Below are 72,089 nucleotides of genomic sequence, written 5' to 3' on the forward strand. Positions count from 1 at the left end.
GCTCATTGGAGCCCTGCTGACTGGGCTGGATTCATGGCACAGAGACCTCATATGGGGCCACCGCTTGCTACTCATTTACCTACAGCAGGCTTCCTCAACCTCCGCCCTCCAGATGTTTTGAGACTACAATTCCCATCATCCAACCACTGGTCCTGCTAGCTAGGGATCATGGGAGTTGTAGGCCAAAAGCACCTGGAGGGCTGAGATTGAGGAAGCCTGACCTACAGGTTGACCAGGGATAGTCCTTTCAACATAATTGGGACTTCTGAGTAAGTATGGAGAGGCTACATGAGCCAGACCCACCAATTTTCCAGGGACAGACCCAAATTTACAGAAGCCATCCCAGTTTCTGATTTGATCCAGGAATGTCCTGCTTTTCCTTAGAACGTCCCTCTTCCCATCAAAGAAATGTTGGAGAGTATGGAATTATGCGACCCCTGAGCCAAGGAGATAACCTTTAGAAGACATCTGAAGACACAGCCCTGTATAGTTTCATTGTGTTTTTATATATATTGGAAGCTGCCCATAGTGGCTGGGGCAACCCAATCAGATAGACGGGATATAAATAATAAAAATTATTATTATTATTATTATTATTGAATAGCATATATTTTTTTGAGAAATGTCGGAAGGTATGCATGAGCGAAATTATATGCACCCTTATTTATGTAATTCATTACATGCTGTCCTTTGGCAAAACAAACTCCCAAAACATTATGGGCCAGCTTGCAGGATGAAAAAAATAATAAATTAAAATGACAATGCGGTATTGTGCAACTGTACAAAATTGTGCAGCGCAAGATAAAAGATGAGGACAGATTATTAAAGGAACTAGTAAGCCTCACTGGAATCAATGGGATTCACTTCTCCGTAATAATTGGCAGCACAGGAGAGCAATTCTGGGGTGGGGTGAGGGGGGCGCATCCACCCTCATAGCAATCTTTACTCAGAAGTAAGTCCTATTGTGGTCGGTGGCGTTACTCCCAGGTAAGTGTGCACTGGCTCAGCCTCCGCGATCTGGTTTCAAGTGCCAATTAGAGAGGCGGTGGGTGGGAGGGAGAGGTCGCCTCTCGTGCCCCTCCGGCCCGCGGCAGCCCCTCCGGCCCCCCGATCCCTGGCTTCTCCCCCCCCCCCCGCAGCCCCGCCCCGGACTTCCTCGCGGGGAATCACCTCTTCGCTGGCTTCTCGGGCGGCTCCTCCCCTTCTCGCTGAACGCCGCACGTGGGGCTTGGCCGAGAGCCGGGCGAAGGAAGGGAAGGTGTGCGCTGCCGCCGGGGCTGCCGGGGCCGGTCTCTCCCGCGCTCGAGCAGCCGCCAGCGGGCACCTCCGGCCCCGGGATCCCGACCGGTCCAGGAGGGATGCTGATGTGCCTTTAGGAGCTGCAGCGGAGGAGGCGGCGGCGGCGGCAGCAGCAGCAGCAACCGGCTTGGGGGGGGGGGGGTGATGGCCACCCCTGTGGCGGCAGGTTTGCGGAGCAGCGCAGGGAGGGTTGCGGTGGAGCGCCGCGGAGGACTTTCCCCGAAGGGCGGCGGGGGTCGCCGCCTCGGAGAGCTCGCCTTCTCGCCTTGGCTCACGCCAGCGCCGCCCCTCCTCTCGGCTCGCCTCAGGGAAGACAGGTAAACCTGGTGGAAAGGGGGGGGGGGAGGGGTTCAAGTACAAAAGAGGGGAATCCTTTCAAGTTAAGGGATCCTAGGTAGGGAGCAAAGAGGGCGGCTCAGAGCCCCGGGAGAGCTACTGGAAGAAGCCTCCATGTGCAGGGGGAGTGTATCTTAATGATGTCAAGAGGGGAAGAGGACAATTGCCGAGATGTCTGCTGGTTAAGACTGGAGGCGTCGTGGATGGATGTCATGGATGCTTCAGTTGAGATTCCTGCATTGCAGGGGGGTTGGACTGGATGACCCTCGGGGTTCCTTCCTGCTCCACAATTCTGTGAATCTATGCTGGGTCATAGGGACGGTGGTCGGGCTGTGGGTTAAACCACAGAGCCTAGGACTTGCCAATCACAAGGTCGGCGGTTTGAATCCCCGTGACAGGGTGAGCTCCCATTGCTCTGTCCCTGCTCCTGCCAACCTAGCAGTTTGAAAGCACGTCAAAGTGCAAGTAGATAAATAGGTACCGCTCCAGCGGGAAGGTAAACGGCGTTTCCGTGCGCTGCTCTGGTTCGCCAGAAGGGGCTTAGTCATGCTGACCACATGACCCGGAAGCTGTACGCAACCCCAGAGTCGGCCACGACTGGACCTAATGGTCAGGGTCCCTTTACCTTTACTGTTTATGCTGGGTTATTAGATGAGCAGGTAGATTCTCAAGAGAAAACTCTCTCTGGCAAGCAGGGGAAAGTTCATTCGTTTTAGAGCAGGGGTGGACAACATGGTGGACAACTTCCAGTTTGGGCTACAGCTCTCCTAATCTCTGGCTATTGGCCATCCTGGTTGGATCTGCTGGTAGTCATTCCGGCATCATCTGCAAGGCCACAGCACCCCTCACCTTTTTTTTTTAGGGCCTCCCTCATCCTTATTCATCCCCCCCCCCCAGCAAGAATCAGAGCTTGCAAGCCTTCCCTTCTGAACAGGTGATCTCCCCTTAGGCTTCTGTGGGCCAAAGAATCTCTGGCAGGGGCCCTGTCTGAACTAGGTGAAACTCAAGGCAAAGAACTTGGGTGCCTTTGAACAATTGGGGGAAGGTTGACATCAGCACAGAACTGCTAGAAATTTTTCGGAGGCCTGTGTAATTATATATTGGATTCGATTTTGGAAGTAAAATTGGGTTGAAGGTATGTGGTAGAAAATCCCATCAAACTGTCACTTTGCATGGATTTTTAAAAGTTACTATTTCAGTGGGTTTTGTGATTGGCATTCTTTTATGTTAATAACATTTTCCACACTCAAGGGTGGGGCACTCTATTGCTAAATTTTACCTGGGGAATAGAGAGTACTGGGTTCTGTTTACCATGACAAAAGAGCTTTCTGACAAGGAGCCAAGTGACAAGGATAATTTTCTGAAAGTGAATTGAGGCATCATTGTTTCATGTTCACTTTTGTCATGCTTAATGAGACTGGGGCTGCTTCCAGACCACCTGATTTGTTTGCACTGAACTTCTTGGGGAGATCAGGTGATAATTGCTACCTATGGAGCATTCATTCTGATATGTGTGTGGGGAGATTAGACGATATTCCATCAAGCAGCTTGTGTTATTCCACTTTACAGGGCTTTTCCCATATTGCAAAATAAGGCATAAGGCATTTCCTTATTGCAAAAAGTCTGACTTGTGTGTTGTGGAGGGAGAATGGTTGTGCATGTTGTGTTGGTTCAGGGAGAAAACAATACTGTACATACCCCAGGCCTTCAAACAAAACCTTGCTTTATTATAACATAACTAGACTGAGGGAAAATCTCCACCCAGCAGCTAGAATGGGGCAAAAACTACAGGAGGCCAACTGGCCCAAAAAGACCAACCGAACCCATCAGCATACACAACAGTAGATGAGTTTCAAATTAATTTTAACTTTGCAACCTGAATTTATTGGTATGTGATTGGATCCCCCCTGAAAAAGTGGCAGTCTGAAAACACCCAGGTTCTTCCAGTAGCATTCTCTTTAGACTTGCATTTTGACTGTTTAAATTAGATGGGTTATACAGACTTATTTGTATATGGAGACATTTGTGTATTTGACATTTGAGATTTCTCGCAATCAATCAGTATATAAATTCTATGTTTTTTATTTATTTATCGAGGCTGTATTGTAGTAAAGTAGTCAGATGGATTTATAATTACGTACATGTAAAAAGGCAGAATAAATTATTCTGTTGAATTTTCACTGTCTGCTTATTTATGAAATTAATAAATGCAGAAACTTTCCTTATGGGCCATAAATCTTCCAGATGCCTAGCAGGTAAAGAGCAGCAGGAAAGTTAAAGAGTAACTTTAAAGCAGAATCGTCAGTATTTATGGTGCTGATGGTAATGGGTAATCAGCACAACTGCGTGTTTTTATTGTTCTAAAAGCTTTAATGGAAAAAGATCTTAAACAATGCATTTGAGATTACCTGAAATGCCACTCCTGATCCCTGCCAGGGACAGTTCAAGACATTTTGTGATGGGAAACATAACATTTGAATGGTGCCAAAATTTGCTGACCATCAATGGGAGTCCCTTGTATTATTTGCCTCCTGAACTAGCTCTCTTATACTGGTTCATACTAGGGCTAGCCCTGGATTGTGTTCATATTCATTTGAATTTAAATGGGATTTACCCAAAGTAAGTATGCAAGCCTAAAGTTGCCCTTTTATGCAGTCATATTTTGGAATGAGCCCCATTGAACATGGTGGATCTCACTTCAAGAGATCAGTGGCGTAGCGTGGGTTGTCAGCACCCGGGGCAAGGCAAGTAATTTGCACCCCCTAACCTGGGGCAAGGCAAGTAATTTGCGCCCCCCCCCCCCCGCTGCACTGTCCCTCCCCCAGATAGTCCCTTGCTCTCTCTCCGCACCGCAAGCCTGGCACCCTCCCCTCCACAGTGGGCGGCGACCCGGCAGCTCGGATCGGATTCGCACAGCCAGCACTGCAGTGAGAGAGAGTGAATGAGCCAGGTAGGGGCAGAGAGCTGCGAGTGTGAGCGCCCCCCCCAGATGTTGCGCCCGGTGCGGCCGCCCCCCCTGCACCCCCCACGCTACGCCACTGCAAGAGATCAAGCAGAATGTTTGTGATCCTCATAAGTTAACGATTAACTATGGTTGGTTTCACTTGAACTTTTTACAATATAATTCCTTGTAAGGATTAAGACTGTAACTTCAAGCTTACCCAAACCAGAAGACATCACTGGAAATTGTTCTATGGTGCTTAAGATTTTTGTCTCACCCTTGAACCTGCATTATTTCGACTTTGAATTGGCTAAGTCATTAATGAGAAATGGTGGCCAACGATAGCCAATGTTCTAGCACTGTTTTTGTCACAGAAGCAATTACTGTTTCCTTTATAGAAAGTTATTTCCCAGAATCTATGAGATATTTTAGCGGATCAGGTTTTGGGAGTGACTGTGCAAGCTTTGAAAGTGCACAGAACTCTTCATCGGGCAGAACTGAGCAGCAACTGCCTAGTTATGTTATTTGCTTACTTATTTAATTTCATTCCATTTATGAATAACTTCCCATGAAACATCTCAAAGTAATTAATAATTTAAAAATCATAAAATCATCAGCAGTAAAAACATGTAAAAACAAGTTTATATCCAATCTAGGATACACTTAAGATAGACTTAAAAGGATTGCTGGAAGAGAAAGGGTGTTCAGTAGCCCCTGAAAAGACAATAGAACTGGTGCTTATTGAATTCATAGATTCATAGAACTGTAGATTTGGAAGGGACCACGAGGGTCATCTAGTCCATCCCCCTGCAGTTCAGGAATCTTTTGCGCAACATGGGGCTCAGACCCATGACCTTGAGATTCAGAGTCTTGCTACCTTTAAAGTCTGCCTAATGAAATCTCTGTGTCTTTCAGCTTTACATTTTTCCCTTCACAAACATTTTTCATTTATTGTATTTTTTGCATTTTAGTTTGGAATTAGAGAATTGTTTTGTATGAACTATATATTATTATCTCTCAACGTAGGGGGAAAAAGACAGAACTTGATGTACTAGAAATCCCATCCATACCAAATCCCTTCCCAGAGCTTTGCTGCTCTCCGTTTACATCTGTTTTGTCAGCCAGCCTGTTGCCTAAGGCAAATCCCAGGATAAAACAGGTAAGCCTTACTCAATTCTGACAGTTAAAGTGCGAAAGAAAATGATGTTTCCCCCCTCAAATTGTTGAGAAAACTACTCCAGTACATAAAACTGAACACATTCAAAATATTGAATGATTTTGTTTTGCTTTTGCAGTTAGCACAGTAAATGTTTTCTTGTTTGTTCACTGCCGCACGCTTCCAGTGTAGTAGTAGTACAGTGGTACCTTGGGTTTAGTACTTAATTCGTTCCAGAGGTCTGTACTTAACCTGAAACTGTTCTTAACCTGAAGCACCACTTTAGCTAATGGGGCCTCCTGCTGCCGCCGCGCCTCTAGAGCACAATTTCTGTTCTCATCCTGAAGCAAAGTTATTAACCTGAAGCACTATTTCTGGGTTAGTGGAGTCTGTAACCTGAAGCATATGTAACCTGAAGCGTATGTAACCCGAGGTACCACTGTAGTAGTAATAATAATATCTATTCTGTTTGAATGTGAGTTTCACTGAATTTGATGTTAGACTCATTTGCTTCCTTCTGCCTATACAAATCTCCCATGTCATAGGCCAGGGTTGGGACTCTGTTATCTCTCCAGATGCTGTTGACTCCAGCTCCCATCAGCACAGCCAATGGCCATGGATGATGGGAGTTGTAGTCTGTAGCAACATGTAGAGGCCTGCTGGTTCCCCTTCCCAAATATAGACTGTTAGATTCTGACACCTTCAACACTCTTCTTAATCATATCTTCATTCAGTAAAGCTTTGTGATCGCCCAGGGAAATAAGGAGGCGAGAAATAAGCTTGGGTGAACTGGGCTACTTTTATTAATTTAATGATAGCAGATCTGAAGTAGGGAACCATCATCTAGGATACTGATTAGGTCTGGTTTTCAACATCATGCTATACCTATATATCATGACGTCTGAAATAAGGATGGAACTATGTAGAGGCGAACAGGGTGATGTCTTGGCGACTGCCACTACTTAGGGGTAAAAAAAAACACGGATCCATTTCCACTTACTTTTAACCTATTGTTACAACTGTTGCAACAGGGGCAGCAGGAATCATGAGAGAAGCAATGACCAGTTTTCCCCACATCATGGTTTTGTACATAGCACACCCATACGTTGTGATCTGTGATATATTGCCATGCTGAATATTATGAAACTGTTACCATGATGTCCTGCCCAGAGGCCAGGGAATCCAGATGATCACAGAGCCAAGGGAGAGCAGGAAGCAGCAAGACAGGGCCAAGAACTACAGGCATTGTTACCAGCATCTGACTGCAGTTGGAAGCTCTGCTTCAGAAGACTGAAGCCAGCTGGTTCTCATCAGCACCTCCTCCACTGTGTCCTTAATGGCTGATCAGCTGCAGGTGGAGTCACTCTGCCTTCTCCCCCTTCAGGCTGCTGTTCAGCAGGCGAAGCTGACTCCTGGCTCATAACAGGGAAAAACTATTGCCATAATCCAGGCATAGGCAAACTCGCCCCTCCAGATGTTTTGGGACTACAACTCCCATCACTCCTAGCTAACAGGACCAGTGGTCAGGGATGATGGGAGTTGTAGTCCCAAAACATCTGGAGGGCTGAGTTTGCCTGTGCCTGCCATAATTGTTGCTGTTACGGTAACAATGTAAGTTAGCCCTCAGTTCTGATTTTATTATAACTAAACAATTCTTAGGGGAAACTGGTATTTGAAACCCTATTGCAGCAGCATGGCTCTTTCTTATTTGTCATCCTTTTTGTAAATTGATTTACCTTTTCCTCATAAGGAAGGTAGCATAGCCTCTCAGTTATTTTAGTTTCCCCTCTCGGTGCCTTTTCCAACTTTTGGGGACAGGACAAGCAGAACTGTAAAGGAGATTCCAAATGTGGCTACATCATAGGTTTGTTTAACAAAAATATTATCTGCTATCTGGTTTACTGTCTCTCCGCTAATAATCCTTAGCGTGGAATTTGCTATTTTTGCAGCTGCTGCACATGGAATTACTTCTTTCCTGACTTAGCTACCACAGCCCCTTTCTGATTGCCTCAATTTGCATCCCTTTATACTTAATTAAACTGAACCTCATTTGCTATTTAATTGGCCATTCACCCATTTTGGAGAGAAGCTTTTGAATCTCTTTGCAACCCCCTTTTGCTTTTACCGCCCTGAGTTATTTGGTGTTGCCAGCAAACTGCTCGCTCCTTCCAGGTCAATTAAGAACAAGTTAAAATGCACGGGTCCCAATGCAAAACCTTGGATCTGCTTCCCAAAGTTGGTTCTACTCTTTGCTTCCTGATCTTAAACCAGCAACTAGCCTACAGAAGACCTGTCCTCTTGTCCCATGACTGATAAAGTTAATTCAAGTTAATTGTGAAAAAACCATTGGAAGCCCAGGTATATAATGTTTACATCCACATGCTTGCTGACACTGCTGAGATAGAATGTGCTTTCAGCTACCCTCTCATTGACTTGGTAAGTACAGTTTTGTTTACAACAAAAAAGAACATACCACACATGCTTTGAAACAGTGGGTTGTGGAAACAGCCAGAGGGGACCCTGTCGCAAGCGGTGCCCTGGATCAGATTCGAGCTAGAAGTTCTGTTGAACTCACTGGGAACAGTGATGACTGTGAGATCAAATTCAATGTATACAAGTGGAAAGTTGCCTAGAAAGTCCAGCTTGGTTACATTTGATTGCGAAAGCAAAAACTTCTCAAAAAATGAAGGGATTAGATAAAAGCAGGTCAAATGCTTCCAGAGTCCTTGAAGGTGCAAAGTGTGACTTGGTGAGAGTTGGGAGAGTTTTCTTAAAACAAAATCTCATACTGTTGGAAGGTATACAAAATGTGAAGGCTAGTGTACAGTTGTTGATGAAGTCTTTTGTGAGGGATCTCCATCTAGCTTGCCTTTCTGTGGATTGTTTCTCAGTCTCTTTACTGAGGCTTACTCTCAGGTAATGGACGATTCTTTGCACATTTATTTAGAAGTAAATCCCACGGAATGAAGTAGAACTTCTTAGTAAGCGTGCCTAGAATTGCAGTACATAGGAATTAGTGAGTCTACATTAGAGTCTTAAGGGAGGATTGGCCGGGGGGGGGGGAGCGGGGAAGCGGGGAGAACATTCTCCTGAGCAAGCAGAAATCTTTTTCCTGATGGAACATTCCCGCGTTGGATAAAACTCTGTGGGCGAAGTCCAAACTTCTGGCAGGCAGCAGGAAGGCTTAAAAGAGCAGTGAAGCGGCTGCCATATTTAATAGCCTTAGGCCTGGGTAAAGAGAAATATTTTTGCTTGGCGCCTAAAGACATGTAGTGATGGCACCAGGCAAGCCTCTTTGGGGAGAGCATTCCACAATCGGCATGGAGGACATAGAGAAGGGTCTCGGATGACAAGCGCAAGGTCCGGGTCAGTTTTAATGGGGAGAGGTGATTCTTAAGGTATTGTTGTGAGTTGGGGGGGGGGAGTTAAGTCTAGATATCATCTTTGGGATCTTGCCTATGATTTTATAACTCCAGGATTATATTCCCTCAAAGAAAAAGCTGCCAAAATGCTCAGACCTGTCAGCCAAGTATGCTGTGTTTGTCATGTTGAGTCATAGAAACTTATGAAGACTTGGGGGACGGGACATGATGTCATTGGAGACTTTAATAACAATAGGGCTGGCGGTCAGTGTGGTATCTGGGAGCTGGAAGAGACACAGACCCCTGGCTTGCTCTTTGTGCAGAAACCAAACCTATGGCTTGGAAAGGGCCCCTGAGGGAACAAGATCTGTGGGGAGTGTTAATGCTGTGAGCCATTTATCACAAAGGCACCGCAGCCATGACCTTCCTTCCAGGGAGACCCAGCCCAAGGAATGTGCGGAGACCCTTGGGAACTCTCACCGCTCGGGGATTGGGGCCTGCACAGCCGTATTTCAATATGCCTCTATTTTCAGCGGCACGTTGGTTGCTTTGGGACACAATGAATTAAAATAAATCAGCGGGGGCGGGGTGGGTTGAATAGAAGGTAAATGTGCAGCTGAAGGATGAATCTTGCTTTGGTCAAAGATAAGCTAGCTGTGACTTCCCCACAATAAACAGTTCAAGGCAAAGTGGGCTACCTTGGAACACGATTGCAAGTGCCAAAACAAAACTCAAGGGTATTTAAAACCAGGAACATTTTCTTCTGCGGAAACATTTCTCTGCATGTTTATCTCACTCTTAGTTGTTCATAATTTGTAGATAATTTCATCGCAATAGACCAAATAAACCCCATGGTTTATTTTAGAAAAACTGTTGACTGAACCTCGGTGCTGACTAATGCTAGAATGTAGCCAAATACTGGGAACTTTGAAAGAATGTATGGTACAGGACATTTTTTTTGATACAGATTGTTGCTCTCTGCCCTCACCCACCCCAACCCTTCAGTGTGAAGTCTGGAACTCATGGCAAGTACAGTGGTACCTCAGGTTAAGTACTTAATTCGTTCCGGAGGTCCGTTCTTAACCTGAAATTGTGCTTAACCTGAAGCACCACTGTAGCTAATGGGGCCTCCTGCTGCTGTCGCACCGCTGGAGCACGATTTCTGTTCTCATCCTGAAGCAAAGTTCTTAACCCGGGGTACTATTTCTGGGTTAGCGGAGTCTGTAACCTGAAGCGTATGTAACCTGAAGCGTAACCTGAGGTACACTGTATAATATTTGACTTGAGGTAAGAAGAACAGAAGGGACGCGGGTGGCGCTGTGGGTAAAACCTCAGCGCCTAGGACTTGCTGATCGTATGGTCGGCGGTTCAAATCCCCACGGCGGGGTGAGCTCCCGTCGTTCGGTCCCAGCTCCTGCCCACCTAGCAGTTTGAAAGCACTCTTAAGTGCAAGTAGATAAATAGGGACTGCTTTATAGCAGGAAGGTAAACGGCGTTTCCGTGTGCTGTGCTGGTGCTGGCTCGCCAGCTGCAGCTTCATCACGTTGGCCACGTGACCCAGAAGTGTCTTCGGATGGTGCCGGCTCACGGCCTCTAGAGCGAGATGAGCACGCAACCCCAGAGTCGGACACGACTGGCCCGTACGGGCAGGGGTACCTTTACCGTTACCTTTTTAAAAGAAGAACAGAATTGTCTCATGATTATCTTAGTCCTGGGTTGACAATGCTACCCATGTTTCTTTTGCATAATGGCAGGCAAGCCTCAAGAAGGATTTAAAACAACAACATGGGGGCAGGGACATGTAGGAGAGGGTTGCAACTCAACTGCGTTGCATGAAGTTTCTAAGTTTAATCTCCAGGTAGGACTAGCTCTGCTGTACATCGGGAAGGGCTGTGTGGAGAGAGTCTCTTCCTTTAAATTCCTAGGAGTTTATCTCAGTGAAGACCTTACTTGGAAAATCAATACAACCCAGGTGGTTAAGAAAGCCCAACAGAGACTCCATTTCCTCAGAGTATTGCAAAAGAACGATGTCAATCAACATTTGATGATCTCCTTCTACTGGTCCACAATAGAAAGTGTCCTTTCATACTGCATCACGGTGTGGTACGCTGGTTTGACATCAACTGATAGGAAGTGCCTACAGAGGGTGGTGAATACAGCACAAGATATTATGGGCTGTCCCGTGAATCCACTGGATGACATTGCGGAAGAACATTGCCTCAGCAGAGTGAGGAAATTTCTCAGGGATGATTCATACACTGGCTGGCACTTTCTTGATCTCCTGCCCTCAGGCAGAAGATATAGAAGCATGATTAGTCGCACCAACAGGGTAAAGAACAGCTTCTATCCGTGGGCTGTTAGGCTACTGAATGAAAAGATAACAACAGGGCAACTGACTTTTGGGTTTGGTGTGTGTGTGTCAGTAAACGAGGGGAATTAAGACTAAGAGAGCTGAGTGGGGGGTGCTCGTGTAATCTCACTGTATACAAGTTGTACAAGTGACAATAAAGTATAAAAGATGGCCGGGGGGGGGGGGGAATCCTGCCTGAAACCCCCGAGAGCTGCTGCCAATCAGTGTAGACAATACTAAGCTAGAAGAATCAATGGCATGGATCTGTAAAAGGCAGGTTCCTATGTGGGATTTTGGATCAGGTCATCTTTATGTGGGAACCACTATGGGATAGCTAGAATAGGTGGGTCCTGCAACAAAATGTTGCAGTGTGGAATGCTCCTGTTCAGGGTTCCGGCCATTCAGCCATGTGATCTCACTCAGCATTCTGAGCATGCTCAGTCCCCCATTGGGCTGTTCTTGGGTTCTTCCCCCCTTAGGTTTTCATAAAGTAGGGTGAGCAGGAACATCACATAGAGCTGCTGTTGTAAGGACAAGTTCCAAGGGACCTTGCATGCATTGGGTTGATTACAAAGATTGGCTGGAACTTCTGTGTAGCCTGCCATTATGTTTCGCATTTGCACGGGAATTGATAAAACTATAAGGGATGGTGGAACGCAAAACTTAAATAGTCATAGAAGAGCATTGCTGCCTAATGTCTCTGCAAAATACAACACAACAGATTTTTCTGAAATGTTCCAGATCCTCTGGAGGTTTCTCATATTGATACATACATAGTCTCTCATTTCTCTCTCTCTCTCTCTTTTAATTGGAAAGCAAACATAACAAGATCCCAGAGTTCATTGTCCCAGCTGAAAGGCTACTTTTCTAGTGAATATTTTTAAAAATACAAATGGCCTATGAACTTCAGATTTCTAGCAATTGCTCCTTACGTTAAGGGAGTTTGCCTTTCACACCTGATTCCCTCTCTTCATTGTTGCCTGAATAGGCTGTGACCATGAAGTGCATGAATATTTTCACATTCTTATAATGGAGAAAGTGCTTTGCTTAATTGTTCAGTCTTGCAAATACATTTGGTGAGCTTGAGCAGTTTAGATGATGAGAAATAAAAATAGAAAATGTGCCGAGAACTTATTGAAGTGTAGGTATGGTGCTGACAAATTACTTGTTGGTTTTTATTTTTAAAATGGCGTACCGTGTAAGGAGCAGCAGGGGTGGGTAGCTTTTACCCGGCAGCAAGTTAGTAGCTTTGGGCAGCTGATTTTGGGCATGTTGACCCTTAGAGTCTGTTCCAACTCTACAATTCTATGATTCTATGAAAGGAAGGTGTCATGTTTCAGGTGCCAGAATAACTTGGCTGGTCTTGGATTCTTTACTCCTTGATCTGAGAGGGTGTTTGTAGCTTTTGATTGGTTGGCATCCATCTGTCTCAAGAGACAATGGAATGTGCCTCCAGGGGTCAAGTCAAACTTCTGCATTAGCAGCACTGAAGTGACCAAGCCTGGGCAGTGTGTATGGAGGCCTTGGGCTGCCCAGATGACAAGACCTCCTTCTTGGCCCTGCTGATGTGGTCCAAAGGAAAGCACTGGCTTGACTGCAGGAGTTGTGGGAAGGAGGCACTCAAGGTACCAACCAACCGCCTCAGGGACTCCACTCTGGATTTGTGTAGGCTTTGCTCCTGTGCCTTTTCTTCTCCCAAAGATGTCCCACAAGGCCATTTATGTGCCATTCATTTACTTACTAAAGGTGTTTATAATCTGCCCTTCTCCTAAATGGCACTGGGTGGAAATCTTCACAGTTCAAACAAAAAATTAAACAATGAGATTAAACAACTTCAGAGCAAAATACAAACTTTAGCTACAAATATAATCAGCAGCAACAAAAAATTCAAATGCCCAATGTCCCTTGCTCCTCCCTGGAGGCCTAGGCAAGGAGTGCATCGTCTCCTGTCAGTGAAAGGACACGAATGTTGTAGTGAGGCACACCTCAGAAGGGAGATTGTTCAAAAGGCAAGGGAGACACTTCAGTAAGAGCCTGTCCAACAAGTCTCTGCCTCACATATTTCATTAGGCATGGGGACCACCAGTAGATCTTAAACTTCACCTGCAGATCTTAAAACTCAGGCAGGTCACCTTAAATTTTAACCTGTTAAATTAGGCCTGAAAGACAATGGGCAGCCAATGCAATTGTTGGCACCAGGCAAATTTCTTTGGGGAGTGTATTGCATATTTAAGGCACCCACTGTGATATTAGCTTTGTGGCGTGAGCTTCTATATTGTACCGTTCTCTGCTATTTCTCCTTGTTAAAACTGGTTTGCTTGTTTTTTTAAAAAAACCTTCAGCATTACTCCATCCCTGCTATACACAAACCTCTGCCATTATTTAAAACCACTATTTTTGTCTCAGTGTTCTTCCATCTCTGTTTACTCAAACTTCTGCCATTGTTTTGAGTATAGCAAGAAGGTAACTGAAATAAAGACACTGGGTTTTTTTAAATGGTTGTTTTAAACTTCTCCCACTTCCATTCCTCACCTCTCTTATGCGAAAAAGATAAAGGATACAGAACCCTCAACTATTCCATAGTACCTTCCCACAAAGTATTTCACTCATGGTACCATATGTGTTGTCTTCAACATGAAGTTCCAGATTTTATGTAGTAATTTAGAAGAGATTCTTTTAATTAACAAGCAAATAGCCATATATGTACAATATCCATCAACTGAACTTGTCACCGATATGTTGGTGTCAATGTGTGGCGATAGAAAGTCAGATACCATCTTTGTTGTTGTTGTTGTTGTTGTTTAGTCGCTTAGTTGTGTCCGACTCTTCGTGGCCCCATGGACCAGAGCATGCCAGGCACTCCTGTCTTCCACTGCCTCCTGCAGTTTGGTCAAACTCATGCTGGTAGCTTCAAGAACACTATCTAACCATCTTGTCCTCTGTTGTCCTCTTCTCCTTGTGCCCTCCATCTTTCCCAACATCAGGGTGTTTTCCAGGGAGTCTTCTCTTCTCATGAGGTGGCCAAAATATTGGAGTCTCAGCTTCAGGATCTGTCCTTCCAGTGAGCACTCAGGGCTGATTTCCTTAAGAATGTATAGGTTTGATCTTCTTGCAGTCCATGGGACTCTGAAGAGTCTCCTCCAGCACCATAATTCAAAAGCATAAATTCTTTGGCGATCAGTCTTCTTTATGGTCCAGCTCTCACTTCCATACATCACTACTGGAGCTACCATCTTAGAAAAAGAAAAATCGTGCAAGCCCAAGGTGTATGGTGATCCCATGAGCTACAAATAGCCTGTTAAGACGCTGTGTTTATGAGAGCTCAGAGCTGTGAATAGCTGCAAGCCCGTGATAATGAGGATATAGAAATTCTAGCAAACATTGGAGAGACATTCCTAAAAACAACAACCCATGCCTCACTTTTCATATTTGCAAGCGCTTAAAGAAGTATAGCATGAAAGCCTTGAAAACGATTCGTTGTCTTAACAAAATGATGGGAAACCCGTGACTGTTAAGACATTATTGGACTACAAATTCCATTATTTCTGAGCTTAGGTTATGTTGTCTGGAGCTGATCTGAGTCCAGCAATGTCTGATGGGTCACTGGTTCACCCAGACACTGCAGTTTGACATATCTGGGAATTGTAGCTCCTCATGGAGAATAGGGGTCTCCTAAGAACTCTCAACACCCTTAAACTACAGTTCCCAGGATTCTTTAGGGGAAGCCAGGTCTGTTAACATGAGCCTGGATAGCTCAGTTGGTCAGAGCGTGGTGCTGATAATGCCAGGGTTGCAGGTTTGATCCCCATATGGGACAGCTGCATATTCCTGCATTTCAGGGGGTTGGACTGGATCAGTGTTTCCTAAGCTTGTGTCTCTAGCTGTTTTTGGGCTACAGTTTCCATCATCCCTGACCACTGCTCCTGCTAGCTAAGGATGATGGGAGTTGTAGTCCAAAAACAGCTGGAGACACAAGTTTGGGAAACACTGAACTAGATGATCCTCAGGGTCCCTTCCAACTCCACGATTCTATGGTTCTGTGATAATAGTGCTGTAATTTGATGGTGGAGGTGGGACCCCAGATCCACTTGCCCATCACAAGAGGTCTAGGGCAGCCATTAGGGAAGCAGCTTCCCGAGAGCACTGGGCTTGTTGCGTATTATATTATACAGAGCTGTATTCATCTGACAGTTCAGTGAGATGCTGAGCTCAGTTGGACTGAGCCCACAGAGAGCACTGGGACTTTCTTCTGACTCAGTTTCGTTAGCAATGATAGCTGAAATGACCCAATATTAAGGCAAGGGAAGGGAACTTCATTCCACGAGCTGCAGCAGAGCAGAGGTTGTATTGTGGAAATTTCCAAAACAAAGCAGCCCCAGATTCTGTGCCTAAGCCTCAAGATAATAAAGCAAATGGGTATTTAGTCTAATGCTGAAAGTGATTATATTGTTACTATGGATTTGCTGCTGCTTGACTGTAGTGATATGAGCCAAGGTTGGAGCTGAGCATCTCTTTACTTTGGCAACAAACTGAGAATTGCTGTGCTGTATTTGGCTTTATGGCTTCTGATGTAAAGGTAATTTGACAAGGAGCAAATGTTTGACCCTCCAAGCCAGATTTTTTTTTTAATGACTTTGGCTGGGTCTGCAAGCAGTTCCACATCTTTCACAATCAAAGATGCTGTTGCATATAGAGTATTTGCTCGAACATGCATGCTTTTTGAGGAACATTGATTTTCTTCCCTAGTTGCAATAAACCAGGGAAAGCTTTGAGAGAGCAGCACCTGGGGTACTATATCTGACTATCCTTCTAAATTTTGGTCCGTTAGAAGCAGTACAGAACAATCATTAAACTGACTGGCTACTCAATAAAAGTCTGAACAGCCACTTAGGCCTATTGGCATAAAACAATGTCTTCAAGAGACACTTGAAAGTCTGAAGCAAGGATGCCTGCTGAATCTTTGCTGGAAGAGCATTCCACCAGCATTCCACCAGTGACAATAAACACCTGACTTCTGGTTGAGGTTAGACAAGCCTTTGTGACTTGGGGAGGAAACCAACAGTGGTTGTCTACATGATCTTAGTGATCCAGTTGGGATTAAGACTCAGATGGTGCTGAAGGTGTCCTGGACCCAAGTTGTTCAGGCGTCTGTATATCAACACAAGAGCATTGAACCTGGACAGGTAATATATGAGTAGCCAGTGCAGACATGTTACATGCTATCAGCCATCTACATCGACTAGTTGCCTAGCCGCTGCATTTTGTTGGGGCTTCCAGAAGCATCAAACTACCACAACAAGTATGTGGATTTGCTAGTATATTGATTTCCCGCAGGATCTTAAAGAGCAACTCCTAAAGTGTATGTGCTGTGTATTAACTACAAGTGAATGACTTCTCATTAGTCATTGGTTGAGCTGATGGGATGTCACAGAAGCCTGGAGACTAGAGTTGTGATAGCTCTGGTTTCAGTTTATTGATCTGACTCGTGGACGAGGCTGAGCCCAGGAGCTCCATACGCACTGTACAGGCTTGTGCACTGGGGAGGTCACTTCGGTGCTGCTAAGATAGTTGTTTGACTCTCCCCCCTGCAGAGGTGAACTCCATTGTCTCTCGAGACAGATGGATCCCAACAACATGTAATGCCATAGAGTATTCACAAAGGGAAAAACAAACATTCACCAAAAAGTTCAACACAAGGGGCTTTTGATAATAAAGTCAGAAGAAAAATTAAATATCAGGAGTGAATGAAATGGATAAAATTATAAAGGGGGTATCAAAGCACAGCTTGAATTGTATAATGAAGGAAATAGGAAAAGAAGAAGGTCTTGCCTGTTTATAGCTACTGCCAAATAAGAACATATTTTAAAGGTGTTTGCCACCCCCTGTGTGACTGCAGTGTCCTATTTTTTAAAATAAATAACCTCCAAATGGAGGTGAAATTGGAAGACTCAGCATCACCCCTAGCTGCTTGAATATCACATGTCAATTTCTCCTATATAGCAATGAACATAACTTTCTAGAATCAGTTACCTAGCATATAGCACGAAAGGGACACGGGTGGTGCTGTAGTCTAAACCACAGAGCCTAGGGCTTGCCAATCAGAAGGTCGGCGGTTTGTCCGTTGCTCGGTCCCAGCTCCTGCCAACCTAGCAGTTCGAAAGCACGTCAAAATGCAAGTAGATAAATAGGTACCTCTCCAGTGGGAAGGTAAACGGCATTCCCGTGCGCTGCTCTGATTTGCCAGAAGCGACTTAGTGATTCTGGCCACATGACCCGGAAGCTGTACGCCGGCTCCCTCGGCCAATAAAGTGAGATGCGTGCCGCAACCCCAGAGTCGTCCATGACTGGACATAACGGTCAGGGGTCCCATGAAGCGTATTTCTAGCCCTGAGTGATTACTAGCTGAGCAGCTACCAGAAGACATGCAATTCACATTATAAGATCACAAACATTTTAAATGCTTAAAATAAAAAATTCTCTTGCGGAGAATGTAAGAGACTGTGCTTGCGGTGGGAAATAATGTAGAAAGCTGAGAAGTGCTGAATCTCCAAAGTTTCCTGTGCATTTGCCCAGCCTTCTGTTGACTGGCATTATGGAGCAAAAAATGATTCTATCACATTGCACCTTTCTTTGTTGCACAAGGCAAATCACTAGGGAATTATAGTAGGGAATTATATAGGACTATAGTTCATTCGTAGAGCCCCTGTTATCCATGCTGCTGCTGCTTTGGCGATCACCTGTAGCTGATTATCTTCCATGGTCTTAGAGGTGTGTCCATAAGTGACTGTGGAGGCTAATTCTGGATCCAGACGTCCTTCCACAGTGGGGAGATGCAGGAGGTCCTGAGTTCAAGCCCTGGTGTCTCCAGGTAATGCTGTGAAAAGATACCATCTGAAACCCTGGTTAGCTGGTGCCAGTCAGAGGAGGTAAGACTGAGCTTGATGCACCAATGGTCTGACTCAATAAAAGGGAGCTTCCTGGTGATATAGATTTAGGGTAAACCCTAGAAATTAATAAATGCTAGGATTTTGGTTATTTGTGATATGAAGGGAGAATGCAAGCTCCAAAGGAATTCCTGGGCTCGCTTATGCAAAGCAACTTGGCTGAGCTAGAACAGCTGAGGGACATTAACAACACAAGAGAACTCCTTTCCCCTTGCCCCAGGTGTGAACAGAGATTGGAGGTTTGGAAGGTTGCCCGGGTAACTGCCGGGGGGGGGGGCAAGGGTTACTTGGAGGAAGAAGAGTTGAGATCCATCTTGGACAGGAAAAGGAGCTGAGATCCATCTTGGACAGGAAGGCCTGTGCTGCTGCCATGAAATGACCACATCTGGACTCCCTCCATGCAGACTGAAGGTGTAAATAAACCATATTTCTTGAAGCCACGACAGTCTCTGACATGTCTTCAATTCTCCAAAGGAGCACAGACCCTGTGTGAGTGGCTGAGACCCCCATGGGCTCTTGCCGTCGCTTGGCAGAGAGAGGGGGAGACACCCAAGTTTTGTAACACTGTGTTCCTGTGTTGTGGTTTAAGGACTGCCAGATCATGATCACAGGTTACTGCTTTTGTCTGGTCCTCACCAAAATTTATAAACCTAATTCTGTGAATGGCTTACCGAGATAAAAAAAGGATAAGCTTCATAACATTAGCTAGACATGCTCCAGCATGTTTGTGCGCCTGTGTTTAAGAAATGAGTTATTGGATATATTGGCATGGTCTTTCCTCCCTTGTAACTGATTAAGACTTAATTCTTTAAAATTTCTAACTAATGAGACCTGGAGGTTGGGTTTTTTGGTGTGTTTTTTAACCCTCTTGTCTATTGTCTGTCATTGGGCACATTCCAGCTATTTCAAGAAAACACGACAGCAGTTTTGGCAGGGATTACTAGTCCTGAGTGCTGAAGGAGCTATGAGCTATTCAGGGATGTGCTATAAAAATATGGTTGTGTATTTTCCTGTAGTGTGCCATAGACGCTCCTCTTTTTAAGCACAGGCCAGAGAAATATCCCATTGTCAAAGCTACTGCTTCAATTTAACTGTCTGCCCTTATTGGCACAAAAAGAAATTACCCTGGTTTGGCCATAAATGGGAGGTGGGGAATTTTGGGGCCTATTTTTGTGACCAGCTCAGTAAGTAAGTTGGCAACTGAGACGCAGGAAGATAATTGACTCTCCTGGACCAAATCTATTACCACTTTAGCAGTATGTAACTCCCTCCCTTCGTTGTTGGAAAATATCCTCGTCTGATAAAAAAGCAGATCCGGATTATGCACGTTGATTATATTTTCAGCTCCAATCCATGCCATTTCTAAGGGTTGCATAACAGTTTGGAGGTAAGGAGTGTGTGTCTTTCATTTCAAACTGAAACAATTCATCTATCTGGGAGAGGAGTAAGATGCAACTCCCCGCTGCAGCGGCGAAGGCACTGTGGGCAGACGAGATTTTGAGTGATTTAAATGCTTGTTCAATCTGGGTCTTTAAATTTAAAAAGCAGAAGTATCGCAATGTGTTTCCAAGGACAGAGGAGGAGTCCTGCCCATGTATCCCGATCGGCCTACCATTGGCTAGTTCTGTCTGGGAGTCATCCTTAATTGGCTTTCCGAAGGAGTGGATTCACTGAAACAGCATGCCTTTTATTGCTTTGCTAGTCGTCTCTATTCACCGACTCTCATTAAGGTGTGGATGACTGGGAGCTGATCTACAGAGGATTTTTTAAATTTATTTTTTTGGTCTTCTTAATTTTGCAAGTGGCCTGGACAAGAGTTTCTAAGCTAAATTACCTGTGACCGACAGAAATGAGCTTGTACGGAAGAAGGGCAACCTTGCCTGTGGTTACTCCAATAGTTCTGCAAAAACGGGTAGGTGGCTTCGGAGGCTGAGGGGCAGGGGAGGCATGTCTCTGTTTTGGAAGCAGAATTTACCCATAAGTAGAATGTAAGTATTGCATCCAGTGTGGAAGGCATGCTGTGCATAAATTGCTGCCTTCCCTCTTAATTTAAATGTGGGATCTCCAGCCTTCCTGAGGATTTAGCATGTGTGCTCCCTTGCAAAATTATGCAGTTCATCAGTTGCCCTGGGAACTTGGGTTGCAGGTTGGAAATGACTGAAATAAATGGATAACTAAAAAAAACCCTGAACACATCTCTGAGTCTTTTTCTTGCTGCTGTTTCTGTTTTGATATGTAGATAAAGCCACTCCTGTTGCTTTAAGTGTACTGACATTCTATAATGTGGTGACTGTAAATGAAGTAGTTTATAAGACCCAACAGAGTATTAGTTTTTGGTGTGTGTGTGTTTTTAAGAAGAGGCCTGGCTTGTGGCAATCCCTTGTCTACGAAGTAGGTAGCAATCAGTCAGATGGGTGGCATATGAATAATAAAATTATTATTATTATTGGGCTTTACTATTTTGATTAAGATTATGTAAGCAATGTTAGATTCTTTCCTCCCCTGTCCGTAAGTGTGGTGATTTCTGTTCTTGTAGCCACTCCAGTGGAATATATTGCTGCTATAATTCATTTCACAGTGAAAACTGGAGGCGTTTTAGATACATAAAAAATAAAAAAAAGCCCTGTTTTATGTTTTGGCTGGTTTATTTCTGCACAACTTGGGGATCAAGTCGTATTTTTCCCAAGCTGACCAGAAATAACCAGCCAAAACATTCAACAGGGCTTTTAAATGCTTTAAAGCAGTATGTGCTGAATATCTGCCTGTCATTAACCTGTTACAGTCCAAGAGTTTATTTCAGGAGAAAGAAAAGCCCCAGAAGTTCATAAACTCTTCATTCTACCTTTACTGAACTTGAAATCATGAATGTTCACAAAAGCTGAAGAGGGGTGGGGAATATCTGTAACGTGGGAATCAGTTTTCGTTAATGATGAGATCTCTCAAGTAAAAGTCACACGAAATAACCCTGCTCCCAAAACATGATTCAAGTGCTTGTTAACCGATTTGAGGACATGTCCGGATACTTCGCTTCCAATGCTGTGTTCCGCTGAAACTTCAGAACATGAATGATGGTAACAAGGTTGGCCCCAGAGGGTGGTGAGATGAGGTGAGGCGTTTGCCAGGCCCCGCAAACCAGCAGAAGGCTCTCCACCCGAATAGGCATGCCATTTCTACTTAGTACGGGACGCTGGTGGTGCTGTGAGTTAAACCACAGAGCCTAGGACTTGCCGATCAGAAGGTCAGCGGTTTGAATCCCCGCGACGGGGTGAGCTCCCGTTGCTCGGTCCCTGCTCCTGCCAACCTAGCAGTTCGAAAGCACGTCAAAGTGCAAGTAGATAAATAGGTACCTCTCCAGCGGGAAGGTAAATGGCGTTTCTGTGCGCTGCTCTGGTTTGCCAGAAGCGGCTTAGTCATGCTGGCCACATGACCCGTAAGCTATATGCCAGCTCCCTTGGCCAATAAAGTGAGATGAGTGCCGCAACCCCAGAGTCGGTCACAACTGGACCTAATGGTCAGGGGTCCCTTTACCTTTACGGGATATGCAAGATCAGATGCAGCCTAAGACAATTCTCTGTTTCCATGGCTCACCTCTTAGAAGGCAAGGGAAGCTCACTGGGGATTGCTGTGCTTGAGGGCCCCCAGAATCTTGGAGCCAGCACTGACTCGCACCATTGCACTATGATACACAAATTTATTAGCGTCCCTGTCTTTTCAAATAGTGTCTGGCTTGCAAGTTGTACTAATGTGCCATTGTACAAATGCATCATGTGCCTGACACTTTTCACAACTTAGAGCAGACTTGCCGAACTACAACTCCCATTATCCTCTCCGTTAGCCCTGCTAAGCTGGGTCTGGTGGGAGTTGCAGTCCTGCCATTTCTGGAAGGGGCACATGTCCCCCATCCTTGCAATACTATTACTGTGTTATGACTATTTACTTAAGCCCTCTTGAGTTTAATGGGGTTTTACTCCCAAGTAAGTGTCTACTGTTTAGGATTTCAGTTTTAATCTCCACAGGCCGCGTACAACAGTCCTGCAAGGTTGGTCGGTATATCTTGTAAGCTGTGCAAAATGTTGTAGGCGATATAGTGCTTTGCCTGAGGCCTCCTAGTAGAATTGCTAGCTGACCATAAAAAATAGTGTAGATTACTCGTGTGCCTTTAACATCCCTTTGATCTACAGAAACCAGCAGGCGAAGCTTCCCACTGGTGGATATCAATATTGCTTGCCAGCTGCTGCAAATTGGATCACAGTTAAAGGCACAGGGCTTGGTTCAAAAGTTGACAACCAGAGTGCTTATGGGCAGAGGTGAGGTTTAGATCAGGGACTTGCTCATTCTGAACTCTGTTCCAGCCAGTATCAGCTATGTTTTAAAACTTTGAAGATAAAAACTAGAATGTGTGTCACTGGAAATTGGAATAACACACCATTTTCTGTTTAAAATTTGCTGCCGATGTGTACCATTTTCCAGGGAGCTGTACTGAAACCAAAGCTACAGTTGGAAAGACCTCAAAGAGAGGCAGAATCCTGAAAAGAGAAATGAATGTGATGACAGCCTTTCCTAGTGAACTTCTGCTAGACCTAAACCACTGTTAAAATTAGGAAGGTAGTATTTTAAGCAGTGGATTCGGACCTCTTAAAATGTGTGTATGCTTCTTGGGTGATGGTAGTATTTGGTTCCAATGTTCTGGATTACGCTTCTGCAAATAACATGTAGCAGTTCATTCTGCTGTGTAGAGTTGGGGTTTGATTTACTCCTGACCTCCATCCTCCCAAGTCTATAATACCTCACTCCTTTACTTCATTACAGTTAGTGGCGGTGGTTTGCTCTGAGTATTTGTGTGTATATGCCCAAACTGAAAGCAATTTCAGACAGGATCCTTAGTTTCTCAGATTTCTATGCTGAGCTCAAGTTACGCTCTTATACATTTGCATGATACTTTGTAAGATTGGACATACCATGTTGATTGATTTGTGAATGGAGGCCCTTCTGGTTATACCATCACCAAGAAAAGCCTTCCAGTTTAGGACTTGGGGAAAGGCCTTCTCCGTAGTGGCACCCCAGTTTTGGATCACTCTTTCCTCTTAGGTCAATCTGGTGTCAACACTGGGCCATCTTTCATTGCTTTCTTAATTCAGGCCTTTTGTCTTAGGTGCATTGGACCATGGAGTGGTGTGGGGATAGAATAACTTATGTCCTAAATTGCAGTTGTTAAAAAAAAGGATTTTTTTAATTAAAAAAAATTGGTTTGAAGTGCTTTTTATTGTTGTGAGGTCGTTTTAATGATGAAGGATAGGTTATAAATGCTGGAAAGGAAACTAACTTTGTAACTTTTTAAATACTTTGTAAACCACTTAGAAGCCTGTTTTTGCATTAAGCAGGGTGCAAATAAACAAGAAAGAACACTGCACCCTTTTGCTGAAGTGCACACATTTTTTATCCAAAGGTCAGCAGCGTGTGCTTTGATTCCTTTCCTTTTTCTTTTCTGATATCTTTCAGTGACCTTCGTGGAGCTTTATGAGGTTTTGTTTTTTCTAAAGGAAAGCTGAGCTAACAGCTATATTGTATGGGAGCAATTGCACGGAAAAAGGCACAATCAGTGAAAATGTTTTATATGCCCTTGAACAAGAACATGGTAATGAGCCAATGCCTACCACTTTCCTTGGCTTGATGAGCTTTCTACCTCTCCCTGTCGTCGTCGTCCCCCCCGCCCCCACTTAGATTTTTGATTTCTCTTCCAACCCCTCTGCTCATTTCTTCCAAATACTTGAATATTCTTCATATAGTAACCAAGGAAATTGGCAAGGCTAGCAGCATCCAGCGCTCATAATCCTCTTTCCTTGGCAGAACTCCCTGCCTTGGAAAGGGGGAGAGGGAACAGATTTCTTGCTATTGAGGAAACCGGCGCTCCATGTCTTTGTCCTAGTCTTCTCTCAAATAAATTAGGCTTCCAGAAGGTCAGAATCTAACCTTCAGACTGTTAACTTGCCTTGGAAGTATATTGGGCGGCCTACCGAACAGTTATTTCTGCCAGCAGTAAATCTTGACTGAGTGGACATTTGGATTCTTTTGTGGATGCAGATTGAAGAGAATTGTAGCCTAGAAACTGCACATAAGGAATTGCTTACAGACCTTTGGTAGTAAAGACTTTTTTTTTTTTAAACGCAGCACTGAAGCGACTTTGATGAATTATGTGTAAATGTGGGTTCTGAGTTTTTCTGTAATATACCACAAACTAAACTTGATACACAGATGCCTGAGGTCTAGACAGCTTTTTCTTCCTGCAAGTTGTGTCCTGCATTTGAATCTCCTCTACCATTTCGTGTGTGTGTGTGTGTATGTTGTTAGATGCATGAGTTTTAAAAATTGCTTTAAAGATAGGATGGGAAATGCTTAGGCTTTGAAGTGTTTTAAAGAGGTACACATGATGTGGCGTTCCGCAACAGAGGCAACACTTCTGTGTTTGCAAATGTTACACCACATGGTGTCATATCAGTGTGCTGAATCAGAGGGCAATGGGTGGAAACAGGCATCATCATATCCCTTTGGAGGGCCCTTGCAGCAAAGGGCAGCGATTGACAACCAAAGTGTGAGCAGAACAACTTCCCCTCCTCACCCTGCATGTGCCCTGTGCCATCCTCAAATGTGCTCCAAAGAGTTGGCAGGGGAACCCCCAGCACAGATTTGGGGGACAGAGGGGGAGGAGAAATCCCCTTCCGCATCAGAGTTGTTCCGCTTTCACAAAGTGATGCATTGAATGCAATCTCTTGTGTTCTCTTCTCGTACGCACCTTTTCGTAATAACGGGCATTTTTGCTAATATAAAAACAAATCTCTTTCAAATCAGAACCAGTGAAGGTGGTGAAGGTCCTGTGTGAGTGCCTGGAGGCAGTTGGAGGATGGATGGCAACTAACAGATTGAGGTTGAATCCTGACAAGGCAGAAGTACTGTTTTTTGGGGGACAGGAGGTGGGCAGGTGTGGGGGACTCCCTGGTTCTGAATGGGGTAACTGTGCCCCTGAAGGACCAGGTGCACAGCCTGGGAGTCATTCTGAACTCACAGCTGTCCATGGAGGCGCAGGTCAATTCTGTGTCCAGGGCAGCTGTTTACCAGCTCCATCTGGTACGCAGGCTGAGACCCTACCTGCCCGTGGACTGTCTCGCCAGAGTGGTGCATGCTCCGGTTATCTCCCGCTTGGACTACTGCAATGCGCTGTATGTGGGGCTACCTTTGAAGGTGACCCAGAAACTACAACTAATCCAGAATGCGGCAGCTAGACTGGTGATTGGGAGCGGCCACCGAGACCACATAACACCGGTCTTGAAAGACCTACACTGGCTCCCAGTACATTTCCGAGCACAATTCAAAGTGTTGGTGCTGACCTTTAAAGCCCTAAATGGCCTCAGACCTGCATATCTGAAGGAGCATCTCCACCCTCATCATTCTGCCTGGACACTGAGGTCCAGTGCCAAGGGCCTTCTGGCGGTTCCCTCGTTGCAAGAAGCCAAGTTACAGGGAACCGGGCAGAGGGCCTTCTCGGTAGTGGCACCAGCCCTGTGGAATGCCCTCCCACCAGATGTCAAAGAGACTACCAGACTTTTAGATGACATCTGAAGGCAGCCCTGTTTAGGGCAGCTTTTAAAGTTTGACGGACTATTGTATTTTAATATTCTGTTGGAAGCTGGCCAGAGTGGCTGGGGAAACCCAGCCAGATGGACAGGGTATAAATAAGAAATTATTATTATTTTAGAAAGTTGGTAACAGGTGAAGTAATATTTAGACATTCTTAAAACAATGCTTTCAGAATTGAATACCTCCAAGCTAGATCATCTGAGCTTACCTTACATACTGGGTCATGTCATTGGTATTATCCTGCCCAATATTATCTGGAGCAGGGCTTGCCAACGTGGTTTCCATGTGTGTAGCCCGCAGAGGTCTTCCCCAGTGGCTACAGGGTCCCCTCGCTCATCCCTTCTCCTGATGAAATTAGGTTTGAAAGAAACATTCCATTGTAGCCTGTAGAATAGGGTGCCATGTTTGGGCAAATGGGGTCCATAACAGTTTCTACAGTTTGCAAATGTGCCAGAGGTTGACAGCCCCTGATCTAGTCTGACTTGCAGTAGCTCCAGAGGAACTTAAGCAAAGGACTTCCTCAGTACTTCCCATCAGGGATAAATGGCAAAGGGGGTTGCCTCTGTACACACCTGTGGTCCCAACCTTTCCATGCTACACATGCTTTAAATCATTGACAACCTATATTCAGGGCTTTTTCCCAGCCGGAACACACCGGAACTCAGTTCCAGCACATCTCAGGTGGGTGCTGATGCCATTACAAGTGAACAAGGGAGTTGTTCATGGTGAGTTCTGGCAACTGTTTTTCTAGAAAAATAGCCCTGCCTATATTTATGTATCTGTTGGATTCCCCCCCCCCAAGTTATATCTATAGACGGTTCTTAAACCGGAAGTAATTGCGTCAAATATCACACCCAGAGCAATTGTTACAGAGGAAGGTTCTCGCCATGCTGCATGCATAAAACAAAACACCTGCTAATGAAACCAGCATTTTCACATTTTACACGTCTGTATGTATCAGCTAATCTTCTTTTGCCTTTTTAACAGGTAATCAAAATATATAGTGAGGATGACTCTAGCAGAGCTTTGGAAGTACCAAGTGATATAACAGCCAGAGATCTGTGCCAGTTGCTCATACTAAAGAACCATTATGTGGATGATCACAGCTGGACTATGTTTGAACATCTCACTTCCTTAGGTTTAGGTAAGTACTGCTTGCTTCAGAAAGTGTGTCATTTACAGATGTTGCTAGGGGGAGCTCCAGTTCTTTTGTGCTGGGCCTCGGATTGCCTGTTCGTCTTAATCTGCCCTCTTAATATGCTCGGAGACCTAAGTTTGCATTTATAGGTCATGGGCCTGTGCCTAAAGTCTCTAGGAGTCTAGAGCCACTGTTTTGTATGTTTCGCTGGGCGTCACAAACACACAGAAACACTTGCAACCAATGCAGTACTAAGTAACTGTCCTACCAGTGCAAGGATTTACACTTGTGAAATGGGAGCGCATGCCCCCAAATCTTTTATAGTGGGGTGGGGGGTGCAGGGAGAGGGCTGAAAGTCTTGCCATGCAAGTGCACTGTTAGGGCAGTTCATAGAACAGTAGAGTTGGATGGGGCCCTGAGGATCACCTAGTCCAACCCCCTGCAATGCAGGAATATGCAGCTGTCCCGTACGAGGATCAAACCTGCAACCTTGACATTATCAGCACCACGCTCTAACCAAGCTATCCAGTTCCTTAGCACTGCATTGGATAGAAGCCTAAATATCATCCTATCCAGTGCTTTTTTTTTTAAGGAAAAAAAGGTGCCAGTATTCACCATGAAGTTACAGTAAGTGCCACAATTTTAACCAGTGCTTTTCTTCAAGGGAAAAAGGTTCCCGTGCTGGGTACCCTTGAGTACCCCCAGAAAAAAGGCACCGATTCTATCCTATGGGGGGGGGGGGAGGCATTGTCTTTCACAGTTGGATAAGAATGCACAACTCATCTAAATATTTCCAGAGGTTTTTTTGGGGGGGAGGGGGATGTATTTTTTCAAATAAAAAAACCAACAGACTCCTAAATCTGTAAACTTGCATCCTTCATTGCACATACATCAGCCCCGCTGTGCAGAAAGCCAAAAATATTGCTGCAAGGACATTGTTGGCTGTGCTGCAGTTACAGTAGTGATAGCCTACTGCATATTTCAGTGTGGATAGTGAATGCCTTGTCTTCTAAATTACATTTTGTTCCACTGAAGGAGACTTGTCGGCATCCTCTTACAGGGCCATAAATTACCCTGCTGAGATTTGATTTAAAGTCCACTAAAGCAATCGTGGGGAATTCAGAACTGCGGCTGTTGAACTTCTGAAAGCCCGGATCAAACCATGCTATGCCAGCAGCGTCTGAGCTGTGCGGTTCTGAAGCTGTGTTGAATTAAGTAATAAGCGTGAAAGATGGAACTTTTACAGCTTGTGCTACATTAGCAACACTTGCCTGGGCGTATTGGAGCTGCAGTTTGTCGTTAGTATAATCGCTTATGAGCGGTAAGATAAGTACAGATTTTAGGTGCCCAGTAAGCCTCAGATCTAATGCTGGCTTTAAGTGCTTTCACGTATTGCACATTCTTTAAAAACGTGCAAGGGGAACCTGCAGTAACAGACAGGAAAAGAGGGAATAGTATTCACCCCAGAGGTAGAACGAAAGACCATGCCCATCATTGGAGGTCTGGTGGGGGCAGAGAAGCCTGGCTCATGGTCCTTTTTGGCTGTGATGTCAAATTGGCGAGGGCTGAGTTCTGTGCATACAGAGGTGGATTTAGGTACAACCAAGGAGAGCACCTTTTCAAAGTCTGGTAAGCACTTGCCCAGCTCTGTGAAGGGGGCATGAGGGCTCTGCCAGGGTCCTAGAGTCCTTCCTCCTTCCCAGAGCCAGGCAAGCACTTACGGGGCTTTGGGAAGGAGTTGGGAGGGCTCTAGCACCCTGGCGGAGACTTGTGCCTCCTTCCTAAAGCCTGCAGGCTTAAGGACACCCCATAAAATGTTGGCCTCGCACAGAGGTTCTCCCATTCATGGAATTACAGTGGTACCTTGGTTTACAAACTTGATCCTTAAACCAAAGCGTTCTTAAACCAAGGCGTGCTTTTCCATAGCAGTGGGGGACTCCGTTTACAAATAGAACACAATCCAAGGCAAAGTTCACAAACCAAAACACCTTCTTCCGGGTTTGCAGCGTTCTTAATTCAAGTTGTTCATAAACTAAGCTGTTCTTAAACCAAGGTACCACTGTATAGAGGGACCACAGAGCCTAGGACTTGCCGATCAGAAGGTCGGCGGTTCGAATCCCTGCGATGGGGTAAGCTCCCGTTGCTTGGTCCCTGCTCCTGCCAACCTAGCAGTTCGAAAGCACGTCAAAGTGCAAGTAGATAAATAGGTACCACTCCGGCGGGAAGGTAAACGGAGTTTCCATGTGCTCTGGTTCGCCAGAAGCGGCTTAGTCATGCTGGCCACATGACCCGGAAGCTCCCTCGGCCAATAAAGCAAGATGAGCACTGGACCTAATGGTTAGGGGTCCCTTTACCTTTACCTTACCACTGTGTAGATTTGTAGAGTTGGAAGGGACCCTGAGGGTCATCCAAGTCAAACCCCCTGCAATGCAGGAATCTCAACTAAAGCATCCATGACAGATGGGGCCAGTGGGTGTTGTAGTTCAGCAACATCTGGAAGGGCTCTTTGTTGACTACTCCTGCATTACAGAAGTGAAATGTTTCTTTTCAGTAAGAGACGGCAAAAGACGTATTTGTGTTATTTACTAGTTCAGGAATAAATAATTCATGGTAGCTGTGCTCCAAACTCTCTTACGAACAGACCCAGCAGCTGTTCCAGTGGTTCATGAATAAAAGGCCCGAACCTATAAATCATCGCAAATTGAATATGGTGCTTCTATTTACTGCAATAATCACATGTCAGCTTTTGTAATGAGTGTGTGTGTTAAGTGTTTACACACCATGTTAATTATTAGAACATCGCTCTTTCTGGGGTTTTGCACTGTGGTGCCAGCTGCTTTTAACACTCTAATTTGTGCAGCTGTAATATGGCCAACACGAGCCTTCTAAAATCATTTCTGTTGCTGATCATTTTTGGTCTAAATTATTCTCCACCCTCCCTTTTTTGTGTGTATGCTTGTTTGGCAAAACGTTCCCTTATAAGTTTTCCAGGGCTTTTACTACATGGTTTCTCTTAACCAGGAGCTCCAAAATTTCTAAGCATCGAAACTTGGCCCCTGAAACACAAATGCAATTCTGGGCAATTTTTCAGCATGCCAGGTAGCTTATTATAGTTTGCATGTTCAAAATCCAACATTTCGAGTATTCAGATTTGACAGATGTTTTGAATATTCGTAAGTTCTTTAATCCCCCCCCCCCCGATAACTTTTCAATGTAATTGTTCACATGCTGTGCTGAATCAGTGGATCAGGCTAACTAACCCAGTGTTCCTGCTGCACTGCCTACATGTTTTCTACCCATTGAAGAGGAAATTGTGAAGCGGGCTCAGTTCAGGTTGTGGATGGTGAAAGATGCCTAGATCTCTTCACTGGTGCCAGTGGAAGTGCATTTGCCATCGCCAGGAATGGGGAACCTTGTGTTCCCTTCTCAGCAACCTTCCAAGACCTGCATGCCAGTGGTGGCCAGGGGCCTGGTTCAAAAGTGAGCAGAACAATGAATATAAATGCTACCTTTGTGCAGCAGGCTAGATGCAGCTCTCTCTCTCTCTCTCTCTCTCTCTCCCCCTCTCTCTCTCACCTACACACCTACCCCTCTCTATCCTCTATCCAAGCATGCAAGAGGCCTTATATGCCTTTAGGTGCCAGGCGAAAACCTTCATCCATAAACAAATATCTGAAGGCAGCCCTGTATAGGGACATTCTTAATGTTTGATGTTTTCTTCCGTTTTTAATATTCTATTGAGAGCTGCTTATACTGGCTGCAGCAACCTAGTCAGATGGGCGGCAAACTAACAACAACAACAACAACAACCACCAGGCCTTGGACTGATTAAGATCTTGTTGTTGTTTAGTCGTTCAGTCGTGTCCGACTCTTCGTGACCCCATGGACCAGAGCACACCAGGCACTTCTGTCTTCCACTGCCTCCCGCAGTTTGGTCAGATTCATGTTTGTAGCTTCGAGAACACTGTCCAACCATCTCGTCCTCTGTCGTCCCCTTCTCCTTGTGCCCTCCATCTTTCCCAACATCAGGGTCTTTTCCAGGGAATCTTCTCTTCTCATGAGGTGGCCAAAGTATTGGAGCCTCAGCTTCAGGATCTGTCCTTCCAGTGAGCACTCAGGGCTGATTTCCTTAAGAATGGAGAGGTTTGATCTTCTTGCAGTCCATGGGACTCTCAAGAGTCTCCTCCAGCACCATAATTCAAAAGCGTCAATTCTTCGGCGATCAGCCTTCTTTATGGTCCAGCTCTCACTTCCATACATCACTACTGGGAAAACCATAGCTTTTACTATATGGACCTTTGTTGGCAAGGTGATGTCTCTACTTTTTTTTTTTTTTTAAGATCTTATACGCCTTTTAAAATGTGTTTGTGGGAGGGGGGTTATTGGTTTGTTTGTTTTTTGTTGCTGTTGTTTTTATAATGTGTTTTTGTGCTTTTGTATTGCGTTTTTTTATGCAGTGTACTGCCCTGAGATCTGCAGGCGAAGGGTGACATGCGAATTTAATGAAGAAAAGTAAAATAGAAAAAATAAGTATTATGAGAGTTCAAGGGCACTTTCCAGCCAGGGGAAAAGCACCCAATGAGAGTCCCTAGCAGGGTCAAGGAAGGGCTCCATCCTGGGGAGAGGGGATTGTGGCCCTGGGGAGAATTTGAAAGTTTTGGAATTTTGGCATTTGGCCCGTGGGTGTGGGGTTCCTCACCCCTGACTTGCACCACCTGTTCGGTCAGTGAAACATTATGCTACTTCAGGTTGGTGGTAGAGCAACCCCTGGGATTTCTGCACCAGGTTAACTTTGTGTTCTGCTGGTGGAAGGCGCTTTTGGTTCTACTTCTGTTATCCAGATCCATGTACGGAAGCTGATCAGATGGGCAGTTGAATCTTCTTTTCACAGCAGCCTCTTCCATTGCAGCTCAGGCAACAGGCTAACTTAGGGGGCTCAAGGGAAGAACCTGCAGAGCTCACAGCTGTGTCCTCCAGGGCCTTCCTGCCACCGCTGCTCCTTGTCGCCCAGAATCTGCTGCCTGAGGCAGCTTCCTCACTCTGCCTAATGGCAGCGCTGGCAGTGGATGGGAGTTTCAGGACTGCTTTAAATCTAAGCTGTTAAATTTGCACAGTACAGCAACGTTTCCTTTTTATGCCGTAACCCGCCTTGCGATCTTTGGATAAAGGGTGGCATATAAATAGATTAAATAAAGAAAGGAAAGGAGGAAAATATTGACAGTGTTTTAAACAACTTCACTGCTGCCTGTGTGAGGGCTTTGCGAGAGAGAGAGAGAGAGAGAGAGAGAGAGAGAGAGAGGTTAATACTTAGTTTTGCTTATATGTGTGGAATGTAGATATGCCCACTAGGTGTCGCTGTTGTTTATAACTTACAGATCCTAACTTTTAACAAGGGACACAAGTTCAGAATTTCAGTAATTTGTGGTTTCTACTGGCATTGGTTGTTTTTTAGTTTTTTGAATTTGTTGAAGGCTGAAATGGTAAAACTTAAGTTAACCATGTGTTTCATACTGGTCCAGGAGTCTGGCCATCATCACTCCCTCTAATATGGTACAGGATTGTTGTTGTTTATTACTATATTGCCCTTCATTCAAAGGTTCACAGCATAAAAATGCGGAAGGAAAGAACTTTGTATGTCATCTTGCGGTCCTTGGGGGAGGTGGTATCTAAATTCAGTGGACTAACCAGTCCACAAGGGAGCATTCATTCAAAATATTGCACCAAATGAACACATTTGCAGCCCCCACCTTTCTTGTTTTATTGTCGCTACAGGTTCTGCCTCCCCCACCTCCCAAACCATAGCTTCTTCTCGATTGAGGTTCTCCCCAAACATATGTGCGGAGAGTGTGGGGCTTATGTATTGGGAAGCAATATAACTACTCCCTGCCTAATTACATTGTTAATCTTGCCTAAGCCTCGCCCACGGGAATCCCAAATGGGGAAAACCCCACTCCACGAGACCTTGTGCTTTTTAAAAACAAGACTATAAACATGCTTGACCAGAGCCATTGATGCAAGAAACAAAAATATATGGATTTAATTCATGGCTGACTCTGATTAGATACGAGTTGGGTATAAGAGAGCAGATGGAGGGAATAACTACAGACAGCGCTGTGCTGGAATCTGTCCTCCAGTTTCTCAAATGTCTTCTTCCCCTTCGAGAGAGGCTTCAATTTTTCTGCATTCTCAGAGGGTACTTCAGAATCTCTTTAGAATTTCTGTGGGGGTGCATTTTCAGCTTTCCCAATTCTCCCAAGGTGGCCAAGAGGGGTATATGTGTTTTTTACTTTTGGGCAAATCTTTCCCCAGTGCTCTGGGGGGGGGCCTTCCTGGAAGCTTGTGGGCACCAGTCACAAAATGGCTGCCACGGGGGCATGTCATAACACAAAATGGCTGCCACATCTAAAACAGCAGGGAAGGAACCAGGACCACAAAATGGTGCAGGCATCCCTTTCCCTCACTTTCCCCTCAGTTGGGTAGGGATGGAAGACCACCAGCACACTTGCTTACAAAGAGAAGCCCTTTCTACGTTTCCTGTGTTCAGAACAGAAGGGAGAGACGATGTCTAGCCCTGGCTTCTAGTTAAATGTAGGGGGACGTGTTCTGTGTAGAAGAGATCAAGCCAGATCAGAGAGGAACTGAACAAGAAGAGCACAAGTCTCTTACGCATTGTAGGGATGTTTATTGAAACCTCTTGTGGGCCCCACAGAAGGGACTGGTGGGCGCAGAGGAGCCCATGGAGCCCATTGCCAAGCAACAGTGCAGGGTATCCAAAGAGCTAAAAGAAGTACGGTTTGGCATCTCTTGGGCTTTGTTCCAGAGGCAGAATTTGATGGAATTAGCTTCGGTTGTGATAAACGCGATGAAACACTCCATTAGAAACATATGGCGTAGAATAGGCTTGCACAAAACTTGAGGCTGCACAGTGAATGCAGCCTGCTAACTATGTATTGTGGCCTACATTTCTTTGTTCTTCTTCCCTGCAGGCAGCAAAGAATGGGAGTTTTCACGAGTCCCTGGTAGACCACCATATACAACTGCATTTAACTTGATAGGCCATTAGATGTATAGACCTAGCTTGGGGTCTGTACCATGAATTCTTTATGATGTTCTAGCACTCTTCTTTATTCTTCAGTTTTGTTAATGGATTGAAAAGCATTTTGAAGTATTGTTTGACCAAGAATGCTGTCGTAATTTTGTAAATTTGATGTAGCTTTTGTTTTTGTAGGAAATGGAAAATTGCTCAAACCATGTTGTAGATATCAGCTCTGATTCCAAGATGGTTATGATGACTGTTCATTTAAATAATCCATAATGCAATCAACTAAAGGGTTAATATATTCTCTTGAATATATTCAACATTTTTTTAAAAAAACAACAACCCCAAAAACTTTCTGCACCTTCCAAACCTGCAAATGGTGGCATTTTCATAAATGTCACTTTGACATCCATGTAACCACACTTAAATGTCAGACCAGTTTGAAAGCTTTCTTTAAAGTCTTTAAAGAAGCATATTTTGAGACATAGCTCAGTCTTCAGTGTGGTTTTTCAATCTCTCTGCTGCCATGAAAATTAAATGTATCTTTTGCAGCAAAGTGGCCTTCGTTATGTCAGGTTGCTATCTACCAGTGTGAATTTATTTGAGCAAGTGCATGACAGGAGATGTGTGTGTTCTGCATAGTGACTTGCCTCGTTAACAAGACTATGGATTTGGTGCATATCATTTTTAGATTTTCTCATTGTGGAAGGTTTGCTTGGTTTACTTAGTGAGGAATTGGGGGGGGGGGGTGCAAAAGTATTAAATGAGTAGTAGCTGGAGCCAGGCTTGCCAATGGACTGTGTTCCATTGCTAGTGTTGAAGAAAAATTCAGCAGCCTGCTTGGTCAGCATCTGTATGTGGAATGGACCAGGGCTGCCATCTTGTTTTCTGCCTCAGGCAACAAAATGGGGCAGCCCTGGTCATAGTTAGATGAATATAATACATAGAGTGTCAGACGTCTTTCACTGAGCCAAACTACACACATTGTCATACCCTTGGGGACATATTCATGCCAGCCCAGATGCAGGACCCAGCCTGTTTGTCCCTGCTTCCACCTCCCTCCCTCCCTCCCTCCCTCCCTTCCTTCCTTCCTTCCTTCCTTCCTTCTTTCCTTCCTTGTCATTCATTTCTTTCTTGCCTTCCAGACCTTTTCAAAAGTTTCACAACAGCTGCTGTAGTATCATTATATTGAGTGACTTATACAAATTCTTGCATTTTACCACTGGAGGTGAATTAATTTAGGAGAATTGCTAGGATTTATGTTTCTTTTATTACACAGAGAGAATAATTGAAGACCATGAAATGATGATTGAAATCCAGTCAAGATGGGGAATTGAAGAAGGCAATAGATTTTATTTTAGAAAAAATTATGCCAAATACGAGTTCTTCAAAAACCCTGAGGTAAGTCATGACTGTATATTGATTTGATTCAATTACTAATCCTTAATATTTAGGGTGGCTAGTCATCAGTTATGGCACCCAGTTAAAACCAGACTATTGCCAAGAAATGTAATTAACTGTACCATTGCATACATACATACACCCACACCCTGATAACATGGATATAATTCTAGGCTCTGAGGGTCAGCTGAAACAAATTTCTGCCAAATACCTAACAAGGCAACACAGCATTTTTAGAATAAGTGGAAGAAGTGGCAGGGCATTTGGGCTCTGTTGAGTTCCTTTATCTTAATTATTGCTGCCGCTGTTCAGTGTTCTCAAACAGAGTATAGCAAGCTTGCAAATAGTTCTGCAAAGCTGTTGCCATTAGTACTACTCCATGCCACTGCCTGAATATGGGGTGGCCACATGAATGTTGCCCCACTCCTTGGCGGGGCCCATATTCAGACATCTCCCCACTTACATGGGGGCTGCGTTCCCAGGTACTGCACATGTACATGAAATCGTGTATTGTGGGGAACACACTCTTAAGTAGCCTGTAAACACCCTTTAAACCTCTGGAAACCCTTGAAAGTGTTGCAAAGGTTCCTGGGATTGCTAGCTGTTTCCCCACTTTTTTCAGTCCGTTTCACGCCTTTTTTCCAGTTTAAATTGATTTGTTAAATTATTTCCTGGCGCCACGCATAAACGTGGTTGCAAGCATAAGTGGAGAGACACCTGTACATTCTACCTGAACGTGGCAGCTTTAGATATCTCTTTGAGAAGAAAACTCTGATTACATATGGCTCAACAAATCCACCCAAGTACTAATCCTCTTGATGTTCTGAATGCCGTGGAAGACCCTCTGTTTATTATCGGGAGTAAAGCATTAAGAACACCGGGTGTTGCCTTTAGTCAGATTACTTCTCTAGCTATCACTATTATCATTCATTTCATTTCTATAGCACTTTATAGATTTAAAATCTCAGAGCAGTTTAGAACACATTCAAACATCAAATAAAACAATCCAGATAAAAACGTCACTGAAGAAACTCAACTGTAAAGTGTAGGCCAGTTTTGTCTACTCTGGTTGTAACCACTGGTTCAGAGCCCAGGCAACTCTCTCTATTTGATCCTTTTAACTGGACCTGCCAGGAATGGAACCTGGGTCTTTCTGCATTCAAAGCATGTGATCTACCACTGAGCTTTGGTTCTTCAGGGTATAAGCAGATGCTGTAAGGCCTTGTTTTCAGGCAAGGGCAACTACTGATGTTCTTATTTTGCAAGAGGGCTCATAAACAGGGTACAAAGGAAATGAAACCTAGGCCTTCTAACTAAATGTGGTGTGCATCTGCGAATGTTTCCTGAACCCTTCTAGTACTTTTGTTTTTTCTTCAACAGACTTTCTTCCCTGCACACCTGATATCCCTCTCAAATGAGATCAATGGAGCCATGAGCCACACGCAAATACTGCAGGTGAGATGTTGAAGTTTTAAAAACGGGACCGCTCAGCTGAGTGTGTCTGAAAATCTCAAGCATTGCCTTTGTTTGACAGAACAATAGGGCTGGCATGGCCCAGCACTGTTATGAATGACATGGTCCCTATTCCCCAAATTTAAGTGCTTTATAAAACAAACCTCCTTCTTCACCCTCACATCCTGCTCTATGGGGAATTCTGGTTTAAGGCTAGCCAGTGATGGCTGGTGCTCATTAGAAATGTTAAGACAGAAATCTGGGTGACCATCAGTGAATGGTATCTTAGCCCATGACAGGAAGAGCCAACTAATTCTAATTTTCTCCTCATCCTCTTTCCGCTACAAGGGGCAACACTGAAACTAAGGAGGGAGCTGACAGGTAGAACCAGTGGCATTGTGTGGAGGCACAAGGGCGGTTAGGGCGTGCAAGATTTCAACACCCAGTGCTGCCGCAGTAGAGTTGCATGCTTGCATCACTGGGCTCTGTTGAAAATGGCTTCTCCATGTGAACCAGGAAGTGACCTCTCCAGACAACGGAACGACTCTTTCCTTATCTCTGTGGCTGCGATCTCTTCTTGGATGACACGGACGCCATTAGGCAGTTGAACGTGCATGTGTACTCCATCCATTTCCCTCCCACTCCGCTCTGCGCAGCCCTTGGCACTGGTAACCCACGCTACGCCACTGGGTAGTACCAGCCTCAGGACTGGTCTAAGTAAGGAGGCAGGCAGGTTGGTGGGGCAATGCCCCATTCAGTCTTAATGGACCAGTCTCCAATGAATAGTTTTCACATTATTTCACCACTAGAAGTCATTTGAATAAGATAGCTTATTCCATGTGCCTGGCAATCTGGTTGTTCTCACAGGTGGGCTCCCAGATAGGAGTTGTGAAACAGGTTATGAGATGCATACAGACTTGGTTTCTTAGAAAATATTTTTTTTAAAAAGTTATTACTTCTGTTAGCATCAGTTATTTACATGCTAAAGAACGGGGGCGGGAGGCCCTGGAAAAAGATGTACAGTGGTACCTTGATTTTCAAACTTAATCCATTCCGGGAGTCCGTTTGACTTCCGAAACCGTTCAAAAACCAAGGCACAGCTTCCGATTGGCTGCAGGAACTTCCTGCACTCAAGTGGAAGCCACGTTGGAAGTTCGGCTTTCTGAAAAACGTCCACAAACCGGAACACTCACTTCAGGGTTTGCGGCGTTCGGGAGCCGATTTGTTCGATGGCTAAGCCGTTTGGGAACCAAGGTATCATTGTACTTTTTGCTGTGAAGATCAGGTCTGTGTTTTTCCACAAAGGGGATATCAAAGGTAAGGTTGGCAAATGGTAGAGCTCAGTAAAACAAGTAAAATAAGAACAATAGCAAAAGCCCTGCTCTGCTGGATCAGAACAGAGGCCCAGCTAGTCCAGCATTCTATTTTCACAGTGGCCAACAAGAAGCCTCTAAGAAGTCCACAAGCAGGACCTGAACAAAACTTTCCCCAGTTGTGACTCCCAGCTACTGGAATGCAATGGCATGAACTTCACTGTCAAGGCTAGTGGCTATATAACAGCAGGCTTAGGGACGCGGGTGGTGCTGTGGGTTAAACCACAGAGCCTAGGACTTGCCGATCAGAAGGTCAGCGGTTTGAATCCCCACGGCAGGGTGAGCTCCCGTTGCTCGGTCCCAGCTCCTGCCCACCTAGCAGTTTGAAAGCATGTCAAAGTGCAAGTAGATAAATAGGTACCGCTCCGGCGGGAAGGTAAACGGTGTTTCCGTGCACTGCTCTGGTTCGCCAGAAGTGGCTTAGTCATGCTGGCCACATGACCCGGAAGCTGTACGCCGGCTCCCTCAGCCAATAAAGCGAGATGAGCGCCACAACCCCAGAGTCGTTTGCAACTGGACCTAATGGTCAGGGGTCCCTTTACCTTTACCTTTTTACCATATCCTTAGTAACATTAGCAGCGTGCAAAGTGTTTTCAGAGTGTATGGAAGCTCTGAGGTCCTTTCGCGAAAAGCTTAGCAATATAGGAAACCAAATAACGTGTTCCGTTTCAGTCAGATTAGCAGCTGAATTCCCACAGGCTTCTGAGAACTCACACTCCTCACCTGTCAGCGCAGTCCGAAGATCTTCCAGAGCTCCCAAATATGCACAGGAAGGAGTAGCTGGATAAAGGTCTGTTCCTGTGGGATTCAAAGTGGTATTTTTTCCCCTTGCAGATGTTTTTAAGTTCCAGTACATATCCTGAAATTCACAGTTATTTACATGCTAAAGAGCAAGGGAAAAAAACCTGGAAAAGGATGTACTTTTTGCTGCGAAGATCGGGTCTGTATTTTTCCACTAAGGGGACATCAAAGGTAAGGTTGGCAAATGGTAGAGCTCAGTATGCATCATATTCTCTCCACAGTAAGGGATAGTTTTGTACTCCTTAAGTCCTCTTGAAAAAGCCAAGCTCCCCCTCCCTCAGGTTTTGTTGATGATGCTGAAAAGTGAAGAAGACATTTATGGTGCAGGCAGGCATGGAACGGGCTAGGGGTTTTTGTTTGGTAATATTCGAATAAATGAAAGTGGTTTTTATAACTTGCAGAGTTAACCCGCAAAGTGAATTTTTAGCATGTCATATTTAAATAGGTAGCTAAACAACTGTAGGGCACTTAGTTGGCGAAGGATAGTATAGGCATTACACTGGTTTTGGCTGTAAGTTTCTTTTGCCTTTGGCAAAAAGAAAGTGACTAATAAATTCACAAGGGATAATAATATATGGGTGTTGGTCGATTTTTTTTCACTTCAGAATAGTAAGTTGTTGCACCTTACATTGAATCACCTTTCTTTTATCATTTAGATGCTGACTTGGGGAATTATATACTTTAAAGAACGGTCTCCCCCCCTCCCCCCCTTTTGGTGTAAACAATTTAAGATGTCCGTAATAGTTTTATATTGCTCTTCCTTTTAGGAGCCAAGGCACCTGCAGCTTTTCAGTGAATTCAGCAGTAGTGACATATATGTGTCTTTGACAGGCAAAAAGATATCTGGAGTGCCAGTCAGCTATGGGTTCTGCTTTAAGGTAAATGCCTAACTGTTTTGATAATAAAGAAAACATATTTTTTTGTGGGGAGGGGGAGGATTTATTTAGTTCCGTTAAAAATTGGCATCAGGAAAAATAATATTGAAATTAAATTATTTTTTAAATGATATTTTGATTATGAAATGGGAGAATTAGTGGCCTTTATTTCAACAGGTATTGCCTTCAAGATATGAATTAATGCTAAAACAATATGCTGTGGCCTTCTAGCCTCAGAAAGCAGGAGGAGCCAGAGACCTGAAACAACTTTATGCAGAAAGTGAACAAAATAGGACCTGCTGGGTGACAGCAATTCGGTTGCTTAAGGTAAATGTCCTCTTCTCCTATTAATTGTCTTCGCCAGTTATTTCTGTATACAAAATGCCTCGTTCCTCTTTTACAGCCTCTGGGTAAAAATGGTATTTTCAATCTCCTTGAGCTCTGTGTTTTCTGTTTTTACATACATACTTTTATACCCCACACTTGCCATCATAAATTTTTTGTTTCCAGGGCAGCTGACAGTGTAGTAAGAAACAATAAAAATAGAAAATGATCAAGCCTATAAACTAAGACAGCAGACTAAACAGCGACAACCCATGCGAATAGACAGTAAAATAAAAACTTCTCTAAGTTAAAAAGGGTAACCTTAGCGGTTCTTATACCTTATTAGCTGGAAAAAATGTTATTCCACCCCCTTTTGTGGTTGTGTATGACTCTTAGTTACCCTTTAATGATTAAAGCATACGGACACGACAGATAAAAAGTTTAGTAATGGTTATTATTAATAAAGGGTCTTGAAAGTAAGACCTTCTAACTTCAGTGGGGCTTGCTCCCTAGGAAATAATTTTAGGATTGCAGCCACACAGGCTTACTTGCCAATACAGGTGAATTTTACAGTACGATTTAAGAGGGAAGTTTAGAAATTATATCACATGCCATGCTAAACAGTCCCCCAATCCCCAGGGGAAATTTCCATGGGTTACAGAGGAAATGGTGAATGGGGCAGATCTGGGGCCATGAACTCTATTTTTTTCCTGGAAGGGGGGAAAAGGATCCAAACCTATATGGCTGGCTACTCTGTTGGAGGAGAATGCTGGCGTGGGTAGACAGCTTGGTCTAATCCAGCTTTTCTGTTCTTAAATATTTTTTTAAACTCCCTGCAAAGGAGTGTCAACATCCTTATCTTGGAAACAGAAAAGTAGCTACCTACTAACTACTTCAAAGCTTTTTTTTTAAGGGGGCGGGCAGATTATGGGGAGAGGCAACGTGTGATGGAAACTACCCACTTTGTGGTGGACACAATTCACCACTGAGTACTTTCTGATTGTTGATCTTGAAATCCGCAAGACTGTAATACCTCTTATCCTTCTTCTTTGTTTGTAGTATGGGATGCAACTTTACCAGAATTACATGCACCCCTATCAAGGTAGAAGTGGGTGCATTTCTCTGAGCACACCTGTGGTAAGTACTTCTCAGCTCATATGAAGCAATACTGATCCGCAAAACCTGGCCTGCTGCCTTCTCCCAGCCCCCACCCTGCCCCAGTCACCCACTGGGTTTTCCATAGTATTGCAAGAGTATTACATTATGCTGTAATTTGTTCTCAGGGCATCCCATTACCTACAAAGATTAATTTAGTTCATACTATTTTAATTCATAGTGTTTCTGTCAAAGATGTTAAAACTAACCGTAGCTCCCTGCTCCCCTTACATGAACCATGCACAGGATCACATGGATCAGTGAGATACTTTTGTCCATTTTGATATGTGCCTGTATCTTAGCAGCTGCTGGAAAAAAGTATTTGGGTTGCTTCTATATAGAGTGCAATGCAAGCGCTACAAAAGGGGGGGAGGACAGTTCCTATATCTCTGAGCTAGACAAGCTTTGGGGGGGGGGCAAGGCCCACATGTAGTGGTGGGTAAAGGGAGGTACAGTCACACACACACACACAAAACCTCTCACACACGTATAAACACGCACACACAAACTTTTCTCCCTCTTGTGCACACATACAGTGTTTATACTGCCTCACAGTGCTCCTGATGCCACCAAGATAGTTGTCAGTGATTTTGGCTATACAGTGGTACCTCAGGTTACAGATGCTTCAGGTTACAGACGCGTCAGCTTACAGACTCCGCTAACCCAGAAATAATACCTCAGGTCAAGAATTTTGCTACAGGATGAGAATAGAAATTGCGCAGTGGCAGCGGCAGTGGGAGGCCCCATTAGTTAAGTGGTGCTTCAGGTTAAGAACAGTTTCAGGTTAAGAACGGACTTCCAGAACGAATTAAGTTCTTAACCTGAGGTACCACTGTATGGGGAGCACTGCTGCCGTCGGGAGAGATGTTTACTCTCCCTGTGCCGAAATCAGTGGTGTTACCTGGCTGATTATACCCCACCTGAAGTGATGGCACCTAGTGACCGAGGGCTACATCTAGCTCATGTGTTGCCCACCTGTGCCCTCTGTGTGCCATCTCTCTATTCACTTAGTTACATGGCTCAGAATAAGCTCTTAGAATCCATCACGTTCCAGCAAGAGATAGGGCAAGACCACTTAGCTGCCGGACGTAGATAATTCTTTTTACCACTTTTGCCATCATCCTAATACCATTTAAATAGGTGGTCCTCCTCAGATAGGCGTTTATTTCCTCTTTTGCTTCCCACTGTTGCAGCGGCTGTCAGAAAGTTATCTCATCCATTTTTATATTAACTACCGTAAAATCTTCCCCGTAGATGTACGAGTAGAATTGTTATGGTGTCGAATAAGCAGAGGGCAGAGTGTAAACCCTCTTATATATATGAAATATCTTTTTTTTCTGATCTTGATAACTGGATAATCCCTCAGGACATATTTATTGCAATATATATACAGAACACTTTTGCCTTATTCTTAATATAGTTTCCAACTGGCTAATCAATAGATGCAAAGATTATTATTGCTCTGAGAGTGGTTCAGGGAGAAGCCAAATGCTGTTTCTAAAACAGAACACTGAGGAGATATTGTGAAATGTTTTGGTCAGTAATGTTTTTAAATGGATTTTTCCCCCTCTTTTCCTTTTTGCAGAGAAGTGTTTCAGAGAATTCTCTAGTGGCCATGGACTTCACAGGACATAAATCCAGAGTGATTGAAAACCCCACAGAAGCCCTTTCAGTTGCTGTAGAAGAAGGATTAGCATGGCGGGTAGAAAAAAAAGTTCATTACAATGTTTTTTTCTGTTGGTTTTTTTTCTTTCTTTCTTCTGAAATATTTACGATTTTCTTTCTTCCCACATAGAAAAAAGGGTGTCTGCGACTTGGTGCTCACAGTAGTCCCAATACTCTGCAGAATGTGTCATCGAATATAGGTATGTACCATTCCAGAAGGTCTCATGGAATGCTACACTATCGTCATACACAAAAATGATCCTAATAAGAATTTTTCGCTCCCCTTTCTTCCTGACGCTTCAGCCATACACAGTTCCCAGCCGTGGTTTCACCATAAGATCTCTAGAGATGAGGCGCACCAACTAATTTTGCGACAAGGACTGGTAGATGGGTAAGAGTTCCAACCATTATTATTATTATTATTATTATTATTATTATTATTATTTTAAAATTGGACTAACTGTTAACTGCTTGAGCAGTCAAATTGTCCCCATGAGTCGCAATGATAAAATGAAATCAGACATAACAGGCATATGATATGCTAGTGGCTGCCTTGAAAGCATGTGCAAGTAGTTCTAAATTTGGTTAGAGAGTTTGTGGCACCAGCTTGGATGTCGCTACAGTGGTGCCCCGCAAGACGAATGCCTCGCAAGATGGAAAACCCGCTAGACGAAAGGGTTTTCCGTTTTGGGGGTGCTTCGCAGGATGAATTTGCTATGGGCTTGCTTCGCAATACGAAAATGTCTTGCGATTGCTGGGGGTTTTTTTTCGCTCCCTACCCTCTTTTTCTAAGGCACTAAGCTGCTAATAGCCTTTTAGCAGCTAATCCGCTAATCCCTTAAGCCTTTAATAGCCGCTAATAGCCGCTAAACCGCTAATAGCGCTAATCTGCTAATCCGCTAATGGGCTTGCTTCGCAAGACGAAAAAACCGCTAGACGAAGAGACTCACGGAACGGATTCTTTTCGTCTTGCGAGGCACCACTTTACCTTTCTGGATACAGTCGTACCTTGGAAGTTGAATGGAATCCATTCCGGAAGTCTGTTTGACTTCCAAAATGTTTGGAAACCAAAGTGTGGCTTCCAATTGGCTGCAGGAAGCTCCTGCAGCCAATCGGACTTCATTCCGGACGTTCAGCTTCCGAAAATTGTTTGAAAACCGGAACACTCACATCCGGGTTTTGATTGCTCAGGAGCCGATTTGTTCGAGAGCCAAGGCGTTTGAGATCCAAGGTATGATTGTATTTTGTGGTTTCCTAAATTTAGTGTACTTGATCAGGACACTATACTTCTGTTGATGCAGCCTAGAATAGCAACCCACCCTAACAGAACCACTGAGCCTCTCTTGACATGTTTGGCCCTGCCTCTGCATTCCCATTATCTTGCTTGGCAAATGGTGGAATTGGGACCACAGAGTTGCTGAGATAACACATCAATCTTGGATAACTGGTGAATGTTTGGTTTGGGTTTCATTCTTTGGCCACTAGATGGTGTGCTGAAATACAGTGATCTTAAGAGAGGTTGAGAATGCATTTATTTATTGCTGTCACAGTTTTGCCACTTAAGTACCGTATTTTTCGCTCTATAAGACACACCAGACCACAAGACGCACCTAGTTTTTGGAGGAGGAAAACAAGAAAAAAAAAAATTCTGAATCTCAGAAGCCAGAACAGCAAGAGGAATCACTGCGCAGTGAAAGCAGCAATCCCTCTTGCTGTTCTGGCTTCTGGGATAGCTGCGCAGCCTGCATTCGCTCCATAAGACGCTCACACATTTCCCCTTACTTTTTAGGAGGGAAAAAGTGAGTCTTATAGAGCAAAAAATACGGTAGATAAAATAATGTCTCTTTGCCATGAACAAGTACTTATTTCTGCGCCTTAACTTTGATGCTTGTTAGGGAAGCTACAAAACTTTAACAGTAACTCACTGCTACCAGATTTTCATACTTGTTTGATACTTGTTTCTATTCCTTCACCTGCTAGTGTTTTCTTGGTACGGGACAGCCAGAGTAACCCCAAAACCTTTGTGCTGTCACTGAGCCATGGATTGAAAATAAAGCACTTTCAAATTGTACCCGTAAGTATAGCCAGCAAGTTTGTGGACCGGTAGTAAATTTTTCCTTCAATGGTTTTTATACTACTGCCAAAACGGTGGCATGCCTCTTGGTAATTCATTCTGTTTCTAATGGCTAAAACCTGCTACTTACAGTTTTCTGTGAAATAGGGATGGTTTGAGAATTAAAAGCTCCCACACATGAAAATGGAATTCTAATGGAACTCCTCACGATAGTCTCTGCATTTTCTTAAATCCAAATGCAAGTGTGCGTATGTATGTACACAAATACGCATTATTTTGAGTGTTATCTAGTTTTAAATTACGGTGTTTTGCACACTTTAATTAATTAATTAATGCAGTATTGTGAGTTTCCTTGTAAGATTTGTTTCCCTCTAAAAGGTAGGATAGAAATCTATTAAATAATATGTGTGTGTGTGTGAGAGAGAGAGAGAGAGAGAGAGAATATGAATGTATGCTCTCTTTCAGATTATAGGCCTGTTGTTCTAGTTTTATTTTTCTCCCCATATGTTTTGAGTGTCCTAGGACTTGGTAGAATCTGTTGAGAGTCAAAAGGCAAGCAGAACTTCCTTATATTTTATCAGAAAACGGGGCAGGGTTCGTAAGCAAAAGAGGAATGTTTTAAAAACACATTGAGTCAGAATGAACACTCAAAAAAGACAGGTCTTTACCACTATATTAACACAGCAATGCTATAATGCCTGCTTGGAAGTAAGTCCCATTGAAGGCAATGGAGCTTAATTCTAGGTTAAGTAGGTATAGTTAAGCAGCCGAGTTCTGCACCATGAAAGGCTAGAATGGGCGACTGGAAAATATTTGTAAAGCTAAGGACACCCATGTGCTTCATTTGATGCTCCTGTTGGACATGGGGATGGGCGAAATGGAGCTATCCAAGGAACAGAGGCCCAATTTTGCGGATGTTGGAAGTCTGCCCTGTGGCTTTCGAGACTTTGCTCATCCCTCCTAATATATTTTCAGCAATATCAGATCTCTGGATAAGCTTCCCGCATTGTGCCATTCTTCTGCCTGGCATATGCAAGGGCTTCCAGAGTTAAAGCAAAGTGTATTCAAATCTACCTCTTTGTTTTTGGATTTATGGCTTACCTCCTTGCCTCAAGGTGAGAAAGGCAAATAATATTAACCAGTAGAACATCACAAAAACGAAGAAGCAAATCAGTGACAATGGGCAAAAACCTTCAAAGCAATATATATCCCCTTCTTTATTATTTGTCTTAGAACTGCAGCCTTTAAGTGATTAGCTTCCAGTGTTTGTTGAGAAGCTACGGCACATCACAGAAAAAGAGGGGCACGTCTTCTTGTTGCCTTGGCAACACAAGGGTGTGCTTCCTTTCCCCTGCCCCCCACGAATGGGCAAACGTTACTCAGCTTTGCAATGCCCCCTCCAAAGTTTTTGCAACATGGAGATCCAACATCACTGCCTGCAAATGAGGCTCCAAAATGATGGGAGCTGATCTTCAGGTGTTGGAGAATCTAAAGTCCCAATCTACACTTGGTCTTGATGTTCTTAGTGGCAAATGAGTATCCACCTAACCATCATCGCAGAGGCTGGATGAATGAAATGAGGATGGCAGAGCACAATGGAAATTATTGTTGATGTGGTGTTTCCTCTTCTTGCAGTTGGAAGAGGAAGGCAAGCTGTTTTATACGCTGGATGATGGCCACACCAGATTTTCTGATCTCATTCAACTAGTGGAGTTCTACCAGCTCAATAAAGGCATCTTACCTTGCAAGTTAAAACATTACTGTGCCCGAATTGCATTTTAACCAAAATGTTAACACCTCACCAAAGCCTCGTAGGATAGAAAGGCTGAATGTTCCTTTTGACAAAGAAGTTTTGTAAATGAAGGGCGTAAACAAAAAGCCAGTGAATGTAAATTTCAGCTTGCAAAGAAGGATTTGTATTCACCATAGCAAAACAAAATCCAGTACTTTCGTGTTAGAGTTGGCTAATCAACAGTTGATCTTCCACAAAATGAATCTGAAGCTGAAATTGTAACGCTGCAATCCTAGGGAGTATTTTTCAAATGCCAATAAATGTCTTTTTCACTAGTTTCCTTTATCCCTTTCAAGGTGTGTCTCATTTTAAGGCAAATCCTTTTTACACCATTATTGTAAAACATAAAAAAGACGCAAACATGGTGGGTGGGGTGCAGTGAGACCAATCGGCAAGCCGCACATTTTTTGCACTGTATTTTTGGATTCTGTTTCAAAGTTTGCCATTTGAATCTTCAACAGATTTGGAAAATGGGGGGAGTAAAGTGACAAAATTTTGGGCAGTAGACTGGCGCACACTTCTGTTCTTTTTTTCATGGAGAGATCATGGGTGAACAGAAGCACGCATTTGTGGAAAGGGTGAGGAGTAATGACGTCATCCAATGATGTTCTTTGTTGGGTCACCCACTGCCGCTGGTGTGAATAATAGTGTGACATGCTGGTATATTGCTCAAAAAGCCACAGGTCCATAACACAACAAGTAAAGGTAAAGGTAAAGCGACCCCTGACCATTAAGTCCAGTCGTGGCCGACTCTGGGGTTGCGGCGCACATCTCACTTTATTGGCCGAGGGAGCCGGCGTACAGCTTCCGGGTCATGTGGCCAGCATGACTAAGCCGCTTCTGGCGAACCAGAGCAGCGCACGGAAACGCCGTTTACCTTCCTGCCAGAGCGGTACCTATTTATCTACTTGCACTTTGACGTGCTTTCGCTCCTGCTAGGTTGGCAGGAGCAGGGACCAAGCAACGGGAGCTCAGCCCCTCGCGGGGATTCGAACCGCCGACCTTCTGATCGGCAAGTCCTAGGCTCTGTGGTTTACACAACAAGTACTACAACAAGTACTTCAGCGTGAAAAGAACATTAGCAAATGGGACAGAAGCACTCGTATTATAGTCAGGGAAACGTAATGCAATATTCCCCACATCTTTTTTGTTTCTGAAACATCTGGAGGCACTCTCTTTTTTCCTTCAGCCCTGCGCTATCATTCCCCCTCTTTCCCCCTCCCCAGCCTAGCTCAACTCCTTGTTGCTGGAGATTTCTCTGAAGCCACCAAGACAGGACATAACAGATATATTTAAATACGCACGCAAGCTTTCAGAGGTTAAACACTTGATGGTCTGTGCATAATCAATGTGTACGGTAGACCAATTATGATAGCTTTAATGAAATGCATGAATATTTAAAACTTAATGGATCTGACTTTGTAGTCGGCCTTACAGCCCTTTCTTAAGACATATGAACCAATGGTAAATGTTGGCCTCAGGAGGGCAGCAGCGTGCTGTGGAATTTGTAGAAGGCGCCATTGTTTTCCTGTCAGCTCCCAGAAACAGCTGTGGCTTCCTGGTCTCTGCGCACCTTCCGAAAACCCGGCGCTTTTTCTCCCTATAAATTATTCACTTGTTCTGTACCAATTAGTTCTACCAGTTGCAAGGTTTGTTATCAAGTTAAGCTTCAAGACAGAACCTGAATTCAATGAACGATTAAATATTTATTAACGCAGATGATTAAATATGCAGATAGTCTGTGAAGCTTGTTCTTGGAACCATTCTATTACCTTTTCCAAAAAATGCTAATGATTTGTATAATTAATTTTTTTATATATTAAGTGTGGGGGGGGGAGCCTGAAAGATTTTATAAAAGCAGAACTGAGAGAGTTTTCAGGGGGTCACAGGGTTGCAGGACATTAAAAGGAAGACTGAAATGGGGGGATCCTATTGAAGGCCCCAAAGTTAGTTAATGACATACACACACACATATATATATGTTGGTTCTCAGATGAGCCCCTTGGGGAGCTTCCCCTATGATCGATGCTAATTGTTCCACTGTTTAGCACTTTTTGAAGACGGCTCAGTTCATTCCATCGCAATTCATACTTCAGAGAGGCAAGAGAGAGAGAGATACACTTACATACATAACAGTACCTACAACTCTAAATGTGTCTCTTTTTTTCTGTCACCACCTCAGCTTTTACGAGTAGAAGAATAGTTTGGGGGGGGGGGGATACCAGTCTTAACGGGAGTTCTTGGAGTGATACAATTTTTAAAAACATGTTAGGAATCCTGTAACGCTGCCATATTCTTCTGATCTGTCGTAGGTCTTACAAGTTCCATGCTTCGTCTGTCTTGGCAGCTACACCTTCTCATCTCAGAATAAGGTAGAACTATAAGTCTAGTCCTAAGAAAATCAGAATATTTCAGATCTCGAGGGGAGGGGGAACTCTATATTTTTTACGTTCACAACGGGGTCTGCCAAATTTCCTAGCCTTTATCCCGTCAAGTCACGTGTCGCCAAATGTCTCCTTTAAACCATAATTGCTTTTAACGGGAGCGGAAGAACTCCTGCACCCTTTGAGAAGAGAGAGGGTGGGAAGATTATGGGATGGGGGAGGGAATGCCCTCTCTCAGGCACTTGCAATATCTGTACTGCATTTCACGCTTTGGTTCGCTTCACCATCAACTTTTCGAGAGAATGCTTTGCAAACAGCTGCTAACAGGCGAGTGTCACTTACATATTTTGATTGATTGGTTTCCATTCCAAAGACTTAGGGATAGATCACAGTGCCAGCAACAGACTAGCCTCTCTGCCTTCAGGTTCCAGTGCCAGGAAGACACGAATAGGCTCTTTTCAACTGAGTTTCGTAATGCTGCTGATGTAACAGTATTTGTACATTCACATATGGAAGCTGTTCTGTTGGTAGCCGCCCAGAGTGGCCAGGGAAACCCAGCCAGATGGGTGGGGGATAAATAATAGAATTATTATTATTTATGGTGACTAGCCCAATGACTATCTACTAGCTGAGGTTAAACAGGAAATAGCATATAGTTTTAAAAGCTGATTTTATGAATTAGGAGGCACCTTAAACAACAGGAATTGCAGGAGGAACAAACGGGCAGCTTTCACAATGGAGGAGAATAGAAAGTGGGCTCCCTCAAAGATATGTATTGGGATTGGTGCTATTTCACGTACTCATTCAGAGTCTAATTTTGTGGATGACGCCAAATTACTCAGAGTGGCATAAACCCAGATGGACGGTGAAGAAGCTCCCAAAGGATTTCTCCAAATGGGGTGAATGGGTAGCAAAACTTGCAAATGAGGTGGAATATCAGGAAGTGTATGGTGATGGATGTTGTGACAAACAACTCTAACTTCACAGATACATGGGTAATAGCAGTGACTAATTCAGATAGAGATTTTCGGTTTGTGACTAGCTCACTAAGAACATGAACTGGGGCAAGGGGGCAGGGCCGGATTAAGACTTTAGAGGCCCTAAGCACTTAAAAGATTTTGGTGCCCCCATATATATCCAATTCAAAATATAAACGCATGAACATCTGTGGACCAAGTGCCAGCTTACTAGCTACCAGATTCTATTTTGTTGTATTCCCAATATTAATGTATACCATCTATATCTATTATTACTATTTTATTATTATCGTGTGTGTGTGATTTTCTAATTTATTGTGGGTGCCTTTTCTTTCAGCTGCACCATATGGTCCATAATAAATCCAGCAATGGAAAATTTCTGTGGTGCCCCCCAACTTCCCATGATGCCCTAAGTATGTGCTTATTTTGCTTAATGGTTAATCCAGCCCTGGCAAGGGGGGTGATGATGACAATGACACGTTACATTAAATGTATATGTTCAGAGATGACAAGCCACTAGGCATCAGTTGCTGGAAAGCAACAATGTGTCCTGCTTGCTGGAGTATTTGGGTTGGCCACTTTGGACAGCGTGATAGGTAGACCTTTTTGCCTGGGCTCAAGCAATAGCCAAGTTGGAGGAGGATGAGCCAGTTGAGCCCAGGACATTTCCAATGCAAGCTGAGAAAACAACACCAGGTTCCCAATTCTTCACCCAAGGTGGATCCTAGGTAGGTACTTCAGCTAATGAGCCAAACACCTTCCACTCTGCAGTTCTTCCTCTCTGACTCAGGGAGTGTGCCAGGTGAGGAGCCAGAGAGAAGAAGGGCTTGCTTTCACGGCAGGTAGTCTAGCCTAGCATTTGAGTGGAGGAATTCATAAGGCAGCAGTCAGCTTCTGTTGGGCAATGGCCAAGGTTAGAGCTATCCAAGGTGCTGAAACAGCTGTCTTATCTCCCTGGGCTAAAGAACGTACTGGAGAAGTACGTTCCTCTTAGCCAAGAAAGCGACTTCAGTCGTAACAGAGATTTCTCGGAAGGCAAAGGCGCAGATACTTTTGCAACATCAGGCTGGGCAGGACGTTTCCTATACTGAAGTCTATTGACATGTACAACATCTGAAAGGATGGAATATAAAATATTCTGATATCAAATTGCTCCTGGAGATCTTTGAAAGCTCAGAGGTAAGAGAAAAACAACAGCAGAGAACTAAGGTAACAAAACACACCGGGGAGGAAAATCCCTCTCTGTGCTTTCATAATACTTTCATAATCTCTCTGCTAACCGTCATCCCTTGGGGAAAACAAGCTGAGGACAGAATGGAAGCAAAAAGGGAAATAATTTCTGATATGCAAATAGGCTATTTCTTGCCCTTCCCGCCACCTGTACAATGTGATTTGCTACCAGATAACCCTTGGTAATAACTGTCAATTTTACTTCTCGGGCAAATGATACATTATTGCTACTTTTGTCACATAAACATCAGTTCTGGATCTGCTCTTTATTTTTCACTTGAACCGAAGCTAACTCCTTATTTTATTTCAGCATGGTAATATGAAGTGATGAAGCCCCTTGCGTTTCCCTTTGCTTGTCTACTAGTGATCGCAAAGTAGCGGTTTCTTTGCTGTTACGCTATCATTTTGTTTGTCCTTCGGTGGCTTATCCGCACAGTAATTTTATAGCCCGATTCTGCCATGTCGTGCAATCCAGTTGTGGCTCCTGTGCAATGGCCCAAAATATGATGGCATTTATGGCATTTCTTTCAGGCGTGTTTCTGTTTGCTGCAGTCAGATATGCTGGTACAGGTCTGCAATGTCTTGGTGTGCTTTCAGTGGCTGCCAGTCAGGATGGTTGCGTGCCACCTCCAGAATTGGAAGGGGCATGCTTTTGAATGCCAGTTACTGGGGAATGTCTAATGTTACATGTTTTTCCTGTAACAATTTAGAGGTAGGCCGTTGGGTACCATGGAGGTAGTTTTCTTTTTCTTTCTTTCTTGGGTATTTATAATCTGTTCTTCTTTGGGTATTTCAATCCCAGAGCAGGGAACAATGAAATAAAATGACATGAAAAATATACAGGAAAAAGATAACACAAAAATTGCAACCTCCATTAAAAAAACGAATTCAGTAAATAACATGAACAAACCCACAACTCCATCATAAAACAAGCAATGCTATATTGCAGTGAGGACGACAATTAGAGTTTCCAGTTTATAACCAAAATACGACATCCAACCCACTGAAGCAATCAAGTAGCTTAGCAAACAGATCCAACCCCCATTTCATTCATTCATTCATAATTTTATTTTATTTTGCCAGGCACACACACATATGCTTGCAACAAAGAACAAGGAATGTGTTTCAAAACCAAACAGGGTGGGAGAGGCACCTGCCTAGTGTTCTCATTCATTAAGGTACTTTGACTGTTGTGGGGGGGATTATGGCAGAATTAAATGGTGAAATGAATCCTTTGTCTAACATATTTATAATTGAAGTGCTTTATTTGAAAAGTCTTCTCATATACTAAAAGGCAGCAACAAATCAGCAACGTAACTATGAAAGTATGCAGTAAAATTGCCTAGAGTTATCCTAATAGTCGTCGTCATCTTCTTTGGCAATCACTCGTAGCTGAGTAAGATTGTCTTCCATAAACACGGTTTTAACAGTGACTGTGGAGGCCAATTCTGGATCCACACATCCTTCCACTGTGGGGACATAATTATAGTAAGGACTGATTTGAGGACTGGATCCCAGAGTTTCCACACAGCACTACTTGACAGGATTCAGGAGTGAATCATCGACTCGTGTGCACCTTACTCTCAAATATATACATATGTATGTATTTAAATAGATACAGCATTGTGTGCATGACTTGTGCATCAAATACCTGTCCTCGACCCCATGCTCCTTTTGCCTGTGCATAGGTTGCTGGAAACCACAGAAGGGGCGATTGCTCTCATGCTTGGATCCTGCTTCCATCTGGTTTGCTACTGTGAGAACAGGATGTGGGACCATTGACCTGCTCCATCAGCTGCTTCTTACGTTCTTAGGATCTGTCTGCTCCAAAAGAGGGTAGATGGATCTCATTGATGGGGCACGTGTTGGAGCACCCCACAATTGCTCCCCCCCCCCCAGTTTTCCCACTGGCGTCTTTACTAGATCCTATGCTCTTCAAACTAGCATTGGCCTCCAATAGACATTCATTTCTTTTTGTAATGTATTTTGAATGTGGTTCGTGAACAGTGGAAAAAAGTTAAGAGAATGAATTCCGTTTCTGAATCCACTACATTAGCTGGCATTAGTTATGCTGTTGTCCTAAGGCATTTCAATTTTCTCATGTATTAAATTATGATCCTTGTTCCTTATACATCTCTCAACCTGCGTAGCTTTACAGTAAGAAACCTATAATAAAGAAGAAGAAGTCTCCATGGCTGTATATAATTCCCCAGTTAGGCAATATCCAATTCTTAAGCAGTGCTGTGGTGATACAAGTCAAGAAGACTTATTGCAATGTATTTTACTTGTTCAAAGGTGAACAACACTGGAAACAGGCATGATTGGCTGGTGCTCCTTTGGCTATAGCCAATAGAGAAGGCCATTGAGACATGTTAATTGACTGGGAATTCTAATGAAGAAGAAGCAGGGTGAGAAGTATATATTAGAGTGTATATATAACACAGAAAAGTGGCAAAACAGCATTTTGCAATTTTCTGGCCTTAACAAGACACAGGAAACAAGTAGGCTTTAAAAAATAAAATAAGACCTTATTTCTAAAATAATTTCCTAAAATAAGGGTGGAGACAACCAACACTATCTAGAAGGATGAGTAATATAGAAAATCCATAACTATGCTAAAATATGAAGACCTGGCATTTGCATTTTAAAGAAGCCATCCTGTGCCAGGCTTATAGGTCTCCAGACCTCAGTTATGTTGGGTTCCATGCCTCTGATTGTGAGTCAAGCACTATGCATACAATTGCATCTTCAGTGCAGATGAGGAAAAAGAGATAAATATATGAAATTCTTATTTCTTCTCTCTCATATGCGCACACAGGCATGTATACATGTAGATGTATATAAGGGAACTGCAAAAAGAGCAGAGAAATTATCTCTTTATTGCAACTATCTGAATTGGAAACCCATTTCAATTTTGCTTGGTGAAGTAATCCATGTACTTTAAAAATTGAATAAACAAGGTTTAAAAATTCTTCCTACAAAATCTCCCAAGCTGCCACCTTGAATGAACAACAGAAATGTCATCCACTCCACTCCACTTCCCTCTGCCAGATTCATCTTAGATTGAATCCTGATGGGTAGCATTACTTTGTCACATTGCAACACTTTATAAATAACAAAAAGTGGTGATATACAGTGCATCAACAATTGCAGTTTTAGAGCCTACGGAAACAGCAAAAAAGATCATTTCCCCTAATCTACATCATTTGCCATAGCTGTTGAGTTTTCTCCAATTCTACCTATTTCATGATGATAGGAGTGATGTCTATTTTTATTATGACATGTACAGACTGTAGGAAGTCTAATATAAGTTTCCGCTTTAAATAACCTTGGACCACTAAGAGGAAAAGGAAAACACAGAAAATGGCAGACATGCAAAAGATATTTGCTACATAAATATTGGATGATACTGGAGAATGTTGCTACTTTCCAGCCCAAGTTGTGAATCTTTTTTTATTTAAATGTTCTGTTGTCTACTACCAAAGATGTTCACATTTCATACATGTTGGAACAGAGCAGAAGAAAGCACCAGGCGTACAAAGGAGAATACAAGTTTGTGACCGTTTAAATCAGGTGTAACCTAGCTTAGGGTTTCCATACGTCCTGAATTTCCTGGACATAGCTGGAAATTGGGCAGAAATTGCAGAAATGTCTGGGTGGATGGGAATTGCAAAAATCCGGACGTATGGCAGCCCACGCCAGGAGTGTCTTTTTTTGGCGATTTCCCTTAAAAATAGCTCAAAACCTGAATTTGTTTTTGCAATTTTGCCAAAAAAGCTCAACAACTTTTGTGTCCAGATTTCCACTTTTTAAAATATGACAACCCTATGATATGATATGATAACTGACCATTGGCTAGGTTGGCTGAGGATGGTAGGAGTTATAGTTTAACAGCATCTAAAGACCCAACATTGAAGACCAGTATGGTACACTCCAGATGTTGTTGGACTCTAACTCCCATCAACCAACATGGTCAGAGGTCAGGAATGATGAAAACTGTAGTCCAAAACTGCTGGAAGACATCATGTTACCTACCCTTGCCTTAATAGAGCTGAGGAACCTTTGGTCTGCCAGATGTTGTCAGACTACAACTCCCATCATCCCTAATCAGCATGGCGATGGTCAAGGAGGATGGGAGTTGTAGTTCAACAACAACTGGAGGGCCAATGGTTCCCCAGACTGGCCTTGGATGAGCAGTTAAGCAATTTTGTAAAGTGGAGGGGGGAAAGACACAGTTGCTATCTAAACAGAGAGCGGTGGGGGATGCCTGTTTCACATTATTCTGATGGAATCATTGTAACTGGGAGTGCAGCTGTGTGGATGCATCATTTAATGTAGGGCCCGCATGTCTGGGGCAGATTTTAGGTATGCTAGGGAACCTACCCAAAATCCTGGAATTGTGAAAACTGATCTGAACCAAATGGCACGGTTCAAACACCATTCTAATTCCAAGTGCATTCATTTCCTTTTTGAGAATAATGGTGAACAAGAGAATGAGCCTTACTTTTGTTCTGCTGTGCAGTTGTCCATTTACTTCGGAGAAGGTGGCATGTTTTCTGGGATTGCAATATGTTTTCTGCCCCATCCCATGGTCCCATTCCTGATCACACCCTCCTGTGGTAGTCTAAAAACCAGGATACCATAAGCATGCAGTAGTATGCTTCCTTAAAAGTCACAACCATGGGCTCTTGCTCAGCCTAGAAGGGAGCCAAGAGACTATTTTTATGTGCCTGAATCCAGCAGTGCGTTTGTCCTTCTGTGTTTGGGTGATAGTGCTCAAACAATGCAGAATGTTTCTTGATACTGTAAAGAAGTTACATATCTTCCCATTTAACTGCGACAACAGTAAATTCATGTTTAGAACCAGAGATGCTCTCGGGAGAATATTCATACAGGATTAGAAACACAGAAGACAAGTTCGTCCCATTGCCTCTCTAAATGTTGCTTCTGTTCGTGATTTGTGTCTAAGAGCTATGCGGAGAGTCTGTCGGTCAATGTAACTCATGTGACATTAATTTTAAGCCCCCTGTCATCAATCATTGCCACAACTGATCTCTGAATTTAGGATGCGATGTTGGTAAATTTATTTGCACAAAATGTATGAAGCCTAGTATGGTGGATCTAACCTAAAGAAGCTGAAGGTAACACAAACATTGGTTTTTTTTTTGGGGGGGGGGACAGACAACTAAGTTGATCCTATAAATACGTTTATGAAATGATTTACGCTTTGAGGGCCCTTTGTTACACTGAAAGATGCCTTGATCTTTTTGGAACCATGTAGGTACTTTAAAACTAAAATCCGAAGAGGTGTCTGATCCTGTTCCCTTGGAAGCCACTGGTGGTTATGACACTGACTTCCCTGGCAACTGGATCAAGCCCAATCATCTTCTCTCTCTCGCTTTTTACAAGACACTGGAAAGGAAAACATCAATGAACTTTGCTGTAGGTATGAAACTAATTGCTGCTACTTTAACTTCCAGGCTGGGTTTCGACTTTCTTCTTTTACAAATGAGCTGTTTAAAATAACCTCTCTCTTTTTGTTACTGTTAACCCTATTTATGAATCCCCACACCTAGCTTTTAGATTCTTATACTGGCAAGTGCACTTCTCTTACATCATATTCTAGAAATATGTCAAAAAACCCACAGCCCATCCTATTTTTAAACATCAGAATCAGCCCTTCTTTATCCTGTATAAAGACAGTATTAGAGGGTTTGATTTCATTATAAAAACCCCCACCTTACTTTTTCATGAGATTGTAAGAGCTTTGAAATTTGCCATATTGATTTAGAAAAGATAAAGCAAGTTAAATAGGATAGAATAAATTGTAGGGGGTGGGGGGGGGGATGTTGTCACTGATTTTCCTGTTCCAATAGCTGATAAAGAGAATCCATCTTTCAATAAACAGGTTGTTTTGCTGATTAATTAGTGCTCTTCTCTCATAAGTTGCTTTGATCATTAAGGAGATTTCCTATATTTTCTTTATAATAATAATTTTTTATTTATACCCCGCTCATCTGGCTGGGTTTCCCCAGCCACTCTTAGCAAGGCATACTTGGAATTTTCTTGGCTTTCGTTGAGCAATACAAATCTTTGTGCTTCTGAGCAAAGTTGTAGGTAGGTTTTCGTTTTCAACCTCAAATTTTAATATATAGTTGACCCAGGTAACAGTCTGAGAATTGAGCATAAACCCAAAATAGTGTAGAGTCAGAACAACCTCAGTACAGCCCCCAGGTGACCACTTGTATTTTCCCAGAAGCAGGCATGCCAAACTGGTCTTACCACCCATGCAAGGTGGAGAGTATTTAAGCTGTCTGCTTTGCTTACCAAGCTCTGGGACACTCTCGTATGACCTTATTTGAATTCATAATCAACACTTAGGGATGCCTGTATGCTAATAGGTGTAGTTCAGGTAATGTTCTTCAAACACGCCCCCCCCCCCAAAAGGAGCCAGTAATGAAGAGTCAATTCACTTGAAAGTAGCTAGTGACAATAGTAGTTTTATGAAATGTTGTGCCAAGTTTACTAGCCCTGCAACCTAGATACTGTCGCTGGCAAATGTTCCAGAGGGAGGAATCCAGAGCACTCTCTGTTCCTGGCAGAGATGTGGCACAATGAGGATGTGGACTTGGAGAGTTCTGTCCAACCACTTGTATTCTTTACCCTCCCCCAGTTTGACTTCTCTTTCAAGCCAAAGGTAATTGGCAGTGGATCCAGGAGATTAGATACCTATTTGGGAAAGGCAGTGATCCTGGTCACCCTGAAGGAGGTGACTGTGAGATCCTTCCTGGACCCAGATGATTATAACAACTACAGCTCAGTCACAGGTGTCCTCTTTTGAGGTAAGAGAGAATGATAGCAGCCCAAGCACAGGTGCTGTTAATGTAACATGACCTATTTCAAACAACAAGCAAATCTGCCTTGAGGAACAATAATGCCCCAAGAAAAACAAGTTTTAAATGACAAGATCCCAACAGGACTAATCACATACCAACTGGCTAAACACCTTGTCAGAGTGAGAACATCTTCTGAAGACAATTTGACTTTGCTGTAGTCACAAAGCTCCTGATCTGAGAACTTCCACTGAGCTGAGTGGTTATGATATTTGCCTGCTGTCAACAACTGCAGGTGTTCTTGGCTCACTGATGACCCACTCACTGGCTCAGAACCAAAGGCTGAAAACCCCTTGATTTCGCTCTCCAGATCACACCTGTGTGCAAGCAGCTAAGTAGGAGGAGCAGAAATAAACTCAGTTTCAGGTGTGCTTCTTCCAGGCATTTCCCCTTCGTCTCCAGTCCTTCCCATCAACCAAACACTCTGCTCTTCCCAGCAACAGGTTAGAACCCTTTTTATCTGCCAAAGCATTTACAATTATATTCTAGCTGGTTGGGTAGTTTTGTTCCCCTTAACTTACTGTATTGTTGGTTGATATTTCTTAATTCTGTGTGTGCATATCACCTTTAAATCCATTTTTGGAGGAAGGTGCAGCTTCTGATGTAAAATAACATCTCTCTCAAATCTCTACTGCTTTTCTCATTCTTTTAATTTTTTTTAAAAAAATCACATTCTAGAACGTAGTTCTCATTATCGTTTTTGCTTGATACATATATTAGTTACTGGAGGGAAAGGCTAATATTGTCATCAGTTATACATGGCATACTTCCTCTGTCGCTGGATACATAGCGCAGTGTGAAATTTGACTATTCTTTGACTGATTGAGGAAGGGATTTTGGATTTGTGGTGAGGAGCTGGATGAAAACATCAATCCAATGTATGGCTGCTGTGAATAAGGGAAATTCCAATTGGGGATTGTTAGGAAAGGAATTGAAAATGATGCCGTAATGACTAATAGATTATTGTTCTGCTTGCCTCACCTCAAAGAGTATATTGCACAACTGGAAAATGTGCAGAAAGGGGTATCCAAAATGATCAGGAGTAACTCCTTTATGAGGAACAGTTACAACATCCACAACTTTTTAGGTTAGAAAAGAATGAATAAGGGAGAACGTGATACTGTGAGTACAGTGGATGCTTGGGTTGTGAACGTGATCCATGTGGGATGCACGTTCGCAACCCGCATCTGCGCATCTGCACATGCACGGGTTGCGATTCAGCACTTCTGTGCATGCGCAAAGTGCATTTTAGTGCTTCTGTGCATGTGCAACCACCGTAACCCAAAGAAACACAACCTGAAGTGTCTGTTACCTGAGTTATGACTGTAATTGCATTTGTCTTGGCTATGCGTCCTGGAAGACCTGCTCCTTGCTTTGCAGGCCTTTTCCCACCTTGCCTCGGAATGCAGGGCCCGGACTGACTCCAGCTGCAAAAGCTGAGGCTGCTGAATAGACTCTTGGGTTGGGGCATGGTTTGGGGAGTTTTGTTGGGAGGTTGTTGCTGCTGCTGTTGATTTTATTTTTTGTATATGATTTATGTGGAAATTGTTCTATTTGTTGTGCACTTTTTATGTTTTATTTATGACTTTCGTTATGTTTGTAATTCTGTGTGGGGTTTTTTTTCATGTTGTAAGCCGCTTTGAGCATGGCTTAAACTATGGAAAGGTGGCATGCAAACAAAATGATCCCTGTATGATAGAGTTGTATCAAGTCATTCATGTTGTGGAGACAGTGGACGGGGAAAATATTTTTCCCCCTCCCACAATATTGGGGAGGTCCTGAGGTCATCCAATGAAGCTGGATGGACAAAAGTAAGCACTTCTTTACACAATGCTTAGTTAAACTATCTAATGGGCTACCACAATAAACAGTGAGACAGAGTAAGGGAGGGATGTAGCCCATGCACTTAAATTCCTTTAATTTTTGTTTTGCAAATTAAATTATTGTTACACCACCCTAAACAGAATGGGTGGTACAACCAAAAAAACAACAACCCCATGATCATTTGAATCAAATGAAGCTTGCTGAAACCGAAATTTTGCAGCTGCTACTATTGCTGCTCTGTCTTCGGATCATAGGGCTGGAAATTATTCATAGGTCTGTCTCCTCTTCCTCAGCACTCCTGTTCTTAGACAGAATTTCCTGCTCCAAAAAGGGGAAAAGCAAGCAATTGAAGTTAAGCATCAAAAATGTCCACCTTGCATTTAACAGGGAGCTGTTAACCGACTACATAATGAGTCACATTAAACTATGCCAATTAAACAAAGAAGGACATTACCAAGCAGATGGGAAGTAACACCGACATTTTTGCAGACATGTGTGAGTGTGTGTCACTTACTAAAACATTGTTGCATTCTAAGGTTTCTTTGAAAGTAGAAACAACAGATTAGAATGAATTTGTTTAAATGTTTGTACCTGCTGCACTCAGTTTCCCAAGTGCTTATCTTGATTACTTTCGAAACAAGGGGTGTCTCCTTCCTTCATCCCCTACTGAACTGATGACAGCTGATGGGAGGATACAGGGCGCTTGAATCCCCAGGAGGATTATGGTGCTGTGAGACGGGAGCGCCACAGTTTCAACAGCTGAAGCTCCATTGATTGACTGCAGGACCAAGTAGGAGGCTCCACAAGGAGAATTTTATCTTAATGGAGGGAGCAATCCATTCACGAAAGGAATCCTGTTTCCTGTGAGCAGCTTTCCTTTATTGGGTCTGAGTCATGATTCAGTTTCTTCTTCTTCTTCTTCTTTGGCTATTGCACTGTAGGATGTGAACATCTGGTTTTTTCACTTCTGAAAAGAAGAACTGCATCACCGTTTGCTTATGCAATGTATGGCATTTTCAACAAAAGGTTGAAGTTTACCCTAAAAACTTTACTCTGCTTATGGTGTGTGTGTTTTTTAACTGTACAAAATTGTTTGATGCTTGGAGCCAATATCCTCAATATTTTACAGCTAATGCAGTTACCTTTTCTCATCTGGGCGCAGTTGTTGCAGGCGAAGGTGGATGCTTCCTTATACATTATGTATCAAGGCATACTCTGTTAAGGATCTGGGAATTCCCTCTATGGCATATTTAGAAAGTATTATTGGCATTCCGTCCCATGGTGTTACCAGTGAATGACATGTCAATGCCTTGATGCCTGATGTTAATTATTCACAATCTGCCATTTCCATTGTAGTGAGATTGCTTCTATCCATGCTGACACAAAAAGATTGAGCAAATAACATTACTAGGCTCTGGAGAGAGAAGTGGAAAGATCCAACTTTTTGCTAAAGTTGAATAAGGGGAAGGGAAATGGTGGGGGACGTTCTCTCCCATGATCTGGCTAAGCCAGTTTCGCTCGTAGGCAGACAAAGAAAAACATCGTTGTCCAGTAATAGCTGTTGATTTTGACATGTTGCCATTTACTAACAGATGTTGTGCACACACTTTCCATTAATTAAAACAGTAAATTATGGCGTTTGGGGGCGGGCAGGGTATAGAGTAGCTTGGCAGACTCTGAATTTAATGGGGTAACATTTTAAGTGTGGATCCCCCAGGAAATGATAGCCTGGAGACAATATGAGAGCACAGTGAGTGGCATTAGGAATCAGCAGTGATGTTTGTTTTACCCTGACAGTAAATGATACATATATTAGGATTTGAATGAATGGCTGCCCCGTTTGGCAAGTAAAAGCTTTGCAAACTGTGCCTTTGGTCTCCCAGTCTTCCAGAACGGATTTTCAGGGAGCATAAAGGGAGGCAGCAGCAGGAGGAGGAACAGGGTTAAGGTCAAAAAACACATCCAGTGGGAGCATCCCCCATGTGGCACTGCGCTTATGGAAAGTCTGGATCCACCATATATACATTCAGATAGAAATGGAGAGCTAAGGTGCCTATAAATTTGCTAATGCCCCTAATCATGGAAATATTAAATTAAGGCACCTTCTTCTATGTTGTGTCAGCAATAAACATATTCCATAGTCTCATACTAGGAGCCTTTTATGTGGTGGCTCCTTGCCTTTGGAATGCCCTCCCAAAGGAGACCCACTTATCATTTATGTCCCAGGCATTCAACTTGGCGGTTGCTGTTTCAGTTTGTTGACCTAATTTGCTGTTTTAGCTTGTATATTTATTTATTCATTCGTTTCTTTCTTAACAACAACAATAAGTTGTATTCTGCATCACACTAAGGCTCAACACTGCCAGTGCAATCTTCTTCCCCTCTTCTCACACTCCTTCCCTCCTCAAAATAATAATATAGTTTAGCTGCCCTGGGAACATAGATCTATGTTGAAGGATCAGGATCTAAATTACCGTATATACTCGTGTATAAGCTGACCTTTTCAGCACAATTTTTAAATGCTGAAAAAGCCCCCCTTGGCTTCATGTACGGGTCCCACTTACTGTTTGCTGCTGCTGCTCTTGCCGCCGCTGTTCTGCCAAGCGCGGCTCCTGTGCCTGCCCTTGCGAGCGGCAGAGGCTGTTGTCGACAGAGGAGGAGGAACGAGCAGCCCAAAAGCAGCCCTTTCGGGCTGCTCCTTCCTCCTCCGCCACCTTTGCCGCTGTTGGCATTTCCCACCCTAGGCTTATACTCCAGTCAATAAGTTTCCCCGTTTTTTTGTGATAAAATTAGGTGCCTCGGCTTATATTCGGGTCGGCTTATACTCAAGTATATACAGTAAGTAAGTAAATAAATTGTGACCACTTACACTTTAGTTTCCAATCACTCAAGCTTTCCTTTGCGCTTTCAGCTCATTTTTTCTGCAGGTCAACACTGATGCATTGTGTGGCAATACTCAAGGCAACGTCACAACTATTGATAAGTGTGCTGAAACAATATGAAATTAAATTAAATTAAATTTGTTGTTGTTGTTTAGTCGTTTTGTCGTGTCCGACTCTTTGTGACCCCATGGACCAGAGCACGCCAGGCACTCCTGTCTTCCACTGCCTCCCGCAGTTTGGTCAAACTCATGCTGGTAGCTTCGAGAACACTGTCCAACCATCTCGTCCTCTGTCGCCCCCTTCCCCTTGTGCCCTCCATCTTTCCCAACATCAGGGTCTTTTCCAGGGAGTCTTCTCTTCTCATGAGGTGGCCAAAGTATTGGAGCCTCAGCTTCAGGATCTGTCCTTCCAGTGAGCACTCAGGGATGATTTCCTTCAGAATGGATAGGTTTGATCTTCTTGCAGTCCATGGGACTCTCAAGAGTCTCCTCCAGCACCATAATTCAAAAGCATCAATTCTTCAGCGATCAGCCTTCTTTATGGTCCAGCTTTCACTTCCATACATCACTACTGGGAAAACCATAGCTTTAACTATACGGACTGACGTCCCTACCCCTATCTGGAGATGACAGGGATTCAGCATGCAGAGTGGGTGCTATGGCCCTCCTTCCACACTCAATTCTTCCCTGAGTGGGGAAGTTTCTGATGCAATGCAAAATTTGTTATTACAAGAAAATAGGATGTGCGCTGCTCAAATGAGAGTAGGCAACATTTGGGCCTGAGCAGTTTAATTAGCTTCTAAGGCTTTGTCACTTCTCTTATTATTTTATCTTTGTTCATTATTTTCTGCTCGGTCTCTGCGGATGTTCTGCATTTTTATCGCAAAATAACGTGCTGGTTATTTTTGTCAAACAGGGAAGCCAGCCCGAAACCATCAGGCTAGAGTGCTGAGCCTGTCTGCCCAGTCTGTCAACAGGATGAAAGCGAATCTCAAGCTTTTTTTAATTACAAGGATAACATGTTCACTCGTCTAATAATGAAGATGGTTAGCAATTTTAAATTTTAATAATCAATTACTGAAAGTAATTCTCCATTAAACCACAAGAGAGCCATTAAATCTCAAAAGATGGAACATGCTGTATGTAGCAGTGGCAAAATTTTCTATTTTAAAATATCATTAGGGAATATCTGATTGTTTCATTTCTCTGCATTTCTTTTACCTTTTTCCTCACGCCAGACTCCCTCCCTCCCTCTCTCTCTCTCTGTCTTTGCAGGAAGGCATCATATGATGTTATAAATAATAAAAGAAAACCCTTGCAAGACTTGATCCAATATGTGAAATATGTGCTAAGAATATAATTTGTTTCGGTCTAGCATATTTTGACTGAATAATCAGCCAAATGACTAATTAGTATTAAAATATGATCGACACTGTGAGGTGTGGGGATGAGGCTGTCTTTTATATCTCCTTTCCGCCTTAAAAGCCTTGGGTTCAAATCCTGTTGCTATATTGGGCAGTGAGCTAAATTTGGTCCTCTCCACATTTCCTCTCAGTCTACTGCTATCTGACTTAGAATTATATATCCGCATGAGTAGTATTTTGAGTAACTGAGAGATATAAGGATAGCTGGTGGCATTTATTTCTGAGGAAATAACTCCAATAAGCTCTAGCAAATATGGCCAATGGCAAGGGATGATGGGAGTTGTAGTTCTGCAACATCTGGCAGGTCAAAGTTTCCCCACACCTGCCTTGAGCAGAAAGAGGATCTATCTCTGAATATGTAGATGATGATGATGATGATGATGATTTTCATTTCTTTACTGCTTTATATTTGTAAGGGGAAAAAATCTCAGTCTGGCTTACAGCACATTAAAACATCAAATAAAACAATCCAGGGGGGAAAATATTGCTGAAGAAAGCTAAATATAAAAGTATACATTCAAAGAAATGTAATTAACAGGCAAATAAAACGTTATCTTAAAAATTCCAAAATGAAACATTAGAAAGGTCAACTACAGAATGCACATTTGACGCAGCAAAGTTAACAATTTTTTAAAAAAATCTTAATCATTTCAAAAGAAAACATTGTTAAAGGAACTCAAATATAAAATGCACATTTAGGTAAATGTGTAAGAAATGGTTGACATTTTAAGGAGGGAAAATAGTGTTTATTTCCCACATGCCTGTTAAAACAAGGCAGAAAAGTAATTGCATAATAAAATATGACAGCCAAAAATGCATATGGAAATTTGATATGGCCGTAGCCAAAGAATTAAATCAACTATTAAATCTACTATTTATTGCATATCTTGGTGAGAGGTGACGATAGTTAATAAATGTCAGGGACTGGTTGGACACTGAGGAGTGGGGGCTGGATCTTGATGAGAAGGGGGGTTGGAGACTGACTTGGATGAAGGGATCAGTAATCCGGGGGAACCTGTAACAGCCGGGAGATCAGATGCCGGAGAAGCTGCAGGGTTGGAGAATGATGAACGGGTGCAGGAAGAGAGAGAGATCCGTCAGGCTGGTGCAGAGTCAAGGAGTAGCTCAGAGATGTAGGACATGCCTTTCCCTAACTTGCAAGTGTACTTTGGACAATAAAGAGTGGACTCCTCACTTTGGATGTTCTGTGCCTGACAATAAATTGTAGAAATTCAACTCCATTCTTCCAAAGCAAATGTTGCGGATTCTTGGCACGAATGAGCTTTCCAGCCTGCAAATGAAAATATAGACAAGTTTCAGTTTCTGGGATGCCATGTGCAGGTGATACCTGCTCACTGATTGTGGTGGGGATGGTGGGGCAGTAGGAAATAGATAAGGATAAATGGATTGAAAGAGTTGCATCAGACTCAAAGGGGTGGGAATCCTGTGGCTCTCCAGATGTGGGTGAGCTCCAGCTTCCATCAGCCACAGCCAGGGTGGCTCAATAGGGATGATGGGAGTCCAACAACATCTGGAAGGGCTGCAGGTCCCACACCTTTGCTTTAAATAGCTACACACACACACCCCAAATCAAGAAGTTGGTACTAGCATACTCCTAATTCTATATATTCAGTTCCGCTGCAAAGCCAGGAGTTCTATTTCCCCAGAATTCTTAGCTTTCATAACTTCATAATCAATTTAGGGAACGATGCATGACAGGCAAAAGCCCCACCTTGCCACAACTTACAAGGGAAATGCAAATTTGAAGTGGATCTGAAGCCAGATTTGGGGGGGGGGGCAAGTTACAGACTTTACTAATACATTGTACAGCTCATTCCTGAGTCACAACTGCCAGGAGTTGAGAGCAAATCGTTGATGGTGGATGCCTCTTGGTTAGTGCCACTAAAAGAGGAAAGAGACATTTAGCTGAGTTAGATTATAATATTGAGCCATAACAGTGACATCAAGGAACATGATAGCACTTTACAAAAGGAGAGTCTCTGCCCCAAGGGGTTTGCAATCGACATTTCAACAGTTTAGACTAGCTTAGTTCCAATTTGCATTTACCTTTAGTGCAGGAATGCCTAGTATAACACTAATGTAGCCCTAGCATTTACAGTTGCTGCATGAAGATGGCAATTGGCTTCCAGAATCGCAAGGAAAGTATTCAGGACCTCCGATTGCAGCAGGTTCCTGTACTAGTAGTTTCAGAGACAGATAATGGGAAAACGACTTGGCGCAGCCTTGCCCTAAGGGGAGAGAAATAAGGAAGGCAATGAGACTTTCATCACGAGGCTCGGAGAAATGTAGAAACTGCTGTCATTTCTATCCTTTAAACTGTTTTATATATTAATTACAGTGGGGATGAATATTCATAGCAAATGTTCAGTTTGATTAATTCTGCAGATCCATGTGAATCCCCCCCCCCCCCCGTATTGCCACTGCCGCTTGATAAAAATGTCTTTGTGAATTGGCCACAAATCTCTACTTCACCGAACTTTGTACAGTCTGTACTGATAAGGGAACAGCCGTTGGCTCAGGGCTCGTTGCAAAAATCATCAGAGGAGTGGTAGATTGACCACCACTTTGGTTAGCAAGGAGGCCTGGATGCAGATGTCTCTGAAGTTGTACTCCGTTCCATTCCCCCATTTGAATCTCAAATAATTTATTCTCACTGCCCAAATTCTGGGTGCAAATATATTTGCTTGTGAGCTCAGCGCTTCATATAACTTGAGTATGTTCCCTATATCCTTTTCAAAGTTCCATGGTGCTAGTGGTGGTGTTGTTGTTAGGTAGTGTCATGTCTCAGCTGGAGGAATCCTCTTAAGAGGATAATAGATAATAATAATTTATTATTTATACCCTGTCCATCTGGCTGGGTTTCCCCAGCCACTCTGGGCAGCTCCCAACAGAATTAAAAGCACAAGAGAACATCAAACATTAAAAACTTCCCTAAACAGGACTGCCTTCAGATGTCTCCTAAAAGTCAGATAGTTGTTTATTTCCTTGACATCTGATGGGAGGGTGTTCCACAGGGCGGGCGCCACCACCAAGAAGGCTCTCTACCTGGTTCTCTGTAACCTCACTTCACGCAGGGAGGGAACCGCCAGAAGGCCCTCAGAACTGGACCTCAGTGTCTGGGCTGAACGATGGGGGGTGGGGAGGCTCCTTCAAGTATACTGGGCCGAGGCCATTTATGGCTTTAAAGGTCAGCAACAACACTTTGAATTGTGCTCAGAAATGTACTGAGAACCAATGTAGGTCTTTCAGGACCAGTGTTCTATGGTCTCAGCAGCCACTCCCAGCCACCAGTCTAGCTGACCTGGAGCTCCCCAAGCCAAATGCCACAGAGGAGCAACCTGTGTTGAGGGACCTTGAGGCAGAACAGGGAGACACACACAGCCCGGTCCTTGTGGTAGAGATGGCAGGTCAACCCTTCCCTCTCGAAATGCAGATAACCTCTCTGAATGAGAGGCAGATGCCAAGTGGTCACCTTGTCCCAGGGAGCACAGGTGTCTAAAAGTGCTGGTTCAGTTAGCCTACAGGTGCAAAATTCCCCTCCCCCGAGGAATAAGCATGCTGTACAGGTAAAAGGATGACAGTACAGATGATCTTGGAGCCATCAAGGCTGTCTAGATTCAGATAGCAAAGGATGCAAGGGAGAAGTGTTCTTGTTCAATGGCAAGGGACACACTCTGTGTGCAGAAGGTGTCAGGTTCAGGCCCTGGAATTGCTTGTAAAAAGGATTTCAAGAAGCAGGCGATGGGGAAAGTCCTCTCTCTGTCTGAGACTCACCTTGGAGAGTTGTTGCCACTCAGAGTAGACCATACTGAGTAGTATGGACAAATAGTAGAAGATAGTCTCCAATAAGAGGGGGGATAAGAGGGTCTCTGGCCTTGCTGTCAGAAGGAATCTGGCTCCCTGTGCAGGCAATCTCAAGTCTACCACAAAGTTAGAGGCTAAGTTTTTGTATTTTCTCAAACAAAGCACAGGAGCTTGAGGAGCAGACAGATGGGGAATAAAGGGGTTTAGGGGACTAGGACTTGATTCAGGCTCATCCCAGCTCTCTCCCTTTCTTATCTGTAAAATGGGAATAGCCCACTTCATAGGTAAACACAATAAAGACCGTAAAGCACTCTTAAAAATTACTAGAGAATTCCGAGTAAGTAGGAGATGGGGAAAATAGCGGTATATCTTAAGATGAAGGTAATATCTGAATCTTCTGCTGTGGCTTCTGTATCTATCTGATGCTTCTGCAGCACTCTGTTCTTTCTTGAAATTAGTCCATCGTGGTCTGGGGCACCGGAACACCCGCCAATGCATATCATTATCCATTCCTTGCATGGAGCAGAAATCACAACGGCATATTAATAATGGAGCGCATTCATAATTATGGCACAGACTCAGCCTAGCAAAGTAGCTTTGTTGTAACCCTGCAATATCCCTTTTTTTTTTTTTTTTGTAAAAAGAAAAGAAAAGAAATCCATTGCTTCATGTCCTATCCTGACCTTTCCTTGCCAGCCAGATCCTTTTATTGTCTATAGGCTGACTAGTCACTGTGAAGATGAGTCATGCTCAGTTTAACATCCTTGTGGCTGTTGAGGAAGGAGGCGACTGGCAACCTCTGCTTCCTCCCTCCCTCCCTCGGCTTTCCTGCCGCTTGTAGATCTGAGTATAGAAATAAATTATCAGGAGCACGACCATCCGTCTTCCCCTTCTTTTCTCATCAGCGTATGCACCACTGACATGTTTTTGGCACATCCGCTCATGCCGTGCGCTTGCCCTCCAAATCTGGGGGATGAAAAATAGTTTAGGTTCCTGGAATTGGTGTATCTTAATTTCAGAGAAAGGAGTGATCTTTGCTGAGTGGCATCAAAAGCTATTGTCTGCATGTTTATTTTAATTAGGTTTTAACTTAGTCATTTCTCAGGCGCTCTCCAAAAGTTGGATGGCCTGTGCTTGAGGAATCTGACCTCGGCTGGGGGGTTGCTCTTGTGCCTCTCTTCGGACTGGCTCATAGATCATTTTCTGTTTGCTCTTAAGTCGTTCTCAACCCAAAGTTTAACTGGAAGAATTGCCCCATTAAGATGGCTTAATTTGGGGGGTGGGGTGGTTGGTGTGTGAGAGGGGAAGGGGATACATAACAGTTTGGCCCACTTAAGCTCCTTCCGATGAGATGCAAATCAAGGTCTTGGCCATTTGTGGTCATTAATGTCTTAATGGGATTTTTTATTTTTTGCTGGAGTAGGAATGTTAATGCCAGTGACCTGGCCAAAGTCCAAGCTTTAGTAATTTTATTCTGCCTACCTAAAATTCCTCTGCAGTTTCACCTAGAAACACTTTTGATTCCCACGCTAAAAGTTTGCGTTGGCCACCGCTGAATGCTGTTTTGCATTACCCCAGCCTCATGACTGACACCAGCGGAAGTTGTGTGTGCGTAACCGTACACTGGTGTGGCTGCAGTTGTGTCAACTCTGTTCACAGAATGTTATGAGCTGCGCAAGGAAGGAAGCCGGAAGCGGCAGCCATGAAGAGGCCACAGAGTTGCAACAAGATTCTCCTTTGCAGCTATAGCTGTTGCTTGGGACAAGTGCCGGCTCATCGTCCTGCCTGAGCTCAGTGGCTGCAGCACCAGCAGGAGAAATAGGGACATTTTGGGATCAAACCAGAAGCCGGAATGGCTTTCGTAATTCTGGGACTGTCCTTGGAAAATCGGGACCCTTGGAGATTATGCTCCTCACGGGGTCTCTGCCATGGGAGCATATTCACCCAGTGCTTTTCCAGCTGCACTGGCTCCCGGTGGAGTACAGGGTCAGATTTAAGGTGCTGGTTTTGACCTTTAAAGCCCTTCACGGCCTAGGACCTCGTACCTATGGGACTGCCTCTCCCGGTATGCCCCACGGAGAGCCTCAAGGTCCATAAATAGCAACACCCTAGAGGTCCCGGGCCCTAAGGAAGTTAGATTAGCCTCAACCAGAGCCAGGGCCTTTTCAACACTGGCTCCGGCCTGGTGGAATGCTCTGTCTCATGAGACCAGGGCCCTGCGGGATCTGATTTCTTTCCACAGGGCCTGTAAGACAGAGTTGTTCCGCCTGGCCTTTGGCTTAGAATCAATTTGATTCCCTCCCCCTCTTTCTTTTTTCCTTTCTCCTCCTGTGATGAGGCTGCATTTTAACGTTTTAATCTTGTTTTTTAAGTTGTATTTCAATCAATTTGTTTTTGTTATTGGTTGTTAACTGCCCTAAGCCCAGTCTTGGTTGAGGAGGGCGGGGTATAAATAAAATTATTATTATTATTATTATTATTATTATTATTATTATTATTATTTTGGTGTGAATGGAATGCTGGCCTTCAAAACACACAGGGAAAGCTGTTCCTTTCAGCCTCTCTCGGTGGCGCTTATATTACTCAGAAGATCACTGCGATCCCTAATCAGACGTTTTCTGATTTTTTCCATTTTGTGGATTCCGCTCTAACCCAAAGAACTTGCGACACGGCTTAGATTCAAAATTTGGTATTTGCGCAAAAAAACCTTTTGTCTCTCCACTCCTGCTTTCTAGCACCTACGAATCTGTCAGCATGCTTTAATTGTCTGCTGCTTCTGGAGAGCTTTGCGCATTTGTGTTTTTAAAAAACAGCAGCAAAGGCTTTTTCACAGGCATAGCTTATCCTTTGAAGTGCAGAGGCTCCCTCTGCTGGTGGGGAGAATTTACTGCTTTGGTCTTGCAATTTCTTCCTGGCGTCTGCCGCTGTCCGTTTGTGTTTCCTTCCCCTCCCCCCCCCCTGCACCCCCGGCCAGTAAACTTAACTTTCTCGTTCACATCCTTCACATTCTTTTTCTCTGGTTTGACCTCAGACAAAGGGGTGGGGGAAGGAGAGGAAGAATTAGCCAAAAATAGACTTTAAAGAGAGAGATGGGTTAGCCCTGCTAGGTTTTTAGAACATTTTTTTTTAACCTTTCAAAGGGAAGAAAGGTTTCAGAGCTCTCCTTGGTATATCTTGAAGTATAATATTCTGGCCAATAAAAGATTGCAATTAGCACACACATGAAAGGTTAGGCCTTGAAGCTCCTTAACTGTGCACCCCCCAAGCGCCCCATCTTTGGGGATTTCAAGAAAACAGTATAATTGATCATGACAGCCCTATCTGTGTCTCTAACAATTAAGGTTGGGAAAATATTGAATGAAATCGGTTCAATTAACCTGCTTTTCTTCCCCCTCTCCAATCAAGATAATGACAAATGTATATTTGCTGCATTGGATAATTTTTTTTTTTAAAGGATTAGAAATAATATTTGGATTGACTAAAAATAGTTCAACAAATAGTGAAATGCTTCTTCTTCTTTTAAAGCACAGCTTCAATAGTAT

General features: G+C 43.6%; 1 protein-coding gene across 3 annotated transcripts; it reads left to right on the forward strand.

Moving 5' to 3' along the window:
* Window positions 1-1,215: 1,215 nt before the first annotated feature.
* On the forward strand, window positions 1,216-47,394 carry GRB14 (growth factor receptor bound protein 14). Of its 3 annotated transcripts, XM_083410023.1 has the most exons (14): window positions 1,216-1,616; window positions 5,603-5,735; window positions 27,008-27,164; window positions 35,477-35,598; window positions 36,979-37,053; window positions 39,258-39,395; window positions 39,992-40,102; window positions 40,331-40,426; window positions 41,483-41,560; window positions 43,164-43,280; window positions 43,374-43,443; window positions 43,547-43,634; window positions 45,224-45,317; window positions 46,953-47,394. In XM_083410023.1, exons 1-14 carry the CDS (start codon window positions 1,444-1,446, stop codon window positions 47,097-47,099), a joined length of 1,599 nt encoding a protein of 532 aa, XP_083266149.1. In that variant the 5' UTR covers window positions 1,216-1,443; the 3' UTR covers window positions 47,100-47,394. The 3 variants fall into 3 exon arrangements, with proteins under 3 accessions (XP_083266149.1, XP_083266150.1, XP_083266151.1); XM_083410024.1 differs by lacking the exon at window positions 39,258-39,395; XM_083410025.1 differs by lacking the exons at window positions 1,216-1,616; window positions 5,603-5,735 and adding an exon at window positions 19,903-20,300.
* Window positions 47,395-72,089: the final 24,695 nt, after the last annotated feature.

Source organism: Podarcis tiliguerta, assembly GCF_965153285.1.
Source record: "Podarcis tiliguerta genome assembly, chromosome: 1".
In the NCBI taxonomy this organism is placed as follows: Eukaryota; Metazoa; Chordata; class Lepidosauria; order Squamata; family Lacertidae; genus Podarcis; species Podarcis tiliguerta.

Coding starts and splice junctions, on each gene's coding strand:
- GRB14 (XM_083410023.1), top strand. CDS start 1,444: ATGGCCACCCCTGTGGCGGCAGGTTTGCGGAGCAGCGCAGGGAGGGTT. Junction 37,054..39,257: donor GCCACACGCAAATACTGCAG/GTGAGATGTTGA, acceptor TTCCCCTTGCAG/ATGTTTTTAAGTTCCAGTAC. Junction 43,444..43,546: donor GAATGTGTCATCGAATATAG/GTATGTACCATT, acceptor CTGACGCTTCAG/CCATACACAGTTCCCAGCCG.